At 36.3% G+C, this 72,089-nt stretch overlaps 3 protein-coding genes across 6 annotated transcripts in view; 1 reads left to right on the top strand and 2 right to left on the bottom strand.

Moving 5' to 3' along the window:
• Positions 1–6,939, top strand: part of LOC149921340 (FYVE and coiled-coil domain-containing protein 1-like) — a 9,306-nt gene extending 2,367 nt beyond the window's left edge. The window contains exons 6-19 of the mRNA XM_090164026.1: positions 1–114; positions 175–250; positions 316–480; positions 548–3,000; positions 3,070–3,340; positions 3,591–3,803; positions 3,986–4,152; positions 4,214–4,426; positions 4,486–4,622; positions 4,697–4,772; positions 5,257–5,436; positions 5,877–6,039; positions 6,623–6,789; positions 6,856–6,939. The exon at positions 1–114 is cut by the window's left edge and continues 30 nt beyond it. Of these exons, the coding sequence (XP_090020152.1) occupies positions 1–114; positions 175–250; positions 316–480; positions 548–3,000; positions 3,070–3,340; positions 3,591–3,803; positions 3,986–4,152; positions 4,214–4,426; positions 4,486–4,622; positions 4,697–4,772; positions 5,257–5,436; positions 5,877–6,039; positions 6,623–6,789; positions 6,856–6,931 (4,471 nt within the window). The 3' untranslated portion in view covers positions 6,932–6,939. The remainder of the gene's footprint in view (positions 115–174; positions 251–315; positions 481–547; positions 3,001–3,069; positions 3,341–3,590; positions 3,804–3,985; positions 4,153–4,213; positions 4,427–4,485; positions 4,623–4,696; positions 4,773–5,256; positions 5,437–5,876; positions 6,040–6,622; positions 6,790–6,855) is intronic.
• A 2,955-nt stretch (positions 6,940–9,894) lies between these two features.
• On the bottom strand, positions 9,895–11,835 carry LOC149921339 (lysM and putative peptidoglycan-binding domain-containing protein 2-like). The gene is made up of 3 exons (XM_090164027.1): positions 11,642–11,835; positions 11,154–11,479; positions 9,895–11,086 (listed from the first exon to the last, which is right to left on the bottom strand). Exons 1-3 carry the CDS (start codon positions 11,810–11,812, stop codon positions 10,882–10,884), a joined length of 702 nt encoding a protein of 233 aa, XP_090020153.1. The 5' UTR covers positions 11,813–11,835; the 3' UTR covers positions 9,895–10,881.
• A 30,447-nt stretch (positions 11,836–42,282) lies between these two features.
• On the bottom strand, positions 42,283–71,630 carry LOC149921338 (zinc transporter ZIP12-like). 4 transcript variants are annotated; one of them, XM_090163143.1, is made up of 13 exons: positions 71,347–71,630; positions 58,408–58,869; positions 54,552–54,947; positions 51,537–51,753; positions 48,836–49,245; positions 48,418–48,589; positions 48,183–48,352; positions 46,732–46,890; positions 45,104–45,211; positions 44,941–45,043; positions 42,897–43,033; positions 42,632–42,835; positions 42,283–42,571 (listed from the first exon to the last, which is right to left on the bottom strand). In XM_090163143.1, exons 2-13 carry the CDS (start codon positions 58,633–58,635, stop codon positions 42,443–42,445), a joined length of 2,433 nt encoding a protein of 810 aa, XP_090019269.1. In that variant the 5' UTR covers positions 58,636–58,869; positions 71,347–71,630; the 3' UTR covers positions 42,283–42,442. The 4 variants fall into 4 exon arrangements, with proteins under 4 accessions (XP_090019269.1, XP_090019272.1, XP_090019270.1 ...); XM_090163146.1 differs by lacking the exon at positions 71,347–71,630 and adding an exon at positions 63,207–63,316; XM_090163144.1 differs by lacking the exon at positions 71,347–71,630 and adding an exon at positions 63,220–63,316.
• Positions 71,631–72,089: the final 459 nt, after the last annotated feature.

Genomic DNA, 72,089 nt, shown 5'->3' with positions numbered 1-72,089 from the left:
TAATAAAGAACGATGGTCTTCGCTAGTTTCTGCTCTCTACGAGTTGAATGATATTCATTTTGTGTTGGCACCTGATTGTTACGGATTAGATGTGTCGTGGCCAACTTTTTCAAGGTAGGCTACTGTTGATATAATCACCAACTGACTAGTTTAAATACTTGGAATGTGTTTTAGATCCAACCCCTTTGATAATCGTCTCGGCTGGCAACCTCCCAGTAGAAGTATTAGCGTCACAAGCATAAATTCTCAGGTAACTGTCTTTTAAAAGGTTTTGTAAACCTTGTTCTTTTGTAAATTATAATTTCATTATTTTAGTCCGAAACAGCAACATCTTATCAAATGGAGGAACAAAAAGAGAGTTCAGAGTTAGAACAGAAGATTTATGAACTTTGTCAGGCTGAGGCTGATTTGTACGAAAGTCGTCAGAGAAATGTTGAAATGCTGAAGAAGGAAGCTAAACTATTGAAAGAAATTGAAGAGGTAATTTGGAAATCCTAATATTTATGTTTGTAATGGTTATTATATATCTAACTTGGTTTGGCAATAGTTGAAGGCAGCTGTGGAAAAAGCTAATAATGAAGCCACTAAAAAGGTTGAAGAAATTGAAGAAGAGTATGCATCCAAGGTCGAACTTCTAACTATTCAACATGGCAGCAGGGAAGAGTATTTTAAAGAAGCTGAAACTGGTTCCCGGGATAAAATTTTGTCCCTGGAAAGCGAAAAACTCGACTTACAAAGCCAAATTTATGATCTCAATAAACTGTTAGAAGAAACGAAATCGTTAAATGTGGAATCAGAGGAAAAATTTCACCAGAGCATAGAGATTTTGCAGAGTGAGAAGGAGCATTGTCGATCGGAGCTTGAAAAAGTCAATGAAAATTTTGTTAATTCTTCTGGAGTTTTGTCATCCATGACAGAAAAAGTTACTGATTTGAGCTCTAAGCTACTAGAAATGGAGGAGAATGCAAAGCTTATTGAACAAATGAAAAAAGAACTAGGAATAAAATTTAGCGATGTGAAACTCACTAGTCAAGAAATGATAGATTTGATTTGTGATTTAAACCGAGATAATAATCACATAAAAGAGGAGTTGCAAACTTTGATGGAACAACTGAACTTGAAGAATGATCAAATTACGGATTTAGAGACCACCAACGCAAAGCTATTACACGAGAAAACTAGTCTTGAGAGCAATATAGATGAATTGTACAAAACAATTACCGAGAAAAACCTAGAACTTGATACATTAAAAAACCAAACAGTTCCTATTCAGGGACAAGATTTTCATATTCAGAACGAAGAGTTGAGAATGAAGGTATCGGATATGGAAGCAGTAAATAAGCATTTGAGAGAAGATATGAAAAATTTGGTTGAGAGTATGCAGTTTGGCACTGAAACTGATAAATTGAAAGATGCAGTTTCAAGAATGAATAGTGATTTGCCAAAACTTGTTGATAGTAGGAGGAACGAACTCGAAGAGGCGAACTCCAAGTTATCCACTTTTGAACAGTATGGCTTTCTATTGGCTCCCCTTATCAGTCAACACGAGATAATGATTAATCAGCTATATCAAAATATTGACATTCTTTCTAATGTTAGTCAGAAGTTAAAAACTGAAATGAATACGTTAGCATTGGCGATGCAAAGGTTGGCTAATTGCAGCAACAGTCAGCTTGATTTTCCTTCACTAAATGAATCGCCAGTTGTTTCAAATCCTAAACCTCAAACTGCCACAAATTTGTTTGAATTTTCAGTTCCTACGAACAACAATTTTCCATTGGTCAATTCCATGCACACTTTGGTCACTACGTTGCGATCTATTTCCCAAAAGAAGGAATATATTGATACTGTGATAAACACTTGTCAAGCTTTATGTTTTGATATGAATAATTTTGCTGAGGAGCGTGAACGAAAATTAATGGCAAAAACTATCAAATTACGTCATACAAAGAATATCGTAGCCACTTTGGTGAATGAACACAAAAAAATGCAAAGTGCAGAGGCTATTCTTAAGTATGAATTGCAAGAAAAACGTAAGCTCTTAACAAGGCTACGACATCAACTTGAAACCACCCATGATGAGTGGAGCCGCGTCCGTAGACAAAATTTAGAATCTGAAGAGTGGCAGAGTTTGAGAGATGATTTTGCTAACAGACGTAAACAAGCCAGTGAAGAAAGTGGTTTCGTTGATGAACGATTAGCCGAAGAAAATGTGTCAGAAGCTTCTGAAGCAAGTTCTAACCTTAGTGCTTTGGAATCGGTACCCGAAAATGAATTTAAAGTAGTTGAGCCTTCTAGTACACAGTCTTTTGAAAGGTCAAGTTCAGTACCTTGTGAAGGTGCGGTTGGAAATCCTGAAACAAATCAAAATGAAAATGGCGAAGCCAAGCCTAGAACGAGGCTAGAGATATTAGAAGAACAGTGCAATATTTTGTACACTAGTCTTTTAAATAGTTCCAAAAAGAGTGAAAAATTGGAACAAAGGTTACAAACAATATTAGGCCACCACGAAGAAGTATCCGTATCTTCGGAAGACAGTGGAGCGTGTGCAGCTAACAGTGAAACTGCCTTGGTTAGTGAATCATCAGATTTCTTAGTTGAAGATATTGAAGGAAGTGACGTAATCACATTAGAGGAAGATGAAGCTGATACGACATGCAGTGAAGCTTCTAATTCTTCAACAGTACCTGTATGGACTCAAGGAGAGGTTGAAAATGCAGCTTATTCCCAATCTTACGAATTCCACATTAATGGTGATATTTTGGATTCTAACCTTCGTGGAACATCTCCCGATGATGAACCTTCCCATAATTTGAGGAAAAAGGCTTTAGAGAATATTGTTACCAAGTTTAAAAATGAGAGAAAAGTTCATGAAGCCCGGGAAATTGAACTGAGGAAAGAAATAGAAAGGTTAGAAAAATGCTCTATTGAATTGGAAAACAAAGTGGCGGAGTTACAAATCAAAAACATTTCGGTTTCGTCTCAAGAAAATGATTTCAGGTTTGTGTTTAAAAATAAGTACTACCATTTTGGTTCTATTTTTTATTAATTTTCTTTGTTCTTTCATAGGAAAAGAGCTGAATATATATTCCGTCAAGAGCGAAATAGTTTTGTTAATAAAATACAACAATTGAGTACCGAATGCACCGAACTCATGGGAATTATTGATGAGCTCAAGCGAGAGCTAGAACTCAAGGAAGACGAATTGGATAAAACTAATCAGAATATGGATAAATTGAAGCAACAGTTTGCAGAAAAGGAAATGTCGTTGAATGAAAAGATTTCTTGTCTGCAGTTTAATATCAGCACTGACAGTTTGAAATTTGCGAAAACTTTACAGGTAAAGCTTTCAATTCTAGTACTTGCATTATGTATAAAAGACTATTTTTGGTCTTGGTTAATATAATTACGCTGCGATATTGAAAACTTAGATCTATATCAGCATCAATATAGATGTTAGATTTCAACATCACGGTGTTTTTTAGTTTAGTACAATATAAAGATACACTTTCATGAGTTTTCCATAACTTCAATAATAAATTCCAGTCACTTGTATTAAGTCTTTACTTTCTATCCCTGATATCTTTCAGAGTTATTCAGACCATGAAAAGACTATTGCAGAAATGACAGAGAAAATTGGTGAACAAGAGCAACTTATTCATTTCCTTGAAGAATCTTTAACTGAAATTAAGGATGAACGAGATTCTGAAGCTAATCACTGGCATACTGAATTGGATGAATTAAATATTTCTCTCGCTACTAGGGACGAAGAATGTTCAGTTTTGGGTGAAAACTTGCAAGAGGTTAGAAAATTTGAACACAATTTGGTGAGTGGAAATGACTTTGTCATTGTGTGCATTGGAAAAATTTGCGCACTGCGCAATGAAAGAAACCTGTTTTTAACCACTTCCAACCATCAATCTGTGTTGCCCTTTAAATTAAGTATTTCTGCATTTTGACTCAATTTGTAAACTGTGGTATATAGATGACATCTCAGTACCATGAACTTGAAACATACAACAAACAATTGGAAGAACAAGCAATTAAGGTGGAATCTAGTTACAAAGCTAAAGTTGATGTCCTCAAAGAAGATATATCTCAATATAAAGAAGATAACGAGGAAATGAAAAACCAAATCATTAAACTAACTCAGTAATTTAATTCATGAAAGAGTTCCAGTTCATTATCCATAATTGTACTCTATAAATTATAGAGATAAAGATTCTCTTTGGAAGAAATCTGAGCAACTTTCACGAATTTGCGCAACTCCTTCAAGTGATCGATGGGTTCCTGACGGTGAAGTACACCATTGTATGAAATGCAAAGCTCAGTTTTCCTTTACTTTAAGAAAACATCATTGTCGAATTTGTGGACACATCTTTTGTCATAATTGTTCAACCCATTGGATTTTGACCGCAGCGAGCAGGTAAAATTAACACCCAATTCTTATAAAAATTGTTTTTTAATATCTTTAAATCTTAATAGTCGTAGGTCAAGAGTATGTGATGAATGTTTTGTGCAACATGAAGAAAAGAGAAGTAACTTAAAAGAGAGCCTGAATTTAGAAAGTCAACCGATATCTCGTCCAATTTTTGGAAATCGTTCTAAACGTGACTCCATTGGTTTGTTTAACTTTTTTTTTTATATCACTGGGTAATGTATTGAGTGTATTAATTCACTGTATTCTTATTATTAGATACAGTTAGTGTTGATTCAATACCTAATTCAAATTTTGAACCTTCATCCTGCAGAGAAGCTTCGGAAAACATGGAGTAAGAAAATTATGAACCCAAAAATTAAAGAAAATGCTCCAGAATTGTGATATAATGCCTTTTTTGTTCCATAACAATAGAGCGATTTAAAAATTCATTTTGTTAGTGAAAATACCACTACAGGTTATTGTCAAAAAGCAGACCTTAAAATGTAAGGATAGTGTCACTTAAAAAATTTAACTTCCCAGGCTCAGGCTTATCTTTTTTTAACCAAAGGGTAGGTGCTCTTGGTCTTTGACCAAGGCTTAAGGGTTAATTTTGGTATAGCAAAGGCTTATATTTTTCCTTTTCTTTAGTCATGGGGGTTATTTCCTTATAAATTTCAATATTACTATACTAAAGGTATTTCTAAAACTAATGAAATTGATATTATTACGTTGTCATATCACTAATGGTGTGGATATTTACTTATCGCATTGTATCACTTGCCTGGTGTATGACTAAAATTAAGAACAACTTCTAATAAATAATATTATCTTGATAGTATTCATCCTAGTAGTACTCCAAATTCATCAGTTGACATTGAAAATGAACGGGCAGAAGATACAGCTTGTAGGCTTGACTTTGATGTTATCAGCGATGAAGAGATTACGTTGTCTTTGTCAACATGCAGTCCTTGCAGTCCTCAAAATGCTAGTCCAAGCAGCAAGGGAACATATCCAGAGTAATTTCTCTATACATACGATCATATGTAACATAATCACTAATAAGTATGCCATAAAAGCATTTTCGTTAATGAAACCTTGTTCACGGGATATGACGTAAATTACGTCACTTACAACTCCGTGGCGTAATATGCGTCATCAACTTTACTGATGGGAAACCGAAGTTAGTGAGAATTCCTCGAGCGTTTCTGTCTTTGCCCATGTCAAGTTTAGCTCGTGCCTCGCGATCACATGATTTCATTTCCATGGTAACCTTTTCGATAGTGCAAGGATTATAATCATTTTTGCATTTTTGGATCTGCTCAATGTATGTTCCGCGTGAAACAAGGTCTCATTGAATTTTTTCAATGGAAATATTATACAGAGGCATACTTATGAGTAATTCTGTTACATATGATACGATATAGCAAACTGATCTTAAAAAATTTACTTTTTTCAGAATGCCGGTTAGTGTTACAAGAACAATCAAAGATATTCTTGCAGCTGGACCTGCAGGTCTCACAGCCGATGTATGGGTCAATGCTGGATGCTCTTACGATGTACCTTTGTTAATTGAAGAGCAAGGCATTCTACTTAAATACGAATTTAGTTCTTCATCCAAAGTAAATTCAATTTTGTCATTTTTTTTAAACCTTTATAACGTTAGAACGTTGAAACTTTTAAAGCGTCTCCTTGTTTTAACTTATAAAGTGTTATAATTTTAACTGTTCTAAAATCACCAAGGAGCACTTGCCACTCCCCTGTGTGATGGGTTTATTCTAGGCATGTGCGAGTACTCTGCTCGAAGCTTGAAAAGCTGGAAAATGGTTCGAACCTCAAATCAAGGCCTAGGCTTAATTTTTGAGTACTCTAGTATCTTACCAAGGCCCTTCTCCTAGTTGTTTCTGATTGGTCACTGATTTTAAATGTAGAAAACGAAACCAAAACCATAAGTTACATAATGTTATGTAAATCTATCATCGAGTACTCATAACCTCCTTTAGAGCTCTGCTTGATACTCAAAAAGTGAAATTTTTCATACTCGAAGCTCCGCTTGAAATCCAAAAATCAAGGCTCGCACATGCCTAGTTTATTCTCTTAATTTCATACTGTGCCGTTAAAAGCATACTGTTATCTACTTAAAATTTTACCATGGTTTTCCACAACTTTCCAGTTTCAAAATCTAAAGTATTCTTCTTTTTCCAGAGTATTGTGTTTGCTGTAGTTTTTAAAGAAGCAAACTGTGAAAAACAAGAAATAGATGTCCTCTTTAAGCCATTTAAAGTATCAGCAAATCTCCAACCAGTCACTGGTCAAGTAACTGTTAAAGCTCCTGGCCTGTACACACTGATTTTCAATAACAGATTTTCAAAGTAAGCTATTATTAATAATCTCAGTTCAACTTTAATATGAAAAAAAAAAATGCTTTTTACCCACAGATATCTAGCCAAAAAAATAACCTACAATTTGAAAATAGTCACTTCAGATAACGCTCCAGATAATGTTCAATCTTAGGAAAATATGTAAGATTTAGCAATTTTTTTCATGATTTGTATCTTTTTACCATAACCACATTAGAGCGAGGAGTATTATAAAAAGTAGCCTGGAGTAGAAAACTCCCTTCACGGATTCAGTACTATTTTGTATTTTTTTTGGATATTTATAGAGAAAAGGTGATAACTGATAATGGAGGCTGACAAATCAACGGTCAACATTGATCGAAGCCATTAATAATGCCTCAACTGACCTCTAAAAAGACCTTTTTCTCATCCTCCATTCTCCTGTTGGCATCTTGGTGATGGTTTAAAATTGTTTTACAAAACTACTCTTTACTTGGTCTATAGATTTTAGCGCAATCTAGAATCATTTTAAAAAATACTATTTAGCCAAAACATGAAATACATTTATTTCTATACCCCAATTTTTACCAATTATTTACTTTGTGATTAAAGAATTTGAATAATAGACGGAATTATAATTTTAGTCATTTAGCTAGTTAGTTGTGACTAGTTGTAGAAAGAATGGTTTGTTGGTCAAAAACCAGTTGGTACCTTTGTTGTTTGACACAGATTTTTACTTATTTATAAAGGTTAACTAGTCTCAAGGAAAAACTAATAGAATCGAGTTTTCCGTAATTCTACGAGTTTAAAAAATCTAGAAAATAGATGGCGTCATTATCGCACTGTTTTCAACTGTTTAATATAGTTAATTATATTCTTCTTAATTGACTTCCTAGTGAAATTTAGAACCGTAACTCTTAAAAGTGTTTTCTACTCCAATGTAGGTGTTTTTAATACTCCTTCAGCAGTTATCCATGGAACCATAAGTATATAAAATTGTTACATAAGTGTGACCCTTCCTATTCTTCAAATGCAAAAGTTTTACTGAGAGCTATTCACAAGACAGACTGCATTAAGGGCTATGTCGCTGTTTTGCGTCCGCTTGCCAACGCGTCACACGTAGACTTTGACAGCGCCTCGCTAGGGGGAGATTTTATTCTTGTGATGGCGTCACACTGCGGAATATTTTACTGGGAGCTAGTAACAAAGTGACAAACTTATGATACAATATTATAGACTTATGATGGAACTAATAGTTTTGCTTAGGGTGGAGTTGCTCCAATGAAGAGGTTCTTGAAATGTTTTTAGATAAAGGGGGCGCTGCACAACATCAGCTTTCTCTTTTATATAAGCAGGGGTATAAGCATAGAAATGAGACTAGAAGCAGGATTAGATTATGGTGAGATGTACAAATTAAAAGGCTACCATGAGAGTGGAATCGCGATCTATTTTTTAAAGTTACAATTTTTGTTAATAGATGGCGCACTCCTTCGTGGTTTAATAGCGATTCCACTCTCATGGCAGGCTTCTAGCTGGCCCGTTTTCCTTGAGATGACTGGATAGCGCAGTGGTTCTAGTCTCATTTCTATTTCTAAGATTATTTTACGGAGAATAATCGTGGGGGAATCCATAGCTTGACTACATGGGGAGGGGACTCTTTAGGGGTAAGAAATTTCAATAGTGGAGGCATAGGTAGTACGGCCTTGGCGGCTGCCACCCGCCACATGGGAGATGGTCAAGGGGGGGGGGGCTGTGAGTGAGTGGCATAACACCAAAAGTTGATTTAGGCCTTTTTTTTCTTTTTCTTTTGATGGGCAACGGGTCACGTAACTGACCATATGAGTAGGTCAAGGCCGAGATGTAGTCTAAGCTTACATTTAAAATCATTATTTGAAGTTAGCTCAACAATATCCGCTGACAGGGCCTGCTAGATTGTACAATTTTTTCCCGTTGTCCACGCAGTGTTAAAGCTTCAATATGGCTGATTTGGTTGGGTTAAAAATTATAATATATGAAGTAAATCAAAAATTAAGTGCGGGTTGTAATTAGCTTCGCTCAACCCAAATGCTGAGTCAACATATTTCAAGAACCTCATTGCTACTTACCAGGGACGGATTAAACGTTTCGGCGCCTCTAGGCACAGAAAAATTTGGCGCCCCTTGTCATTGTCTAACGGGTCGGTCAGCTAAGTAGGGGCAAGCCAAGTACTTCGACCGTGCGGCTTTATCAGAGTTTTGGCGCCATTAGAAAAATACCGCCCTAAGCACGTGCCTACTCTGCCTAATGGTTAATACGCCCCTGCTATTTACAAGGGGAGTACCCGAGGTGTGAATTGCCGTTTTTGTTCTAAGTCGGCGTAATGTAGACCTATATGAGATATGAAATTTCCCAAAGGGAGACGTTGCACTACCCATTCGATTTGCTATGGCAACCGAAAATGTTTATGACCACTTAAATAAACTCCACAGACGCTATTTTATATAACAGCCTTATTTACCTCTTTTTTTTACTATATCATTTAGAAGTATTTTCACACTTAAAAAATTAATTTTTAACTTCAATTGAACGTTATTTGACCAAAGTATTTAGCGTTAAGTTTCTTTTGAGCCTTGAATCCCACGGTATAATGCAAATATGTATCCACCAAACATCAAAATTATGATGATAGCGAAGCTAACGTGTGGCTCCAATAATATAGGTTTTTTGAACAATCAACGAGTTAATATATACTTTGCGCTAAATCAATTAATTTACTCCTTATAGCAAAAACCTTGTAACTCAAGGTTATGTGGCTATGGTTTTCAAGCGACGATTTCTTCTGCTATATCCTTTAGGGCATTTTTTCCCCGTTAGGCGGCGAGGGGAATAATCATTTTATCCTTGTGTAAAGAGTGAACCATCCCTAAGTAAAGCTATTAATTAGTTCAACTTTAATTTTCATGGCATTCCCCATAATATTTTTTTGAAGAATCTCATCTTTGTAAATGAAAATGTAAAAAAAAGTTTATTTTTACCTGTTTAACTTGTTAAATATAAGGAGTGTTGCTAATTTTGATAACGTTAAATGTTCAACATACAAATATGATAGGTAAAAACACTAAATATTTAATATTAAGAAAGTTTGAGATTTAATATCAAATTTGGATTTAATTTTCCAAAGTTTAAACAAAATTTACATGGATTGCTTAACGTCCTATTTAATAGCGTTGTAACAGCAATGATTTTTAAGTAAAACAATAATTTTACGCAGATAATGTTTTTACAGTTTTGCTCACTTTACACTTAGGCAGTTTGGGGAGTTACTCAAAACTGGCCCAGATATATTTCCCAAAATACCCAACCATAGTTACCAAAAATTGCAAAAAGTTAAGACCATTTCTGTCAACTAACAGGTTAGATTGGTTTTAAATGTTTTGAATTAAAAAAATATGTAGTTTAAAACCATTTTTTATTTCAAAACATTAAAACCAACATCACCTGCGGTCTAGTAGAAGCTACTTAGTTTCCATGGCAACAGTTTCAAATTGCTTAAAATCTACTACTACTAGAGCAAAAGATTGTTTTTTGCAAACTTTACTAACTGTATTTGTGACTGTTGACGCTTTCAACATAACCCAACTGTTGCCATAAATACTATATCAATATTTAAATAATTTATAAAATAGCCTATACTAAATATTAACATTTCTCAATTTTTTTTATTTACAACTCCCTAATTTTAGATATGTTTACATAATTGCTTTAACTACTTTTTATCAATTATGAAGGCAAAAGGGGGTTACACTTGTGTTCGAAGCAGCTAATCCAGATCAGTTTCAGAATTTTCCTTTAATAGGATTAAACGTAAGAAGTCACTAACATTCAGATAACCATCTTTGTACCTGATCAAACGTTTAAGATCAGTCTCAGATCATTCCTTCAACAAAAATAGACATTATCTAAGACTCTAAACATTCTTTCTGATTTTATAAATTATTGCCTTAAAAAAGGGGAAGTTAAGGAACATTATTCCAGGGCCTAAACAAATAGAGCATTTCAAAGTCCTCCATTGTAAGTTTTACGTTTTTCACACGTTAGGCACAGAAATCACTCAAATGTAAAAACCCTAAAATTATAGGGGTTTGTTCATAGTTCAAATATTTCATCTTGTTCGCGTTCTAATCGCTTTAAAGAAGACACAACCTTTCTTCCTTGAGTCATAACGACCGCTTGTGGAGTGATACAAGGATCAGTTAAGTCCGAATAGGATCCATGATAACCATTTTCCTTATACCGCCTTGAATTAGGTGGATATCTCCATGCTACGGGTTGATTTACTTCTTCTTGTTCTCTAAGAATTTTGAAAGTTTTAAAAGTACGTCACTAGTGATCAGTTAAGATTAAATAATAAACCTTACAAAATTGAATGATCTAATTGTTTAACTTTATCTCTCGTTTGGGCAATAGAACTATCAATTCGAATTAAGAAGTCTTCCATACTCTCCTCTCGCTCCCTTTCCGAGGAATTATCTACAAGTCCCGACCCATTCGGAGATAACTGGTCACTCCTCGGTGGACTGTGACTCTTTTTATTAAAAGTTTTTGTTGGACTAGACACCGGACTTCCTGTTTGTGAAGTACTAGGAGAGTCATAGAAGTCGTTTGGCACTGGTATTGAAAGATGTGTGCGGAGAAAAAGACTATCAGTTGTCCAAAGTTTATTAGTTCGCTTTATTTCTTCCATCTAAAAAATATTTCAAAAAAAATTATCAATGAAGCCGTGACCCAGAGCTTAAGGGCATAGACTGATTGGGTAATCATGAATGATTGATTTTGATATTTCCCTTCTGAAATCGTAGTAAAATATGAACCACACACTACTAGGACATGCGAATTTAATACTTACTGTAACCCCATATCTCAATGCTAATCCCTGCAGTGTGTCAGTTGTTTGCACTGTATGTTGAATTATTTTCTCCTTTCTTTGAAAGTTTTTTGAAGTACTACCATATTTACTTTTTTGCTTAGCGAACTGAGTCAAGGAGCGTCTTTCTCCTCCTTCCGACGACGTCGCCATTTTTAAATGAATTTGCAAAGATTTTGGAAAGGTTGCCAGAACCAGAAACTTAGAAATTTCCCGAATAGTGTGAACTATTTTTCTTTATGATTTTCAATATCAACTATTTTGATTTCAATAATTTATTTAATTATCTCTTATAACAAAACGTAATTACCTATTTAGAAAGGCTTAAAAAACTTATTACTTTAAAAAGAATAGTGTTAATTATTCCCTGGCAACCAGCCTTGGAAATGAATGATATTTTTAACGGGGCCCTACGGTCATAGAACTCTCATAGGTAACTAGAATGCTGCCGCCTACGGCCGAGCTTGACGCCAGTTCGCCTTGAACCTTCAGCCAATGAGAGGCCGTAGAGTGGTTCCGCCAAGGAGGATAATAATCCTCCTTGGATCCGCTACTATAGCGTGAGATAGATGACGTCATTCTCTCTGGTGAAATTAAATTCTTGGCAGAACCACTCTTTGAGCTCTGATTGGCTGAGATCTGGCTATCGTCTGCCACGGCGTTTGGCCCATTTGCCAGTTACACGGCAGCATTCTAGTTACCTATGAGATTTCTATGCCTACGGTCTCCCGGCCCCCCTTTAGTTTATTTTTTATTGAGGGCCACTGGCTTAGGGGAGTTGAAATGGGGGAAAATTTTAAAAAAATTGAGGGAAAATACGAGAATAAAAATTGGTTACGTTACTTACGCAAACATTTATTGACTTTAAAATGTTAACTTTAACAGATTTCGCTCTCGACTAGGGTAGGAAAACAGCGTTTCTGAGACGGCGTATTTTTATAGATATTTTTATTAAATTTGGGGGGCCCGGTGGCCCGCAACCCCCTTTCGAATGATTTATTTGAAGGGCCCCCTGATTTTTTTAAGAGCCATTGGCCTCAGGACTCCCGCTATTTCCAAGTCTGCTGGCAACATTTGGAAAATTTTCTGATTTTGGATAAATTGTTCTGGTACGCTGGTAGCACGTTTATTTCCGTTTTAGTCAAGGTTTTAGTTCTTTAGGGTGCTTTCATTGAGTTGGGAATAAATAGAGGTACAACTAAATCTTTCTGACGCGGGACCAATTTCGTTCCATAAGGAGACATTATCAACTTTATCGTTCTACCGTGGGGGCATCTGTCTCTAGTGGTGGCAACTATATTGCAATTGAATTTTTTCGCGTATCTGATGCGAAATTGAAATGTAAGATTTCTCGTAACAAACAAACCTTTGAAGTTGTTTAAAAATATAGTTTTATTCTGTCAACACGATCCCTTTTAACTCAAGTTACGGTGAGTTAGCTAATAATTATTTATTTTTAGCCATATAACTTTACAAAATATAGAAGGCGCTACCGCCTAATTATAAAGATGAATTTCGTTCAGTCTTATCAAAACCGGCCCCGCGTAACCACGGCAACCGAAATCGTAATTTTAATTCTAGCAGTATTATTCCCAATTCAATGGGTGCTTTTGAAGTTTTGAAACATAAATGGCGTTTTTCTTTGGGCTGCTATCCCTGCTCCCGGAGTGCTCCGAAAGTTCTTGCGTGTCCCATTGGGCTTTCGAGAGCAGATCCCGCAGAGATTCGCAATTACCATTGGGACGTTGCTCCGCGAGAGAGTGGCTCATTTCTTGCTCTCTGTTGATCCGAGATAAGTGACGGATCGGATCATTGAGTTGGGAATAAATAGAGGTACAACTAAATCTGGCTGGTGCGGGACCAATTTCGTTCAATAAGGAGACTTTATCAACTTTATCGTTCTACCGTGGCGGCATCTGTCTCTAGTGGTGGCAACTATATTGCAATTGAATTTTTTCGCGAATCTGATGCGAAATTGAAATGTATGATTACTCGTAACAAACAAACCTTTGAAGTTGTTTAAAAATAATTTTATTCTGTCAACACATGGAGGAATAGTAGAGGAGGGGAAAGGAAAGAAGGCGCTAAATCCGACAGCGTAGTGCCAGTTCGAGGCGGGGGGAAAACGGGGGGGGAAGTCGAGGTAGACTTTTTAAAGAATTCAAACCCTAACCGGTAGATCACGCCATGATCGCGCTGCCTTTGTAGGAATGTATGAATAGATAAAAGTCTACCTCGACATACCCCCCCGTTTCTACATCCCCCTTTACGCGATTTCTGAAGAGGAATGTCAGTGCTTAGCCCAATCAGAACTATCAATACCACTCCAGGGCTATTCCTCTATGGTCAACACGATCATTTTTAACTCAAGTTACGGTGAGTTAGTTTTTTAGTCATACAACTTTACAAAATATAGAGGGCGGTACCGCCTAATTATAAAGATAAATTTCGTACAGTCTTATCAGAACAGGTCCCGCGTAACCATAGCAACCGAAATCGTAATTGTAATTCTAGCAGTATTATTCCCAATTCAATAGATCGGATTCGGAGCAAGTTTTGTGGAAAATGGCGGCGGTTAGGGAAGAAGATTTACGAATTATTTTGTTGTTATTAGAATCTTCATTATCAAGTTCAGAGGAGGAAGATGTTTTGGAACATATTTTTAAGGATAAAGCAGAACATCCGAAAATTGAGGGATTTATTGAAAATGTAGTGCATAGATTTTCAACTGAAGAAGTACATAAATTTTTTACTACCTCTACTATATTGTAATGTAAATGTAGACTGTAGACTAACTAATAAGATAAAATTATAGTTTAGGGAGAATTTTCGATTAACCCGTGAAATGTGTTATTCCCTCGTCGCGGAATTTGAAGCTTCAGAGTTCTTTCCAAACAATAAAGGACATGGTGGCCGTAGTGCTATTTCTGCCGAAAATCAGCTTTTGACTCATTTTTACAGCGTTCTAGGCCTTGAAATAAAACGCGTCTGAATTATATACAAGAAAGCTGGAGAAACAATTGTTTCTCATTGGGAAAAGCGCGCCAAAAATACCGATTCTAAAAAAGTTACGTTTATCATTGGAAAAGTACTATCGTCCGCAGGCTCTCTTAAGGATCGATGACGTCACACGTCAATTTTTTTTTATCCGAAAGGGAGTTGAGAGCGGTTTCGGAGCAACCCAAAGAAAAACGCCATAAGTTTCGAAAACAAGATAGATCACAACGTGATACGAATGACAAGCGAGAAGACTAGGCTTTCATTACATAATCTGTTGCGATCAGGCTTATGTTATTAATTTTATTTCAAAGATTATAATCGAAGTCATTAATATTATTATTTTATATTAATTATAGGAACTGTTGCCTTCTCCAAGGTGTTATTGAAATTTTCTACAAATCAAACATTAGTTTTAATAACTTATTTTACATCAGTTAACAGGTGAAACTGGTGAATCATATAACCAGAGAGTCTATAGTATAGAGCAGCGGTTCACACATGGTGTTCCGTGGAAAGGTCACAGGGGTTCCGAGAATTCACAGCGCGACCATCTTTGTTTGTGTCAAGAGTCTTTTAAAATAAGTAAAAAAATAAGTTGGGGTTCCGCCAGAATTAGGTGGATAATTTAGGGTTCCATAGCAAAAAAATTGGGAATCGCTGGTATACAGAGACGTCTCTCGTTCAAAAAACCGTAATAATTTTTCTGCTGGGAAAATGCCCATAGGATCCGGATAAGAGATGGCGCGAGTTTCCACTCTTTGAGGACGACGCAAAAACTAACCAGTAGCATTTGATCTTTAAACAATTGTTTAAATATGCCAGAAGTCATTCCCCAAATAAAAAACAAAACTTTCGTTTTTCAAGTTTTTAAAGGAAAAGATCGGTGAATACGCGTTTTTACCTCTCCGAGGGGACAAAGTCCCCTAGGAGGGGTTATACAATCACCGTGTCTGTCTGTGGGTCTGTCTGTCAGGCCTGCGAACGCGTTTTCGGGGCAAAGGGTAATAACTGCGTACGCAGTTTCTCGAAGGGTTGGCAAAACCATCGTGTGACGGTGAGCGTTAACGGATTCATTTGCGGTTTGGTTTGGATGGTGTTTTTTCGCTCACCGTCGAGACGGTTGGTGTGTTACGTTTTTGTAATGTTTAAGCGTAGGTTGTGAGTGTTGAGTTAGTGTTCTGATGGTTGTGCATGTTGAGTCTGTTGTGTTTATATGGGCGTTTTCTCTCCAACTTCTTCTCAATGACTTTGGGACGGACCGAGTGCTGAGTGTAATGCTACCTCTCAACGTCCAATGGCAGGGTTTCCACCAGTTGTACACGGTATTCGTCTTAGTATCAATTTGCGATCGCATCGGGCGGGATTTGAACCCGAGACCTCCTGCTTGACAGGCGGACGTTCTACCACAGAACCACCGACACTTGTTACGCCTTATTGAACATTAGACCTTCAGCTTTATCGGAAGCGTATTTAATATTACGAAATTTTGGTTTAATTGAAATAGAATTGAAATTGAAATTTTTGCATCGAAGAAATTCTAATTTAGCGTTTCTCTATTGATTAAAAACAAATGCGCCACCCAGGTTTCGAACCCAGGCCATTCGGCTTGGCAGTCGAGCGCTCTACCACAGAACCACCGATAGCTGCTTAGGTTCACTGAAATTAAGACACTTTATAATAGGTAATAAAGTCTTTTTTATTAATGAATTTATGAAGGCCTAATCTGGTTTTTTTACGAATGAAATTTTAAAGGTTGAATCTTGTTTTAGCGCAGTCAGCCGAGATAAGAGGGTTAAAGGGTAGACCCTGTGGGTGGTCCACTTTGTTACTTTTTGTTATTTATTTACGGGTATTCTTAACGACCTATATATAGTTGTGTTAATTCAAAGTTGATAATTTAACGTTTATTGCTTTAAGAGCTGGCGGTTAGTCAAGTGGCTCTCTGTGCTTTGTTGATGGCAAGGTTTTTGCTTCTTGTAAATATATTTGGTGTGGATATTTGGATATCTACGATTTCTAACGCAGTCAATGATTTCCTGGGTGTGCGAGTCATTATATGATATTGGAAATTGGAAGGCATTGGTCTTTTTCATGCGGTATGTGTCACAACGTCAACTGGAAGTCTACATGTACGAGTGTTGAAATAAAATGAGCGTTAAAGATGCGGCAAGTATTTCGTAAGCGAGAAAAATACAAATACCATCTGTAGATATTTCTTTCATTAATATTTGCTTAGTATTATATTCAACTAAACAACATGTACTGTAAAAAGGGTTAAATTCAATTGTGCATTGTTTTAGTAAATCTAACTCGCTGTTGTAACTACTTAATTTATAATATTCTGAATAAATTAAACTCGATTGTTTCGTCTCAATTATTTAAATTAAAATTAAAATTTTATACCGGGCAGGGTCTAAACCGAGAATACGTTTTTCGTAAATAACTCTGAATTGCGGAGATATCTTTGGGGGTCGTGTCGAGAAATTAATACCACTAGGGACCATTCTTCCGAGGAGAGGTATATTTTGGCTTGCCAACTTGTTATTATTAAAACCATAAGCTATATTCATTTTTTTCCTAAACATTTTTATTCCCATTTTGTGGCTGGAAAATGTAAAAACCGACAAACTTAAATATAAAACAACAGAATATTTACATGTTAATCATAGAACTTACTCTATTTATTTCACCAATGAATGTTTTATGAAACTGAAAACTAAAAATAGGTTAACAACATAGTCAGCTGTGCCATAGACCAAGAAAGGGTTATTAAAACCAATAAGTTGAAGAATTTAGGAAGGGTTTTACATGCGCAAAATGAACGCGCTAAAAGGAACTGGACTTTAAAACACAAAATTAATGGCCAAAAGGGAACTAATAATCGAAAAAGTGCTAAAAAAGACATGGGTACATAATCAAACGTTGCCTAAACAAATTAAATATTTGAGGAGTTAGAGGGGGGGGAAGATTCGACAGTTCGACTCGTTCGAGGGATGCGAGCGAGGGACCCTGCATAAAGCCTCGACGTGCGGCCGCGGCATGAGTTCGCGGAGTCGCGGTACATAGAAATCTAGTTAATAGGTAAATCAAAATTGATAGAAACTCTGAATTAATAAACTGGTCATTTCCTATTTATTGATATTATTTCCAATTATTAAACTGGTCACCTTCTATATTTTTGTTATTTATTCGAATTAATAAACTGGACACGGTGACCAATGATCCCCCAAATTTGGAATAAATAAACTGGTCTGAACAATTAATAAACTGGTCTTTGACCACCTGACCACCGTTATTTCCAAGGCAAATTAAACCGATAGGTTTACTGTTTATTCTTACCCTTGACTCCTGCCTTCTACAAGCCCCCCGTTCTACAACGCAATCTGTTCCGGATCGCCTGGCTTTGGTCTATGCTGAAACCGTAAGCCCCGAAATTTCGACTGAGATCCTTTTCTAACATGCATTGCTTGTTATTTTTATACTTCTAAAACTATTTGTCCTAGGTGAAATCTAAAACCACCACTGGATTCCTGACGTCGGAAACCTGTGTCTTTTATATGTTTCGATTTAATTGGGTTTTTTAAGTGCTTAATCATTAGTATTTAGTTTAAAGAAATTCGATTTTTTTTTGGCGACGCTCTTACCAAATTCCCGTTTCGCGGTACCGGCCATAGAAATCTCATAGGTAACTAGAATGCTGCCGTGTAACTGGCAAATGGTACAACCGCCGTGGCAGACGATAGCCAGATCTCAGCCAATCAGAGCTCAAAGAGTGGTTCTGCCAAGAATTTAATGTCACCAGAGAGAATGACGTCACCTAGCCCCCGCGATATTAGCGGAACCAAGGAGGATTATTATCCTCCTTGGCGGAACCACTCTACGGCCTCTCATTGGCTGAAGGTTCAAAACGAACTGGCGACAAGCTCGGCCGTAGGCGGCAGCATTCTAGTTACCTATGAGATTTCTATGGTACCGGCTAGAGAGCTGCAGAGCAGCGAAAATACCATACCGTTTCCGCTCCGTTTTGTTTGCCGGTATGGTACATATATCCGTTTCCGGTCCGCTTTGTGTCTCGTCCGTTTCCGCTCCGGTCTATTTCTAACCCATTATTTCCGTCCGTTTCCGCTCCGGTTTATTTCTAGCCCATTATTTCGTACGTTTCCGCTCCGTTTGGTTTGTCGCCTATCATTTCAGTCCGTTTCCGCTTCGTTTGTTTCTCCGATATTATTTCCGTTCGTGTTCCGCTCAGTTTCATTAATCGTCTATATTACTTAATATTTATGCTCAGTTTCCGCTCCCGTTTTATATTTTGCTTTCCCTAACACTCTTTTTAGAAACGTTTACTGGGTGCCGCCATTATCGTACAGACAACCAACGAGCCAGCCCTCTACCGCAGAAATTTCATCCCCCCAAAACCGGTTTTCTCATCACCCTCCCCGTAGACTGTAAGGTAATGGCGGTCGATTGGGAAGGAGCGTTTAAGAGTCTATAGTCTTGAAAAATGAGGAAAAATTATTTTATTTTCCTGAATACAGAAATTTACAGAAACAATTATTATTTCTATTGAATTGAATGTAAAACTAAAACTTTACCGCAAGCCGGGTCACCCCGCCAATTTATTCCCCCTTTTCGCTAAACGGCCTTTGTACCTTTTGCGATTCTGCTCATTGATGTACCGGTGCCTCCGTAATTCTTAGATATTCTAAAAATATAGGAGGCACCGGATGTACGCAACGTAGTCGTAGAGAAAAAGGCTTCAGTTGCAGTTATGTTTCCCACGAGCCGGTGAAGAAGGGGGATTATGATCTCACTGTCTGGAAAAGTGGGAGACCCAATCAGCAGCCAAGGGAGAAATGAAAACAGTGTCCATGCTTCAATATACGACGTTTTTTTCGGAAATTTGCTCCAATCCCGTTCTATTACAAAGGTTTTGGAAAATTTTACTCCGATCCCGTTCCGTTACAACGATTTTTCGGAAATTTGCTCCGATCCCGTTCCGTTACAACGGTTTTTCGGAAATTTGCTCCGATCCCGTTCCGTTACAACGATTTTTCGGAAATTTGCTCCGATCCCGTTCCGTTACAACGGTTTTTCGGAAATTTGCTCCGATCCCGTTCCGTTACAACGGTTTTTCGGAAATTTGCTCCGATCCCGTTCCGTTACAACGGTTTTTCGGAAATTTGCTCCGATCCCGTTCCGTTACAACGGTTTTTCGGAAATTTGCTCCGATCCCGTTCCGTTACAACGATTTTTCGGAAATTTGCTCCGATCCCGTTCCGTTACAACGATTTTTCGGAAATTTGCTCCGATCCCGTTCCGTTACAACGGTTTTTCGGAAATTTGCTCCGATCCCGTTCCGTTACAACGGTTTTTCGGAAATTTGCTCCGATCCCGTTCCGTTACAAGACTTACAACAAATTTTCGGAAATTTGCTCCGATTCCATTCCGTTCCTCTACCTTCTTATAAATTAGCTCCGATTCCGTTCCAGCGCCACGGAACGGAACGGAGTCCGCAGAAACGGTATAATTTCCACTCCGTTGCAGCTCTACCGGCTACTTGGGGAACGGCGGAAAAATTCAGAAAATTGTCACGGAGACTCTTCGAAAATTATGAAAAATAAAACTTTTCTAGTCTTAGACCATTCTTTTTGGTCGACTTCGACTACGGAGTGACGTATACAAGAGCATTTTCCAATCGCACATCATAATTATTTTTCCACTCTTTAATTTTGTATATAATCTCTTAACGTTTATAGAGTTTATTCTGGATAAACTTTGCGGACATTTTTTTGTTATGATGTTTCGTAAAAACATGAATTTCAAATTTATTTTAATGTCTGTCCCCTCTTAGCCGTAACACTTACAAGAATAAACACTGGTTTTTGTATATCTTTATCACAGCGCGGCGTCCACGTGTGCGCCAAGACGGGGATGACGGGAGGCAACTTTTAGAAGGCAAAGACAGGGTGGGCAGGAAACGAATAGGGCTATCCGCAAGATTTGTTCAATAGTGCACGCCTCCTTTTCATCGTCAGTGCGTCTGATCACGGACTGTAAATTTAAAATTTAAAATTTACAATCGGTCAAACGATAAAATATTCCGAGCGTACAACTATGAACCCACGTTCAAATTTGCACACGCTTTGAACCCTTTTTTCAGAGTGTAAATGACAAATTTACAACCAAAATTTTTTTTATTTTAGTTTAGTAGTATCTATTGTCTTCAATTGTAGTACTAGGACACTGGAAATAATCAATATTCCACAGTATATTTAATGGGTAAATTAGTAAATTGAACGCCAATTAACATTAAAATATAAATATAGACATGTTACTCCATGTATTGAAATTTATTATTTCAAGATGGTAATAATTGTACAGTTTCTGGCCCGTCACTATTTCCACAGCAACATAAACCAAAAGCTCCTAGCCCAATGAAACCAAGGTTAAAACCGTACATCCACGCGAAATTTTTTTCATAAGGAGACACATTAATTATCTTTTCCTTATAAAGAATTAATATTGATAGACCAGTAGCGATTAAGCCAGCTGCTATGATGAGGAATAACGTGAATCTGTTTGCTTGATCTTTAAATATCTTCTTTAAACACCACAAAACTACGTTGGCAACGATCCCGACCACTGCGGCCCATTGATGAAATGTCTCATCACCATCAGCCAATTTAGAAGCATACACAAACAGTGAAATGGATACGGAAAAGTGTCCCACGAAACAGAGCACAAAAAAGCAGGAACATACCGCCATTACGTATGGAGGAGCCCTGATACAAAAGGGTGTATCCTATATACGGCAAAAAATAAAACCTTTAAACCTTTAATGAGATTTAAGTTAAAAGTTACTACGTAATTGGCACAATCTTGGAAAATGAAAGAGCGATTTTCATAAAAAAAACTTATCTTTTCACATTTAAATGATTACCGTTTAAATTATCCTTGTTGGTAAAAAAATATCAATTTCTAAACTTACCAAAACGAAATATTCCCTGTTAAATATTTATTGTGATATAGCGTCTAGTGAAATAACCATGATTTTGATTATTCTAACTTAAAACTTAATGTATATCGTTTAGTAGTTAAAAAATGGTGGAGATATTTTCGCCAAACTTACCCTAACCCTAACATAATAATTTTCGTTCTCTTCTATTCGGGCATGCTTCGGGTTAGAAGGGGCTTTATATTATTTGTTATTTTCGTTACTTCCGAGAGAGAGAGAGAGAGAGAGTGTGTTCGCTTGGGCCGTGCTTCCACTCTGGGAAATTTGAAATTTCCTCTTTCCATATTAGGTAACCAAAAAATTTCCCTTTTTTTCCCTTTATAGGACGAAGAAAAACGTACGCGAGAAGTCCGCCTATCATGATTGCAAGTTTGTATTGTCAAGCTATGGAGATTCACAGATAATTTAAACTCGTACCCTAGATTCGAATACTGAGAGCTTTCCCATTGCCGGTTTTGTTACGAAGCGTTTACTCTTTTCCGGCACGTGACCTCAGAAAAATCGGGCTCCATCAATGAATGACACTGCGATTAGAGCTCTTCCCAAATTCATCAACCACTAACATCGGATGTTCTTTTAAATGATTCGATAAATCTCGATTAATGGATAATGTGGCCAGGTTGTCCGTAGACGCGTTTCAATTCTATTCAAGGAACTGAAACTGTAAAAAATCTTGAAAAAATTAAAAATTTTTAAATTGCCAAAAAGAGTAAATATTGATCAAAATTGACGAAAAAAATTAAAATTGATCAAGTTTTGATCAATTTTGATCAAAATGGGTAAAAGTGGAAAGATGTCATGTAAAACTAATGGAAATCACTTGTATGGATAAAAAACTCAAATTTGATGGCAAATCAATTGGTCTATTTATCAAATTACTAGAACAAGATAAATTTGACCAAATTTGATTCTAATGTGAAATATTGCTTAAATTTGATCAAATTTAATAAAATATGAAATATTTATCAAAATAATTTATAAATTTAATGAAATAGATAAATTTTAACAATGTCTGATCAAACAAGATAAATTTGACCAAATTAATTAATTTTCATAAAATTTTATAAAATTTTTTTTATAATAATTAACAAAATTAAGGTATAGGTTTGATGAAATCGATATATTTGAATATTTTTTTAACAATATTGGTCAATTTGATCAACATAGGTTAAAAAAACAAAGGTGTCATGGAAATCTAATTAAAATCGCTTTAACGGATAAAAACTCAATTTTTATAGCAATCATTTGGTGTAATTATAAAAGTAATAGATCAACATAAATTGGACCAAATTTGATCAACATTTGAAATATTGCTTAATTTTGATCAAATTCAATTAATATTAATAAAATAAAACATATTTTAAAAAATAAGGCATACATTTGATGAAATTGATATATTTCAACTAATGCCCGTCGAAACTTTTCCCTTTGGGAATTTTCATGATTCATTAAGGCCTACTTAACAGTAGCGGCGCTAAGGTATTTTCATAGGTGGGCTAATTATTTTGTGGCCCTTAGCGGGAACCTTGGATTGACCATGAAGTGGTGAAATCGAAAATACCCGAATTTTTTCCAGGAAGCGAGAGGAGCAAGGTCGTTTTATTGTTCCGGCTCTCGTCGCGTTTACTGGACCCCCTACTGACATTGTATCTGACCTGGAGGGGACAAGTGCATGCCTGGGATATTTCCCTAAATTCCCATAAGCCCCTTTCTTTTCAACTTTCTCTCAATTTCCGCTACCTTCCTCCCGAATCTGTATGGTCTACTACCCTTTTGAGTAAACGAATTGATTTTGAAAGATTTTTTACCAGAAAAACGTTTCTTGGCAATAAAACAAATTTCTAGAGATAAAGAAAATTCATAAATTAAAATATGTGGCCTCTTAATTATAAATATGTGGCCCTTTTAATATATATGTGGCCCCTCTCAGAAATGTAGGGGGGCTAAAGCCCACTTCAGCCCACCCTTAGCGCCGCTACTGCTACTTAACCCCCGAGTTTGAACAAAATCGGTGAGTTGCACCTCGGGTAGTCTCCTTGTAAGTCGGCAAAGCCACCTTCCATCGTCATTAGATAGTGATAACAGTCTGTTACGCTTTTAAAATTTTTCGATTTTATTATATTTCTGGCTATTTTAGTTTGACCTTTCAATGAATCTAGGTCGAAATTAAAGCGAGTGTATATTTGGTTGTGGGCTAGGACGTCATTTTCTACGAGAAAGTTTTCCGAGTCGGGGTCAGACGAAGTTATTCCTTTAATTTGGCAATTATTTTCTAAAAATCGGTTTTTCATTTCTGATATAAATTTATCGATTATTTGGTAGTAAGTTGATCTCAACTGTTCATTTAAGGTCTTTGCTTCAGTGTCTCTGTTTCCTGTTGTACACGTTACCACACTATGCTTTAGTCTTTGATTATATAGGGATTATTTTTCGTTTTCTTAAAGCTAAAGGTGCAGTGTTGCGATCGGGAATCGTGATAAAAACGGATTCTGCTAACTTAGAAGCTTCGTCCCAAATTAAGTCGAATTTTTCGGGGTTCCCTACTTCCTCTAAGGTAGTTATGGTAGCTTTGCAAATAGCGATACTTTGTAAATATTCCGACAAGGAGTTGGTAATAGCTAATATTTCATCTAAAGTCGTAATCAAAATCAAGTTAGTGAAGTTTTGTAATTACAATATGTACCCTCGACACTCGGCATTTTCTACCAAGTTCTCCAATGCTAATAGAACAGAATCAAATCTACTTCTGAAGTAATGAAGACCTTTTTTCTTGCTCCACCACCTAGTGTCGCAGCTTTGCGGCATTTTAAGAACTATTTCGTAGCCCAGCTATTTTTGAGAATTATCAAAACATTCACTCCTAATAACTGAATTGCTTTGAAAATTAGAGATCGCTTGAACTAGTCCGAGTAATTCCCTAACCGCGACTATATTGGAGCAGCATTCAACCAAAACTAAATTTTAACGATGGGCATAGCAATGGACGTACGCACAAATTCCACCTACTGCCTTCTCTATTTGAACCAGAGATAAGTGAGTGCGTCTACCGATAAGGGGGCACCTGCGGGCGGGGGAAACGGGCCCCTATAGGGGCCCCCATTTTGCGTACATTTTCGGCAGGTCAAAAGGTTAGGTCAATAGGTTATCTGCCCCTATGGACACGATGCAAACAGCCGTTAAATAAGGGTGAAACGGACCCCCTGTATGGGGCCCCCATTTTGCGACAATATTCGGCGGGGTCAAAAGGTTAGGTCAAAAGGTTAGCTGATTTACGAGGTTAGATGATTTACGATGTTACCCTGGGTCAATAGGTTATCTGCCCCTATGGCGGTGTGGACACGATGCAAACAGCCGTTAAATAGGGGAAATAGGGGTGAAACAGGCCCCTGTAGGGGTCCCATTTTGCGTACATTTTCGACAGGTCAAAAGGTTAGATCAAAAGGTTAGCTGATTTACGATGTTAGGTCAATAGGTTATCTGCCCCTATGGCGCTGTGGACACGATGTTATGCAAACAGCTATAAACCGTCATAGTTAATATCTGGCGCGGTAACCCATTTTAGGTCAAAAGGTTAGCTGATTTACGAGGTTAGATGATTTACGATGTTATAACCCATAAAACCCAGGTGTTAACCCATTTTAGGTCAATAGGTTATCTGCCCCTATTCGGCGGGCGGTGTGGACTGACACGATGTTATGCAAACAGCCGTTAAATAGTTTCCGTCATAGTTAATGTCGGGCCTAGGGCACAATTCGAGTTGGTTTTCGCCGACAAACACTTTCGGGCCCCTAAGGGTACCGTAAAATAGCGGGCGGTCATCGGTAAAAGTGTTTTGGAAAAAAAAGAGCAGAGTGTATACAAATTATAAGGTTTTATTTATACATTCAAAGTTACAGTACATTAAGCGGATGAAAAACGCTTAAAGATAAAACAATTTATTTTTAATATATTTATGGTTTGTAAATACCATAGTAAACAAATTGTAAAAGTTAAATACACAAAACATATTTTGGTTGGCCACTGTTTCTTTAAAATCTTCAATAATTTTAAATGCTGTTACGTAATTGGACGCGTAGCGGACAACGGTATCATACCTTTCATGTTCATCCGATAGAAATAAATTGTTGGGTGCACATGGTTCTTTATACAATATTTCGTAAATTTTACGATAATTATCGGTTATAACGTAACCCATTAATTCAAAGAGTTTTTGGTTCACTTTAAGGAGTTGAATGTGCGAATTAATGAAATATTTGAGTCTGTCCAATTCTCGAGTTTCCGGCGCTTTGATTACGACCGACGCTTCGGATATCGTACTCTGCAAGGTTAATTCTTTTTGGTCAGACATGGCGGCGGTCACTAGCGCATCAGATAGCGGGAACGGTGATCGAAAGGGCAACCTTTGTGGATCATTTATTTGTTCCCAGTGCCCGTATAAATCGTCCCAGGCGCGCGAAGACATCTCAAAGACCTGGTGTGTGATTTTATTGCATAGAGCTACAGATATATCGAGCTCAGACGTAAAACCCGTAGTAACGAAAAGCTCGGATGAAAGTGAATACCGAGGGTTAATGTTACGCTGAGTCGGATCAAATTTAGACATTTTAGTAGACCCAGGAACGTTATCTACACAGCTTCGTTTAGACATGATGCTCGAGAAACGGTTTGTAGTGTACTGCCGATGGATGACGGGGATGAATCCCTTATATAGCGATAATAATTTGATGACGTAATCAGGATGACGTAATGGGTTGACTCAATGACTCACGCGATTAGTCAAATTTTGCGGTGTTATGTGTATAGCGACGGCCATATTGGTAAACCAAAGAGATAGAAATTCTACAAGTCCCATTAAAAGTAAAATCAACGCGATTAGTAATGCGTTTTTAGGATTGTTCGCGATAAGGCGAGTAACGGGAAAGGCGGGATCGTCCCTATTCGGTAGGGCTGGTGGAATCATCTGACATGATGTTATGCAAACAGCCAGTAGCTATAAACCCGAGTAATGGGCCCCCTACGGCATCTGTCAAACACTTTTTTCCACGTGCGAGTGGTGTTATGAAATAAATCCAAATAGTTCAATGGGTCGAGCCTTTTGTGTATCAATTCATAACTATTTTCACCGACAAACACTTTCCCCGTGTAACATTATTTTCAATCACTTTTACGATGCGCAAAGCTATCCGTCTTACGGAATATCGGCCCTAAGGGGTAAAGGGTAGATAGAGGATGGCCCTTGCCCCCAGCGCGTAAAATAGACACAGCGGGTGTCCCCTCTCGCTAGCTAAAAGTGTCGTTTTTACATCAGGTGTGGATTCTTCGCGCTAAAATGGTTATAACAAACGATTGTTCCCACCAAAAATGTAAAATCCATCTCCGCTGTTCTCGGATGAGGACGTAGCCATTTAAGTTTTTATCAATTTTTATATTTTTAGCTTGGCGATGTATTCCAAAATTAAATGGTAACCACGTATGCGTTACAATTTCAAGATGCAAGATACTCGAGAATGGTAAAATAGTCTATATTTAAAGTTAAAATGCGAAAACTATATTTGTATAGTCGAAATTTATTTTAACGTATTAAAATAAAAATTCATCTTTCTGACAAGAGTCTTACCCATCATACATACACCATCTAATCTGGAATCTATGTTTTACAATTGGAGGAATTCGTGTTTACGATAGGCTCTTTTTTAACGTAACTTAGTACATTAATTGAGTATTTTGAAATATTTTAATATCGGAATTTTTTTTGATGTATTAAAAGTAGAGTTAAGATGCTTTTATAGTATTTTCTATGTATTAGCATATCTGAACTTGCGGTTCAATTTTGGGTACATGGACCACTTACACGCTAATGATATTCAAATGAAGTTTAAAAATATTTCCATTTGAACGAGTCCCTCTTTTTATATCAGCAAAGTACTGAACGATTCTATCTTATGGATTTAAATAGTTCTAACAATAGTACAACTACAACATTTGAGAAAGACACTTTTCCCATTGTGAAAGTGGAATACAAAATAAGAATCACTTCAATTTAAAACGCACTTTAAATTTAAGTATAGACTATTTTACCATTCTCGAGTAACTCTTTTTTTCTTTAAAAGCTGAAGAAATATTAGAAACGACATCAGTGATCAATTAATTGTTTCCGAGTATGACAGACGATTTTTGATATTAAAGAGTCATTTTTCAAAAGTAAGATTGTTTTCGGTTATTTTTTTTTAAAGCTAGCTTAGAAATCACATTATTTTTATATATAATTATTTAGTTGTAATGTTAATTCTTAATTACTGGTAGCCTTCACTAGAAACTATTATAAGAATTATATATGAATTTATAACCAAGCATATATTTGTGTTTAAATTGTGATATGTTGGGCACTATGAGAGCAGCCAATTTGTCATATTGCGAAGTAACTGGTGGATGTTGTGTATTTCCAAAAATTAAAAAATAATAATAGTATGTGTGTGTTTTTCTATTATTTTTCCACCTATATTTGGCGTATTGAAAGCTATTTTAACGTATTGAACGTAGAGTCAGGGGTTTTTATAGTATTTTACTACCTATATTTACATTTTGGAAAGCTATTTAAACGTATTGAGCGTACAGAGTATTTTGCATTATTTATGGTAATAAAAGGTAATTATTGTAGAAAATAAAAGATATTTTAATTAAAACATTTCGGTGATCTATTCCAAAATTAAATGGTAACCCCGTATGCGTAACAATTTCAATATGCAAGATACTCGAGAATGGTAAAATAGTCTATATTTAAAGTTAAAATGCGAAAACTATATTTGTAGTGTTCAATTTAAAAGAAAATTACTTCAGCTTTTAAATAAGATTTTTTTTCTGTATCTACCCTATATCATTTACATAGTATTTTTTTATTCTAATTTAACCATAACTTTAAAAACGTTGCACGTCTGAATAGCTGTGTAGAGTACGATTAACAGAGATAAATATTTCTGGGTTCAGTTAATGTGATGATTCGAGTGAAAAATTTGAATATGTTAAAGTTATTGGATTGAAGGAAACTTCAGTGTTTTCAGAGTGATAATTAAGGGAAGTTGCCGTACAATATAGTTGAAAATTATCTTTTTAAGTCTGTGTCCACCCATTGATTATGTTAGGAAGTGAAAAAATTTCATTTAGCAAGCTTTTCTTCAATTTCGGTATCCACCCTGTATCATTTAAAAGCTCAAGCATTGTTTTTATCAAGTTAATTTCAAAAATATCTTAAAACAAGCTTCCCTAAGTCTGACTAGCTCTGTAGGGTAATAATAAAATAGCTAAATATTTTTTGGGGTTAATACTTGTGATGCTTAGTGAAAATTTTCCATATATTACAGTATTAGGTTGGCTAATTATTTTTTTCACCTGCTACCATTCTCAACGGGTGAACATAGAATAACAAAGATAATTGTCCAATATATTTAAAGCCAACTTTCCTTACATTTCTCTATGAAAACACTGAAGCTTCTTTCAATGCGATAACTTTATTACATGCATTTTTTTTCCAGAATTACAATTATTGAATCGAAAAAAATATGGAACCACCCTAGAATTAACCAACACAGGTATTCAGAAGAGATGGTGTTCAATTTAAAAAAATTACTTTTTTTGGATCCACCCTATATCAGTTATATAAAACCTGAAATTATTTATTTTTTTGAATTCTAATTTAACCATCACTTTAAAAACGGTAACTTCCCTTAAATTTCAAACTGAAAACACTAAAGTTTCATGCAATCCAATAACTTTGACTTTTGAAAATTTTTCACTCAGAATCATCACATTAAATGGGAGCCACTCTGTATCGTAAAATTAAAAACTCAAGCATTGTTTTTATCAAGTTAATTTTAAACATATCTTAAAACACGCTTCCCTAAGTCTGACTAGCTCTGTAGGTTAATAATAAAATAGCTAAATATTTTTTGGGAGTCAATAATTTTGATTCTGAGTGAAATATTTGCATATATTACAGTATTAGTTTGGCTAATTAATTTTTTTTCATCTGCTACCATACTCAATGGGTGAACATAGAATAACAAGGGTAATTTTCCATTATATTTAAAACCAACTTCCCTTACATTTCACTATGGAAACACTGAAGCTTCTTTCAATGCGATAACTTAATGACATGCAATTTTTTTGCCCAGAATTACAATAATTGAATCGAAAAATTATCCAACTCGGCTTATTACGCGGATAATACAGAAATATAAATTACTTGATCAAAACGTTTTACGAATAATTTTGAGAGCTTTATCTATTGAATAAAAGTTAACCATCCCCAACCTCAAAGGTGGTATCGCGCTTAGATAGAAGACCCGATATGTTCGCGAATTCCGACAACGACCATAATTTCAAACTATGTTTTTTATATTTTTTATTTATTTCTTTCTTTTATTTTGTTTAATTATATATATTTAAAATTGAAGCTGAAACAAATTTTAAAATGACTTTGGTTTCCCATAAGACATGCTACCCTCCCCACCTCGCCGTCTTGCACGCGTGCGCTGATTTCCCCTGGGGGGGGGGGGGGGGCGAGGTCTGTGGCGCGGATTTCTCGGGGGGGCGCGGTCGGGGTTAATTTAAAAATCAAATGAAAACATAGATTTAAGTGTTTTGCGCTGTTAATTTGAATTTGAAACATGGATTTGAGTGTTTTGACGTCATAGAATATTTGTTGTTAAAGTAACGTAGAATGGAAATATTTTTAAACTTTATTTTAATATCATTGTAGTACTTAAATATGCTGGGCACTTGACCCTATATCACGAGTATTTCCTAAAACGACTATACATCTAAACTCTACTTTTAACGCCGCAAAATACAATTCCGATATTCAAATATTTAAAAATACTTAATGAAAAGAGACTTTAACCGTTTTTAAAATTCACAATATATTTATGCCATCCCGATTCTCTTTGAGCTACGGAATAATATTTCTGGGTTTAAACCCCCCAAAATGACGTAATCTATAAAAATGACGTAATCTATAAAAATGACGTAATTTAAAAATGACTCACTAAAGATGACGTAATCTACACCATGAAACGTAAAGATTACGTAGATGCGTTGTGGTTTTCATAAGCCAGCCGCTATGGGAAAGAGGAAGATGTCTCCGCTTAGGGTACCCAAGAAATGCGGGATATGCTCGGAAATATACCGGTCCGTGAGAGGTTTCAAACAACATTTAATGACACATTTATCTTGTAATACAATGAAAGAAGATTCGGATCTGGCGTGTGATTGTGATGAGAGTGAATCGCTCCATTACACGGAGGCCGAAGAAATGTCAGATGATAAAATTATCGATTATCTTAACGAACTTATTGTGGCATGTAAAAAGCGCGGTGCCACAATGGAATCAACCGAACCAACTACATCTAACCTGCCAGCCGAATTAAAAATGCCGACTGAAAAGGAAATGGCTGCTCTGATTTATTTTCAAGAATATTGTAAAACTAATCAAATTCATAATATTAAAACCGCTGTAAAGAAAATGTGAATAAACGTTTTTATATTGAATACATTGTTATTTTTAAAGGTGACCGTATAAAGTAAATTTTACATTGATAAATTGACACTTAATATTTTTAAAATACGTTTATAATATTTTTCCAACGTGGGCGAATGAATGGACGCAATGAACTATTAATTACATAATCTAAAAAATGACGCGAGCAATGAGAAATAACGAGTCGGATTTATAAGATAATAAAAAATATTTATTTTTACAAAAATTTTTATAAGATGATATATTACAAAAATTATTTTTCTTTTACGAGTCAAATAAAAATATTATAGTGCGATACAAAAAAAATTAAAATGGACATCGTATTTGGTTGTCTATTTCAGCGCGGTTCTGGGTAATCCAGTCGGCGAAAAGTAGACTTCGTTCCAAAGAACACGGTTGTCGGGTGTTTAGAGTTTGATGTCTGAATAGACATTTCACTGGCGGGGGCGTATCAAAAGTCACAGCTCGGGGACAGTCAAAAGTTTCCAAATCGTATATGGCGGTCTCAATATAATCGGCTAAAAATTTACACTTTACGTCTCCTTTTGTAAAAATCATATCAGCACTCGAAACAGCTGATATAAGGCAGGCGGGTAGTTTATAATAGGGGAGATACCCCGCGGTCCAGCAAATACCGTGAAGGTTCCTAGACACCCAGCCGTTTTGTCTTTTAATGGCGTTCGGAAGTTGTTGTACTGGATAGGGTTGTTCGAAAGTCCAAGCTTGAACGGCGGGAGGGGTCGATACTGTTGATATAGCTAGTTCCTTCACGACAATGTCGGGGGGCTCTCCGCCGGAGCGCGAGGCGGATTTTCCTAGTAGAAAGTCAAATTCGACAACGGCCATTCTCGCCATGCCACCGACACGATACTGAGGGTTTAGTTATGAATAAAACGGGGTGTAGTCGCGCGACGGGAATTTATACTCCGTTTATGACGACGTAACACTAGCCTTTGAGAAAAAACGCGCGCGGCTAAAGAACAGTAGCCTCCACTATATGTATGAATAAATATTTTTTCGTCCCAAAGTTCCCCCCGACCGCGCCCCCCCGAGAAATCCGCGCCCCAGACCGCGCCCCCCCAGGGGAAATCAGCGCACGCGTGCAAGACGGCGAGGTGGGGAGGGTAGCATGTCTTATGGGAAACCAAAGTCATTTTAAAATTTGTTTCAGCTTCAATTTTAAATATATATAATTAAACAAAATAAAAGAAAGAAATAAATAAAAAATATAAAAAACATAGTTTGAAATTATGGTCGTTGTCGGAATTCGCGAACATATCGGGTCTTCTATCTAAGCGCGATACCACCTTTGAGGTTGGGGATGGTTAACTTTTATTCAATAGATAAAGCTCTCAAAATTATTCGTAAAACGTTTTGATCAAGTAATTTATATTTCTGTATTATCCGCGTAATAAGCCGAGTTGGATAATTTTTCGATTCAATTATTGTAATTCTGGGCAAAAAAATTGCATGTCATTAAGTTATCGCATTGAAAGAAGCTTCAGTGTTTCCATAGTGAAATGTAAGGGAAGTTGGTTTTAAATATAATGGAAAATTACCCTTGTTATTCTATGTTCACCCATTGAGTATGGTAGCAGATGAAAAAAAATTAATTAGCCAAACTAATACTGTAATATATGCAAATATTTCACTCAGAATCAAAATTATTGACTCCCAAAAAATATTTAGCTATTTTATTATTAACCTACAGAGCTAGTCAGACTTAGGGAAGCGTGTTTTAAGATATGTTTAAAATTAACTTGATAAAAACAATGCTTGAGTTTTTAATTTTACGATACAGAGTGGCTCCCATTTAATGTGATGATTCTGAGTGAAAAATTTTCAAAAGTCAAAGTTATTAGATTGCATGAAACTTTAGTGTTTTCAGTTTGAAATTTAAGGGAAGTTACCGTTTTTAAAGTGATGGTTAAATTAGAATTCAAAAAAATAAATAATTTCAGGTTTTATATAACTGATATAGGGTGGATCCAAAAAAAGTAATTTTTTTAAATTGAACACCATCTCTTCTGAATACCTGTGTTGGTTAATTCTAGGGTGGTTCCATATTTTTTTCGATTCAATAATTGTAATTCTGGAAAAAAAATGCATGTAATAAAGTTATCGCATTGAAAGAAGCTTCAGTGTTTTCATAGAGAAATGTAAGGAAAGTTGGCTTTAAATATATTGGACAATTATCTTTGTTATTCTATGTTCACCCGTTGAGAATGGTAGCAGGTGAAAAAAATAATTAGCCAACCTAATACTGTAATATATGGAAAATTTTCACTAAGCATCACAAGTATTAACCCCAAAAAATATTTAGCTATTTTATTATTACCCTACAGAGCTAGTCAGACTTAGGGAAGCTTGTTTTAAGATATTTTTGAAATTAACTTGATAAAAACAATGCTTGAGCTTTTAAATGATACAGGGTGGATACCGAAATTGAAGAAAAGCTTGCTAAATGAAATTTTTTCACTTCCTAACATAATCAATGGGTGGACACAGACTTAAAAAGATAATTTTCAACTATATTGTACGGCAACTTCCCTTAATTATCACTCTGAAAACACTGAAGTTTCCTTCAATCCAATAACTTTAACATATTCAAATTTTTCACTCGAATCATCACATTAACTGAACCCAGAAATATTTATCTCTGTTAATCGTACTCTACACAGCTATTCAGACGTGCAACGTTTTTAAAGTTATGGTTAAATTAGAATAAAAAAATACTATGTAAATGATATAGGGTAGATACAGAAAAAAAATCTTATTTAAAAGCTGAAGTAATTTTCTTTTAAATTGAACACTACAAATATAGTTTTCGCATTTTAACTTTAAATATAGACTATTTTACCATTCTCGAGTATCTTGCATATTGAAATTGTTACGCATACGGGGTTACCATTTAATTTTGGAATAGATCACCGAAATGTTTTAATTAAAATATCTTTTATTTTCTACAATAATTACCTTTTATTACCATAAATAATGCAAAATACTCTGTACGCTCAATACGTTTAAATAGCTTTCCAAAATGTAAATATAGGTAGTAAAATACTATAAAAACCCCTGACTCTACGTTCAATACGTTAAAATAGCTTTCAATACGCCAAATATAGGTGGAAAAATAATAGAAAAACACACACATACTATTATTATTTTTTAATTTTTGGAAATACACAACATCCACCAGTTACTTCGCAATATGACAAATTGGCTGCTCTCATAGTGCCCAACATATCACAATTTAAACACAAATATATGCTTGGTTATAAATTCATATATAATTCTTATAATAGTTTCTAGTGAAGGCTACCAGTAATTAAGAATTAACATTACAACTAAATAATTATATATAAAAATAATGTGATTTCTAAGCTAGCTTTAAAAAAAAATAACCGAAAACAATCTTACTTTTGAAAAATGACTCTTTAATATCAAAAATCGTCTGTCATACTCGGAAACAATTAATTGATCACTGATGTCGTTTCTAATATTTCTTCAGCTTTTAAAGAAAAAAAGAGTTACTCGAGAATGGTAAAATAGTCTATACTTAAATTTAAAGTGCGTTTTAAATTGAAGTGATTCTTATTTTGTATTCCACTTTCACAATGGGAAAAGTGTCTTTCTCAAATGTTGTAGTTGTACTATTGTTAGAACTATTTAAATCCATAAGATAGAATCGTTCAGTACTTTGCTGATATAAAAAGAGGGACTCGTTCAAATGGAAATATTTTTAAACTTCATTTGAATATCATTAGCGTGTAAGTGGTCCATGTACCCAAAATTGAACCGCAAGTTCAGATATGCTAATACATAGAAAATACTATAAAAGCATCTTAACTCTACTTTTAATACATCAAAAAAAATTCCGATATTAAAATATTTCAAAATACTCAATTAATGTACTAAGTTACGTTAAAAAAGAGCCTATCGTAAACACGAATTCCTCCAATTGTAAAACATAGATTCCAGATTAGATGGTGTATGTATGATGGGTAAGACTCTTGTCAGAAAGATGAATTTTTATTTTAATACGTTAAAATAAATTTCGACTATACAAATATAGTTTTCGCATTTTAACTTTAAATATAGACTATTTTACCATTCTCGAGTATCTTGCATCTTGAAATTGTAACGCATACGTGGTTACCATTTAATTTTGGAATACATCGCCAAGCTAAAAATATAAAAATTGATAAAAACTTAAATGGCTACGTCCTCATCCGAGAACAGCGGAGATGGATTTTACATTTTTGGTGGGAACAATCGTTTGTTATAACCATTTTAGCGCGAAGAATCCACACCTGATGTAAAAACGACACTTTTAGCTAGCGAGAGGGGACACCCGCTGTGTCTATTTTACGCGCTGGGGGCAAGGGCCATCCTCTATCTACCCTTTACCCCTTAGGGCCGATATTCCGTAAGACGGATAGCTTTGCGCATCGTAAAAGTGATTGAAAATAATGTTACACGGGGAAAGTGTTTGTCGGTGAAAATAGTTATGAATTGATACACAAAAGGCTCGACCCATTGAACTATTTGGATTTATTTCATAACACCACTCGCACGTGGAAAAAAGTGTTTGACAGATGCCGTAGGGGGCCCATTACTCGGGTTTATAGCTACTGGCTGTTTGCATAACATCATGTCAGATGATTCCACCAGCCCTACCGAATAGGGACGATCCCGCCTTTCCCGTTACTCGCCTTATCGCGAACAATCCTAAAAACGCATTACTAATCGCGTTGATTTTACTTTTAATGGGACTTGTAGAATTTCTATCTCTTTGGTTTACCAATATGGCCGTCGCTATACACATAACACCGCAAAATTTGACTAATCGCGTGAGTCATTGAGTCAACCCATTACGTCATCCTGATTACGTCATCAAATTATTATCGCTATATAAGGGATTCATCCCCGTCATCCATCGGCAGTACACTACAAACCGTTTCTCGAGCATCATGTCTAAACGAAGCTGTGTAGATAACGTTCCTGGGTCTACTAAAATGTCTAAATTTGATCCGACTCAGCGTAACATTAACCCTCGGTATTCACTTTCATCCGAGCTTTTCGTTACTACGGGTTTTACGTCTGAGCTCGATATATCTGTAGCTCTATGCAATAAAATCACACACCAGGTCTTTGAGATGTCTTCGCGCGCCTGGGACGATTTATACGGGCACTGGGAACAAATAAATGATCCACAAAGGTTGCCCTTTCGATCACCGTTCCCGCTATCTGATGCGCTAGTGACCGCCGCCATGTCTGACCAAAAAGAATTAACCTTGCAGAGTACGATATCCGAAGCGTCGGTCGTAATCAAAGCGCCGGAAACTCGAGAATTGGACAGACTCAAATATTTCATTAATTCGCACATTCAACTCCTTAAAGTGAACCAAAAACTCTTTGAATTAATGGGTTACGTTATAACCGATAATTATCGTAAAATTTACGAAATATTGTATAAAGAACCATGTGCACCCAACAATTTATTTCTATCGGATGAACATGAAAGGTATGATACCGTTGTCCGCTACGCGTCCAATTACGTAACAGCATTTAAAATTATTGAAGATTTTAAAGAAACAGTGGCCAACCAAAATATGTTTTGTGTATTTAACTTTTACAATTTGTTTACTATGGTATTTACAAACCATAAATATATTAAAAATAAATTGTTTTATCTTTAAGCGTTTTTCATCCGCTTAATGTACTGTAACTTTGAATGTATAAATAAAACCTTATAATTTGTATACACTCTGCTCTTTTTTTTCCAAAACACTTTTACCGATGACCGCCCGCTATTTTACGGTACCCTTAGGGGCCCGAAAGTGTTTGTCGGCGAAAACCAACTCGAATTGTGCCCTAGGCCCGACATTAACTATGACGGAAACTATTTAACGGCTGTTTGCATAACATCGTGTCAGTCCACACCGCCCGCCGAATAGGGGCAGATAACCTATTGACCTAAAATGGGTTAACACCTGGGTTTTATGGGTTATAACATCGTAAATCATCTAACCTCGTAAATCAGCTAACCTTTTGACCTAAAATGGGTTACCGCGCCAGATATTAACTATGACGGTTTATAGCTGTTTGCATAACATCGTGTCCACAGCGCCATAGGGGCAGATAACCTATTGACCTAACATCGTAAATCAGCTAACCTTTTGATCTAACCTTTTGACCTGTCGAAAATGTACGCAAAATGGGACCCCTACAGGGGCCTGTTTCACCCCTATTTCCCCTATTTAACGGCTGTTTGCATCGTGTCCACACCGCCATAGGGGCAGATAACCTATTGACCCAGGGTAACATCGTAAATCATCTAACCTCGTAAATCAGCTAACCTTTTGACCTAACCTTTTGACCCCGCCGAATATTGTCGCAAAATGGGGGCCCCTACAGGGGGTCCGTTTCACCCTTATTTAACGGCTGTTTGCATCGTGTCCATAGGGGCAGATAACCTATTGACCTAACCTTTTGACCTGCCGAAAATGTACGCAAAATGGGGGCCCCTATAGGGGCCCGTTTCCCCCGCCCGCAGGTGCCCCCTTATCGGTAGACGCACTCACTTATCTCTTGAACCCTTACCCCTTTTACGTGGCCACTCATTACACTGGCCCCATCATAAGTCTGAGCAACGCAATTTTCAATTTTCAGGCCATTTTCCGTCAAAAGGGTAATTATAGCCAAGCTGATGCTTTCAGAGTCGAACTTATGCAAATCTGTGTATGCTAAAAATCGCTCTACTACGCCAATTTCCTTTCTAGTATACCTAATGCAAACTCTCAGCTGTTCTACTCCCGCGTTATCTCTATAGTATCATCGGCAATTACGGAAACCACCTTATTCATTAACCTCCTTTACCATCATTTGCCTAACAAAATTTCCACTAAGGTTGATCGGCTCATTTTGGACAGTGCTATGTATGTATTTAGCATTATTTGGCATACTTTCGCACTTGGCTTTTAAGTCGGGACAATTTATCTTTAATAAATTTAAAATTTCTACGAAATTGCCCCTGTTCCCATTTTTATCGTCCGACCTATGCCCCCGAAGAGCGAGATCTTGTTGGGCGCACAGTACTATTATCTGCACGTGAGCAGCTAAGACATCTCTATTTCTAGCAACGTCTGTTTTATGATGCTGATCAACCTGACATACTATTGAGCCTCGAGATTTGATTCCAAATAGTCTGAATATTTTTAATAAGACTGTTGGTGTAAAGATTTAGTCGAAGTATAGTTTTCTTCGAACTTTTTGGGCCATATTTTTCCAGTCCGAAAACTCCTCAATAAATCCCGTATTTCTGCCACCTAAAAAATGCCGACAACAAAAACCATAAACTTTATCGTTTGCTACAGAATATTCGAGCATTTGGTATTTGGTGTACCAAGAAGAATTGAAGCCTCGGTTTTTACGGTTTTTTTTTACCACCCATTAGGGTTTTGGGAAAAGACGCGAGGTTAGGTTGAACGGGCAGACAATCCTTATCTAAACTAATATCTAAAGCAATTAATTGTCTTACGTTTGAATTGTCCATAACTGCACTCGAACCTCTATTAGAGGATTCAACCAAAATTTCCGATAACTCAGAATTTAGAACTACCGCCTTAGCCGGACTGACATCGACATTGGGTAAAACGTCAACAACATTTTTTTTACTGTTTTCAGTCTCTGTAGAGTCTCCCCTGAATTCAGTTTATTTATTTTAGCTGACGGTGGAAGAAATCGTTCCATCGCGTCTTTTTGACTACTAACTATGCTCGTTTCTCTCTTACATTTTTGGCGTGTTTGGGCCCCCGACATAAACTTTCGGGAACTCATTCTGGTTTTAGTTTTTAAAGTAAAAACTCCAGATATTACGCCTTTTAAAAATGGTACCACTATAGTCTTAAAAAAAACTAGTTTTAAGAATGGTACCAGCCTCGGCACCACCAATAGTTTGGTTCAAAATATCTAGCTACTAAAAGCTTGAAAAAAGCCAACTAACTATATTAACTAGCCCGAAATGTTTTTATTTAAAACAAGCGCAGTACGGCTTCATTAAACCCCTAGGAGGTAGAAGTCGGCTCTGGCCAAAAATATTTAAACAAAAAGGACACTAAATTAGAACTGCTTTGAAGAAGCGCACAAAATGAAATGAAACTCTGGTAAAAATAATGTCTTAAATTTTATCTACGTTGCGTGATGTCCTGCTGCCAAGTACGGTACCTATAAACGTATTTACTTATATTTGACAGAAATATCAATGAAAAATTATTTCAAAATAAAGACCCTCTTTAAAACTGCTCACCAAGGCTGCTTCCATGCAAACAGTAGCGCCGCCAGCGGTAGGCACAAGTAGTGAAAATTTTTGGGCCTACTTAGGGGGCCTCCATTTTAAGAACTATAGGCCTACTTGGGGCCTCCAATTTATTAAAAGGGGCCTACTGTAGGTCTCCAATTTACGAAAAAGGTGCCTTCTTGGGGCCCAAAATTCATTGAAAATATGACTAGTTGACTACCGTTCAGTGGCGTAGCTGATGGTCCGCGGTGCGGGGGGGGCCTCGAGCTTCGGGGGGACCCCGCTAACCATAAAATAAAATAAAAAGGGGGCCCTCATAGATTTTTGCGGGGGGGGGGGGGGCTCTGTGTTCTCAGCTACGCCACTGCTACCGTTTTTTTTATTCCTGAACGGCCGGTAATCTTTGCTTTCCACTTTAGAAAACCAGCCCCCTGCAGCCTAAAAAGGGTAGGTTAAGCGGTGTTAACATTCCGAGTTTATTTGTAAAGGGGGATCATTGTAATTCTGTAAATCTAATTAGTTTTAAGAGTAAAAATCTTAAAACTAATATAATTGAAGATAAAAGATGCTTAGGTACATCTTTGGAACTAAATAGGTAAAAGATAGATGGTCTGCAGCCTGCATTTCAAGGAGGATGATTTCTGTTCAGGTTTGTACCTTTATTTTGGAAAAAATTTCAGTCAGATAAAATTATAAACCTTACTAAATATACAGTATTATTCTAGGTTTAAAAAGACGAAAGCTTAAAACTTGTTGAAACCTAAAATTATAATTTACTGCGCTTATAATATATTTTTAACTTAATATTATTTAATAAAAAATGTTAAAATAATATATTTACCCTGAAGTTACAGTGAATCTTCTTTTCACTTTTTGTTTTATTTAATTATTTACAGTCATGTGTTTCAAGTATTAAACAATAATACTATGTTGCTGGCAGCATCTAGAGGATGTTCTTGATTTCTGTTTAACTCTTTTATAATTTATAAACACCGTTAAAAATTAGAATCATTAAAAAAATATTATACTATTAGTTAAATATTACCTACATTCGGTTTAATTCAATGTTTTTTAAACTTTTTTTAAAATAATTGTTTTTTGTGGATTTTTCCTATCTGACCAGTAGTTTGCCCATGATCTAACCAAAGATAATTTAAACTCGTACCCTAGATTAGAAATCACTCTCTCGAGCGTTGCCGAAAGCGTTTACCCACTTCCCGCTGGAACTCAGAAAAAATTCACTCCATGGTTTGCGCCTTACCGCAACCGATGGAGCCCGATTTTTCTGAGGTCACGTGCCGGAAAAGGGTAAACGCTTCGTAACAAAACCGTCAATGGGAAAGCTCTCAGTATTCGAATCTAGGGTACGAGTTTAAATTATCTTTGATCTAACTAACGTTAAATTTTGGTCGTAGCGAAACCCTGGTGGGAAAATATATAAACGTTAAATTCAGGCGATTGACGGGGCCGCTAAAGCGCGGTACGCGTGATCGAAGTTGGCCATGATCAGACGTAGAGCTAATCGGCATTTGAGATTCGATAACGTCAGAAGTAAATGAACCGAAGTTATTGAAATAGCGCTAAGAATCGGAGGGCGTTTTCCTTATGAAAATGTTGAGAAAATCGAGTAAAAAAATGCTTATTTCCATCCCCGTCTTTTGACGTGATAAATTGCACTTGGGAATTGTTGGTATATTTATATGTATAAAAAATGGTTTCTTAAAAACAAACACGTTTTTTTTTCGGCCTAGGAGCGCATAAAATTTCCAATTCGAGGTAAAAATGTAACTTCATAAGGAAAACGCCTCCAAAATGCAGAGTATAGCAGTCTGATAACTTCGGTTGAACGGCTCATTTACTTCTGATAACGTCAAATATTACGTACGGTACGGATGACGCAATATCTGTGAAACAAACCGTTAGTGGCATACTTATGAGTAATTATGTTACATATGCTTTCAGGGTACAACGTTTTTTTTTATTAAATTAACTGTCCTATTACAATTGTTTTACTAGTTATGGGAGGTTGGCATGGTTGGATTAAGACTATATACCAGTAATAGAAACGAGTGCCTCACATTCTTAATCTTCACCTGGGCAATGATAGGGATTTTTGTTAAACACAAACTCGTGCTTTTGAGCTGCAAAATTTTATTTCTTCTCTTTCAGTTCTGTTTTGAGCAGTTAAATTTTCTTTTTTTTTAACGGTGAAATGTTCCCTGTACATTATGCGGTCCAAATTGCGTATTATTCACGACTGAAAACTATCGTTACGCCCCCTTTGGTTCGCCATTGAAAGCTAGATAGGTAGCGGCTAAAGCAGACCCTATTAGTTTTTACTCATCGTTATTCGTAAATTCGCCAGTTTCAATAATGTAAATGTATATCAAAATACCACAAGTACAGCCAAGTTCAATAGTTTTATTTAGTTTATCGCAATTGGCCAAGATGGTACTTTTACGCCTAACTAATTTTAAGAGTGCTAAATTTTTGAAACCGATAGATGGCGGTAATGTTATTGAAACTATCAATTTACAAAGTTAAAAAATAGGTTAACTAGATGGCGCTTCTACACAATAACGATAACAGAGGGAATTAGGAGAAAGCAAGTCTGACTAGTGAGCGGCATCCAAAAGCCTCTGTAGTCTTAACTCCTAAAGTTGAATAACCCTGTTTTTACAATTTGAGTTTTTGAAAGAAATAGTCTTCAGTTATCAACTTAATAAAGTATTTATTATATCTTTACAAGAATGGATTCAGGTTCCTATCCATTCTTGATCTTTACATAAAATATATTAATCACAGACTCAGCTTCGGTATCAAAACTTTGTGAGAAAACAATGGCACTTTGCATTTTCATTAAACGCGTATAAAATGTCATCTTTTTTAAATTACATGTCAGTAATGTCTGTAATATAGTCTAGGCGTGGAAGTTTAAATCGTAATCTTTTCTTCAAAAATGGCAATAACCACCATGAGCCCCAAACCAAGCAGGACTCCAATGTTTTTGACAAAGAACATTTTGTATTTTGATCCCATTTTGTTTCTTTTTAACTCTGGTAACTGTTTTGGGATGGAATTATTAGTTTATTATTCTAGACCCAAATTTTAAAGAAAAATTACCATTTCGGACAATGACACGTAAATAAAAATTCCGGCAGTTGCGATAAGCATCCACTGCCTTACATCTTGGTCTTCCCCAAATAGGATACCGATATAGAGTCCTACGAAGCAGCTCAAAGCTGATACGAAATTAATGATCAATGCCCGTTTGAAGCTGAGGCCGGTGGACAAAAGAATGACAAAATCTCCGAATTCATGTGGAAGCTGTAAAAATATATCTGTGAATAACAATGGTTTTAACAAAAAAAATGAAGTAGAATATTACCTCGTGGCATAATACGGCTATGGAGGTACTCAAACCGCTTTGAACGGATGATGAAAAAGCAGCCCCTATGGCCAGACCATCACCAATGTTGTGTATCGTATCACCCATTGTTATGACTAAGGCCAATGACGTCATACCTATATAAATAATTTAGTTAAAAGTTTTCTCCCTGTTAATTTTTTGAACCACTTTAAACCTTAATGTTTCAACTTAGCCAAAGCTTAACTTTCGTTACATTAGCAGGAATCTATACCTCTACTTGGAATGCTTATCGCGGCAGCTTTCGTCTCGATGTGGCTGACGCCTTTTTTGACGTCACTATGTTAACTTAACAAACAGCAACGTCAGTGGCGGCGCCAGGAATTTTCGCGAGGGTAGGCAAACCAAATAAATGGGCCTCCGACCCGGGACCCCCCTTTTCTCAACGAAATGCTTCAATAAAATAAAGTAGTGATGTACCTGACGTACAAAAAAGTTCTAACAACAGTAAAACGAGTCCAAATATAACAGAACTGGTTTTATTTACTAGGAGATACCTCAAAAATTTCTAAATAGTAAATACATTATCGACAATTGTTTCATTGTTATTTATAAATAATTTTATCTCTTGGGACAATTTTGAGACCCTTTCTAGATCAATTTGGGGCCCCTTGTAGGGTGATTTTGGGGCCCATCAAAATTTTAAGGTAGGCAGTGGCCTACCTGGCCTACCCCCTAGCGCCGCCACTGAGCAACGTGAGAGGAGAGCGCGCAGAGGGGATTCTTTCTCTCGTAGGCGGGGCCAAAGCCGTCAGAGTGATCTTACTATACGCGGTACGGCAGGATAAGCATTCCAAGTAGAGGTATGGATTCCTGATAATTGTGTATGATCCTATCAAATCGTAAAATTAACATTTATCAAGGATTGTGAAATTTAGGGATGCAATATTGTTAATTATTTGAGAACAATAGCCGTGAAGCCCCTTCCTCGTAGTTCGGGCTATTTTCTATCTTCCTCCATGATTTGACTTCAGGGTTGGCAATTTGATTTTTTTTATTTAAATCGGATTTTTATTTATTTTTTTGATTTTAATAAAAATTTCAAAGTTTTATATAATTTAGTATCATAATATTACCTAAAATTTTTAAAGACTTATATGTATAATGAATTTATTAAATTTAAGCTAATAAATAGAAGTTTATATAAAAATTGATTAAAATCAAGTTGATTTAAATCAGCCAACCCTGTTTGACTTAGGCAAATAATAATCAAATATATTCTTATTCTGCCCCCCCCCCCCCCTATTTTGCCTTAGTTTCCATTTGACTGCTCTCGAGCGCTCTAGATTGCTTTGAGGCGTCGCAATTTTAGTCAACCTGACAAGTTGGCTAAACATGCGACACGTTTGGGTTTTTGCCTCCGCTCTCGTTGAAACGTTGGCACGCCCCTGAGTTTCGGGTATTCCATTTCCTGCTCTTGAGTGCTCCTAGATCGTCGAAAACCGATCTGCAGATAACGGATCGAGATCGAGATCGGAGCAAATTTTTGCAAAATGGCAGACAAAGACGTTAAAAGTCAAATTATTAGCAGACAAAAAAACCAAAAGCGCGGGAATATGTTTAAGGAATGTTCCATTCGCGCTCATGGTCCGCTGGAGGCCAGCGATCGGGGCAGAGCTGCCAGCTCAACGATATTTTTTTATTATCGGGAAAAAAATTGTTCATCCGCTGGATTCAACTTGTGTTGGTGTGTGTTATTTTTTAAATTTTCGCCGCGGTATAATAATTAGCTTTTCAGTTTACATAGAGCCACGTAGCGGCCAACACCGGAAACTCCCAAACTGCTGAATTTTCGCTAAGAGATCTCTCTAATACCGAAACATATGTACTCTTAAACGCGCCTTCCCAATCGACCGCCATTACCTTACAGTCTACGGGGAGTGTGATGAGAAAACCGGTTTTGGGGGGATGAAATTTCTGCGGTAGAGGGCTGGCTCGTTGGTTGTCTGTACGATAATGCCGGCGCCCAGTAAACGTTTCTAAAAAGAGTGTATATTTCACTTACCACAAAATAGAGCTGGTGATTTAAAAACTGGTTCTAAAGTTCTGCTTTCGACTTTAGCCGCACTTTCGGCGTCCAGGGAGAGTGAAGAATTGTTGTAAGAAGTCTGTTTAATTTTTTTTGTTAAAAATTTAAACTAAGATAATTAACTTTTGAAAATACATACCAATTCGATAACAGAGTCTGTTTTGGGGTTACTCTTCTTTTTAATTAGATCGTTCGGTATGTTTTGGGGAATATGAGTATGTCCATGGTCATCCCCTCCATGGTTGTGCTAAATTTAATTTAAAAGTATAAACGATTTACTATTGATTAACTTAATCATTAATCACGGAGAAAAGGTAAGGAGTAGCATTGTAAGATTATTTTGTATGGATTTTGGTGGGGGGTACACAATTGAAAATAAAAGTAAGAAAAGCGATTTGACATACAATCATAGGTTTCAAGATGGTGCAAGTGCCACCGGTGCCCCCCCCCCCAATCTACGCCACTGTGACAACGGAAGGAAGGGAGTTACATCTAGTTTTTTTAGAATAGTGACGACGCCAAAGCGACAGATTATCCTACTGGTGCTCTCTCTTTGACGTCACCGCGCGAAAAAGATAAAATACCCCTTGTTTACCCAATTGGTATCTGCCCATTCAGCCGCTTTCGTCACAGCGTCCCGTTAAAATAGCACCTCTCCTTTCTTTTTCTCCATGACTTAACATGAGACACAATTTTAGAGGTTTGTGAGTACTCGAAACTGTTATTTCTAGAATTCGAACGAGGACCCGAATCCTTCGCCAAGGCTTATAAATTACTCGAATTGGTCCCGAGCTGAGCTCAATAAATTTATTTTTTAAAGTAAATTTTAAATTTGTTAAACTTATCATTTAGTAATTGACCTTTCTATAAAGTAACATTGGCCTTCTTGTTTAGATGTATCGGGCGCGTCACTCGTGACGTAGAAGTATCGTTTCACTATGATAGCCAATAGAAACTAGGATAAACTCTATTTATGTCTTTTTCAACTTGTTAAAAAGTTCCTCGCGCGTCTTGATATTTTAGCGCAAATGGGCTCGAGCGATTTCGCGCGTGCTCCCTGAAATAAAAAACAATGCACGAGCCTTTCACGCTAAAATAATAAAGAGCGCGTGGAACATTTTAACAAGTTGAACAAGACACGAATTAAAATTCGACGAGTCGCCTTTTTTATAACGATCAAACCTTCAAAACTGAACTGAACTCCTACGTATCTCGTGACGAAAGCGATACATTAAAACAAGTTCGGCAAGCGTAATGACTTTATAGGCTGCGTTCAGAAACGCTCACCGGTGAGTCCGCTGAGTCACCGCTGACACCGGTGTTTTACTGAACGGCATTTTAATTTCGGGTATTGACGTCACGATAGTCATCGGTGAGACACCGAAGTCACCGAAAGAGATAGTCGGTTTTTCCGATGACTGACGTCATTAATGATGTAAAACTACTATTAATGCTACGCCATTTTAAAAAACACCGATGACTGAATAAAAGCATTCAGCAACTTACGACGTCATTATGACGAAAAAGTTCCTCGGTGGAAAATATAAATCCATCGGGTTTTTTTCGTTGATTGTTTCTGAACGTACCCATAGAAAGGCTTATTAGTTTAAATAAACGGCTTAGGTATAAATTTAGGACTCGAATAAAATTTTCAGTACTCAAGACTCGAATGAGCCCAATTTTCAACGACTCGAAACTCAATAAACGGGACTTGCACCCCCCTATGAAATGTCATTGGGTCCATTGTATCTTACAAAAAAAACTTACGTTACTTCCAGTAAGCATTTCTAATAGAGTTTCGAACAGAAATATTCCATATATGGCGGCTAGAACGGCTAGTTGTCGGTAAAGATACGAGGGGATTTCTATTCCATGACCATGATCATGGTCATGTCCATCGGGTCCGTGAGAGTGAAGACCCAAACCCTGTAATAAATGTTTACTTTACTTTTTAAAGAAAAAATAACCCATAAAGGGGAACGGTCAAGCTTTAACCAGTTAGATAGCCCTATAGCCCGTTAAAAAATAAAACTTATAGCGAAAACCGCAAAAAAAATATTAAAGCAAGTGTCGACTCTAGGTGAAGTAGCTCTTTTTTCAACAGATGTCGCTAGCGTCGAAATCAAAACAAGATGCTGAAACTACATTTTGACTCAAAAGGCGGGACATAAAAGTATGCTCGTTTATAAATTGGTCAATAAATTCAATTATAGTAATTGTTTAAAATATATTTTATATGGGTTATATAACTTAGGTTAAAGTTCACTAAGCAGAGTAAAAGTGGTCTAAATATAATACCCTATAATGGCTCTCTGACGACGTTATTGTTTCGCTATTTAGAATTTTAGCTTCCGTTCCCATTAATAGATGGCTCCACGCTCTCCACGAAAGTCATTTTTTTCGAAGATTCGGATAGATTCATGGCCATCTCTAATAACAGGGGCCTTTTCATAATACAGGTGGCTATGGTAGAGCCGACAGTTGCTTTAAGTGGTTAATTTTTAATAAAAATGAGAGATTGGTGAGACAGAAAAACAACATAAAAGCGCGCGCTGATGAAGACGCGAAAAAATTGTTTTGCACGCGCGGTGCGTTTTAATTATACGAGACCTAAGCCTAAATTGCGCGATTTTAAAAGTTAGGTGCTGCTGGCGCTGGCGATACACCTTAAGATGGCGGCGAAAATTCAAACCCAAATACTTGGCGTTATTTTGCGTTTCAACTTTTTAGGCAAAACCATTTTTTCAAGATAAAATAAGGTACGTGTAAGTATATTGAACGTCTTGTTGATCTTTTGATGTGCAAATAAGGCGATATTTGGAAAGTTTGGCCGTTCCCCATAGGACCACATTAAGCAATAATGTCCTTAAAGAAGCTACTAAAATTAAAATACAGTTAGGATTGCATTATTAAAAGGAGTAAAAACTAAACGGGAAATCGTCACTCTGCTGACGACTTGTTCTTAATAGAATCAATTAACCCTAGCTCCTGTTAAACCAGGTGGCAAGAAATTGATCTTCCCAAATATGGAACTTTATACTCCCTTTAATAAGCATTTTCCAATCAGCAAAAAATGTTCTAAATCCGTCGACCAATCGGACAGTATCAGCGATTTAAATGAACCAATGATATTGAGTTTTGGATTTGGGAATCCGTCCCATGTTTAGAGCGTCATCTAGCGGTTTAAATAGCTACTGCATCTAGCTTTAAGTAATTACCTCTGGTATTAAATGTAAGAAGGCATCACCGGCCATAGTCCCAAAACCGAGTCCAATCATGGATATCATGATGTATTGGTATATTCGTTTACCAATAGCTGGTAAAATTACAACGACCACGAGGGATGCTAAACTGATAATGAGTACAGCTATAGTACTGTAGCCATACACTGCGGAAATATAAAAGATGGTTAGATATAGTCTGCTGTTAATTTGAGTGATCAAGGGTGCGTACATTCCATGTTGGTGGCGTTATTGACTTTCTTGCTGGTTGTGGTTTTTTCGCAAACTCCACTAACAGCTTGTTGGATCAGTGCGGGACACAGTTGCAGGAATTCGGCTTTATTGATGGCGTTTGTTTGGGTTTGGTGTCCAAATTTGTCCAATAAAGAGTCGATGGTCCAACACTGTTATTTGGGGTTAAATTTACTTGACGGTGTTATGACTCTGGCTGCGTTCAGCGAGAAACCGCTCGGTTCGTTGGGAAACTGAACCGGACCCGTACCGAGCGAACCTGCTTTTTATTTTGGTTTCTTACGCGCGTACCGGGACCGGAAGTGAAAAAAGTCTTTCAACGGAATACCGTTCTTTTCGGTAGGTTCGGTACAGCTCAGGTCCACTTCGCCGAACGCCGCCTTTGTTATTGGACTTACCCTGTCCGCCAAGCTACTATGCTTATGTTCAGTCGCAAATTCAGTAATATCTCTTTTACTACGGGATATATCCGGCATCGCTGTAGGCAGCACTTCATGAGTATGATTGTGATCGTGATGTTCATGAGCGTGGGAAGAGTGATCGTGTTCATGGGTCTCGTTGGAATGCTCGTGGCTATGGTCGTGGTCGTGGCTATGGACGTTATCGTGGCTGTGGTCGTGGTCGTGGCTATGGACGTTATCGTGGCTGTGGTCGTGGTCGTGGCTGTGGTCGTTATCGTGGCTATGGCCGTGGTCGTGATCGTGGCTGTGGTCGTGATCGTGGCTATGGCCGTGGTCGTGACTATGGTCGTGTTCGTCACCATGGCCGGGATCTTCTTTTTTTAAATGATTTAAGAGTCGGTTCAAACCTAGCAGTAAAGGAAATCATGATTAAATTTACTATTTTATCATAAAGGCCCGTCTAGATTTGTTTCCTCTGCAGTGAGTCTGCACAAGTAATTGAATTTAAAGAGGGGTTTCTGGGTTAATAAATCAGATAACCCCAAAATCTAAGGATGTAGCGCCAAGCGGTGGTGACTTCGTGAACTATTCGTGAAAAAGTATTATGAAAAATCGAAAACAGACGAACTTTCGCTGAAAAGTCTCCGTCTCATTGTTTTAGCCATTGAGTTGGGAATATTAATCTAGAGATTCAATCAAATCTGCTCCCCGCGAATTAAGTTTTTGAAAATTACGAATGTGTCGTCTCCTTTAAAATGACGAGAAAACGTTATCATATGACCCGTGGCGCCATCCATTATTTTTGAAAAAATTATCTTTTTGCCGGAAAACGCGTCTTATTTTAACGAACCATTGAGAGATAGACGGCGCCACGGGTAGAATGATAAAGTTTTCTCGTCATTTGGGAGCAGTATTACTATTTTTTAAAAACTTGTTTCGCGAAATACTGAAATCCGACGTTTTGATTGGACCTATAGATTAATATTCCCAACGCAATGGTTTTAGCTACCTGAATGCATTCTTGATAATATTTGTTTAATTTTTCTAAAGTTATCGATAATAAAACGCAACACGAGGCCTTTTTTTGGAAAAAAACAAAACATTTCCATAATTTCCCCGATTCCTCTTCGCTACCTCAGAGCAAAAGCCAAGCGAGTCAAAGAAACCCTTTTTTGAGAAAAATGAATTAAGATTTTATGTATAAGATAATAACAATTAAAATCTGTATATGGAAATATGCTGAAAAGGGTTCAGAAAAATAAAAGTAAGTAAATTAATATGCCTAATGTAAAAACACGTATCTCGACTTGCTTAACTTTGGTTCTCAGGTAGCATCGTATTGCGTTTTCTGACCGCAATAGTAAAGAGTTTTGCTGTATAATAATTTTAACGCGTCACCGTGATCATGTGGGTAAAGGGGGTAAACACCTGGATCTTTTCGGGTTTAAAGCAAGTGTCGGCTCCACCTGAAGTAGCTCTTTTTTCAACAGATGTCGCTAGCGTCAAAATCGAAACCAGATGCTTATAGGGAGTAGAACCCAACGGGGTCTCGATCGAGAAACGGTTTGAAAGAATTTTTGGATTTCCTCCAAAATTCGTCTGTTGCTGACGTCACCCAGATCTCATCTCCGTGACATCACGATGTTCGTTAGCAACAAAGTTACTAACCTTAGCCCTTAGCAACCACAGCGCATCGAGGCAACCTTTTATAGCCTAAAATTTACTAACCTTGAGTAGAACCCTCCTTGTCTGGTAGGGTGCGCCATAGCTTCTCTCCTTTCTCGCTCATGGCGCTAGTCTAGGACGATAGTAGAAATCCCCAATTCTTCTATTAGAGGAAGCGTGCCCGCCCTGAAGAGGTTTTCTCACTTTAAACCTTACTTTTTTCATATTTAGTGTTTATTTTTTAAATGCACCCTTAATTAACATATAAACATCAATATCCGAGCTATAAATTAATTATTTTCATTATAGTTGCGATATGTATTAAAATATAATTTCTTAATAATAGGGTACGAGGTTTTAGATTCACGAAAGGCGTTCTAGTAGATATTAGAAATTAAAGCACTACCAAAGCAGGGAAACTTTAGTGGGATAATTCCTCAAAAACCACTACATTTCACACTACGTATAACTAGTGGTTAGAAAAATGATGGGAGGGAATTATGTATTGCCCCAAATTTCTGAAAAGGTTATACTCCCTTTAAGCAACATTTTAACCCAAAATTCTGGACATAAAAGTACCCTTCGCGTTGATTGGCTCGTTTGTAAATTTCACAATAACTTAAATTATAGTAATTTTAACAAAATATTTTATATGGCATTTATAATTTAGATTAAAGTCCACTAAGTAGAGTATAAGTTGTCTAATTATAATACTCTACAATGGTTCTCTGACGACGTTATTTTTTTCGCTATTTTGAATATTAGCTTCCTTGTCCATTAATAGATGGCACCACGCTCTCCAGTAAAGTAATTTTTCCAAAAAATAAAGTAGATACATGGCCATCTCTAATAACATAAGTTAATGATACCTCATTAACTTATGCTAATAACCAAGGCCTTATCATAATACAGGTGGCAATGATAGAGCCGACACTTGGCGCGTAATAAGTGGTTTTGACGTCATCAGTTCAACTTTTTTGTCAACCCTTCCCCCATTTAAGACGGTTTAACAATGCTGCCGCAAGATTCGTACCATTTTTGTCGATGGTTTCCGTGACGTTATCGCCATAATGATCGAATAAGTATTGCACAAAATCGGTGAAGGCCTGCCCAACGTCAATGCAGTGGCCTTGAAGCAGGTTACGCGTCAGCAGTACTGCCAGCCGCTCCTCGAATGAAGCGCCTATATCCTTCCGAGTGGAATTTTCGTGAATCTCCAATTTCGAAAGCGCATCTTCGGCGCTGAAGCACTGAAAGTAAAATCATTTTAGCCAACCTTATCGAAAACGCCCCGTTCAAATGGCATTTTAAAAAGATAACGAATCTTTTATAAGCCACGAGAAACAACGATCTTATCTACGTTTTATTCTTGTTGACGCCGTCAATGGCGTAAGCCTAATCTACAGAAACACTAAAAATAGACACTCTTCGCGAGTTCACGGTAATTACGCGTGCAGAAACAATGATGGGAAATTGGCGCCTTTTGAAACTACTTCCGTTACGCGCGATTCATTCGGGAAATTAAATAGGAGCGTTTTTCTTTGAAAACAATAATTAAATGCGTCCAATTTAGTCGCCCAGTCGCGCTTCGGTTGAGTGGATTTGGTTTTTACTGTCTTTTCGGCTGACAACGCTAATTTCATATTTCCTTTACAACTTTTCCGATAAGAATGATGATGTTATATCGAAGACCATTTATTGTGTTTACGTTCTAGAAATCGCGATGTTTTTGTCGGAAATAAACTTTAATTTAATTGTATTTCAGAAATAGCTTCTCATTTTTTATTGGTATCCTATAAAAAGAGGAATATAACTCCGTAGTTTTGGCCATTTCCGCCATTTTAGGCCAGTCATTCCTCTAAAGGAAATAGCGTAGGTGACGTTGCGTGACGTCGTAATGACACTACTTTATCACGGTATAATGTTTTTAGTAAAGCTGCGAAAATTCAATTTTTAATTGATTGAATTGAATATCAAAATACCAAATCGAATAATTAAAACCTCGAATATTTTTTAATTAAAAAACCAAGACAGTGAATGGTCAAATACGAAATAGTTAATACAGGGTTGCTACAAAATTTTGAGATTCAAATTCCCTGACTATTCCCTGTTTTCCCTAACCATTTTAAGAGATTTTCCCTGACTTTTTAAGGCCAAATTTTTATTTTATATTTGACTTTTATCAGAAGTTAATAAATTCAATGAACTTATATTTCAGTAAAAAGGTTATTGAAATGTTGAAAAAATTAGCCAAACTTTCAAGTAAATGATAATCATAGAATTTGTCATAGATCTGGTCTAAAAAATAACCTTAAAAAAGTGCCAAGATAAAATTGAATTCCCTGACGTTTTACAAATTCTAAAAATTCCCTGACATTTCCCTGACTTTTTAGGTCCATTCTTAAATTTCCTGACTTTTCCCTGAACTTGGAATGTTTATCTCGCCCGATTTCCGTCTCTATCTAGGGGACCGTTTTTTTTTGTTGTTTAACGGTCAGTACTGTTAGATGGCGCCACGTGCCTTATGAGGGAACATTATTTACGTCTACCACGACAATAATCAAATTTTAAAGTTCATTAGCGTAAAGGATGGTTTTAACTAGAGAAAAAAACGCCACGACAGCTAGCATCGAAACCAAAATCCCTGTTAGTCTTATTACAATATTTTTGTGGCGTTTTGACTAGTGAAAACCAGCCAATTTTAAGCGCCGGACTATAGGCTTCGCGCCGCTCGCGCGTAGTTTAAATTTTGGTCATAATTATCGCCGCCTACCGACCAAGTTTCAAATTGAATATATGAAACCTGTCTGCGTGTTCAAAATTATCTCTGCGCAACAGCTGAAAGTTCAACCGAAAAACCTAGAAATTCAAATTCGCCTGCTATTTCTTCACATATTTAGTTGACGGTTATTAAGGCAGATGGCGCTATATTTATTAAGCTCGAAGCCTATTTACTATACTCTTTTTCAACTTGTTGGATTAAAACGTTGATATCCTAGAAATCGCGTTACCCTTTCCGGTTCAAAATGACGATACCCTCGAAAACGCCCCATCTTCTACAGAACGCTCTAAAGGTTTAAACATAGATATAGGAAACGTGTATAAAGGTCTAGATAAAATATTTCAAAGGGAGTGAATACGGAGGTGACAGCTAGCAGAAACGCGTAATTTCTTCAGGCTATCCTTTTAAGGAGCTATCGTCGCGAGAGCCATAGTCTCCTGCTTATAATAATAAAATTATACTAAAAGTCACCAACAGATGGTGTCTAAAGACTACGGCCCGCGGAAAGGTTAAGCACTTAGTACTAAAATGCTAAGAGAGCTCGCGCTCTTGGTCACGTGCCTTCCTCGGTGTCTGCTAGGTGTCAATTCCGTATTTTATGTTAGGCTTAGACGCCCCGAAATTTATGTAGACCTTTATATACATTTCTTATATCTATGGGTTTAAACGACAACGTCTTTAGAGCTACGTGATCATTTTCAACGGTTTTTGTTTGGCGTGTATTATTGTATACTTCGCATACGAATATTGTATAACTTTAAAACGACACCGTATATCTGCCGAGCTTACGTGACACGTAGTATAATATTTATAATGTTTAAATAAAAATTCTAAGTATTACAATTTTTCGGCTCGGTAAATCAGCGTGTTTAGACCATTATTCCATGTTTAGACAATGCTCACAGCGTAACGATTTCTATGACCAAAAGTATATAACATGTCTTTTACGAGATAAGCTTCCACCGCCCTAAACTAATAATATTATTCGCCCATAGAATGTTCAGATAAAATAGTACATTATTATTATAAATGCCGAGAAAATGTAAAACTAGATCAGCTCGTGCGCTAAAACGGGGCACAGAATTAATTTCCGCGCACGCGTTGATATATTTTTGCATTCGCAAAATGTAAATTATCAATGACGTAGCCAGGGAAGGCACAGGGGGAACGTACGTACCAAATCTATTTTAGTTTTCACTTTTTTTTCAATGGTGTGACCCTAACCGAACCGAAATACTGTTACGAACCATATTTATTCCAACTTACATCTTTGGAAGAAGGTTGATACACCGCTTTGATTTTCCTTAGAATATCTTCGAGAGCTTCTAGTAGGTCTTCGTAAAGGCTCGAAGGATGGTTTGGTACGTTGGCGGCCAAATAAGGCGCTTCGCTGGAAACTAGGTTAGTCTTATACGTTGTTCCGTTTGGTTTCGGAAAAATCTCGATGCTTTTAAGGTTTTTAAGTAGCAGCTCTTTGCACTCGCTGTACTGGTTGCAAACGTATCCGCTAGGTGGCGTTTCTTGGCACAACGAACGGAAATTTAACACGTGGGTCAGCAGAACCACGCTAAGCCTTTGCACGTGCTCCTTAGTGGTCGCTGGTGCCGTTTCGTTGGTCGAGATTTCTTTCACCAGTTTTAAGACTTTCGCGGTGTTTAAACACTGTAATAGGAAGCAGAATCGATTAGTTTTCAGTGGCAGTTTGAAACGAGTTATGTCGTAATCATAGATAAAATAACTTCGTATATAGATAGGAAACTTCATGTTGTAGAAGTGACGGCAGAATTTTGGCCGACATCTGGTGGCGGCACCCGATTAATATTATTTGGTGAAGTTCGCACTACTCGAAGTACGTACTAGAACGTTGGTGTAACGCAATCCCAATTGCAAAGGCTTAAGCGAGCTATATGTATTAAAAGTACTTTTTCTTGAACTGAGAGCAAATTTAAGAAAATAGCACTAAAGAAATAGCATTCAGTAAAGATTTAAAGTTTGTTTTAAACGCTATTTCTGGTATAAAACTCCGACCTCAAATTTCTCAATACGTTCTACGCTTTTGAGAACACAGCCAAATGGCGCAGTCACTAGATGTCAGGGCAATCTCGTGAAAGTCAGTTTGCCCCATTGAAGTTTCCTATCTATATACGAAGTTATTTTATCTATGGTCGTAATTAACACAAATATTATAGCGTTTTCCATTTGTCTGCTCTCGAGCACTGTAGATCGCTCTGATCAACATTTTATGTTCCATTTGCGTGCTCGGATCTGCTCCGATCAATTTTCGCGTGTTGCATTTCGCGCTCTCGGGTGCTCCGAGATCGCCCAAAACCGATCTGCAAAATGGCAGACCGAGACGCGAAAATTCAAATGACTATCAGACGAAAAACAACAAAGCGCGGGAATATGTTCATGGAATGTTCCATTTGCGGTTTTACTCCAGTCGATTGGGGTGAGATCTATGACGTCAAAGACAGATTCAGAGCGAATCTTGAGCAATCAAATGGAAATCGCTATAAATATCGGTCAATAGCATTATCCTCTGCTACCAGAGATCCTGGCAGTTATAGAGATGCGAAACTCCCTATACCCTAAGCAAACCAAATTTTTGCCGATCGCAGCGACGCCTGTACGTGGGGAGTAATCACAGAGATCCTAGGATTGTTACCGTTGTTTACAATTTTTGCGTCTCTCGGCTTGAAACGGGCGCTTCCTTCCGGCCGAAGGGCGGCGCTGATGCTTGCATTTTTTTGTCAGGTTTTCGGCGGAGTTTCTCTATAACTGCCAGGATCTCTGCTGCTACGTTGGATTAAGAATACGCTTACAAGGAGATTACCCGAGGTGTTTATTGCCGATTTTGTTCAAAGTCGGGCGTAATGTAGACCTATATGAAATATGAAATTTCCCAAAAGGAGACGTTGCACTACCCATTCGATTTCCTATGGCAACCGAAAATGTTTTTGATCACTTAAAACAATAAAATCTCCATTTAAAAAAGCATGGGAAATTTTGAAAATCACGAAATGTGTAATTTCACCCAAATTTAGGTAAATTTCATCAAGTTTGGGTAAATTGAAACATTTTTAGGGTAAAATAAGGTAAAAATCTTATTTTGGTTGTAAGTGGTCAAAAACATTTTCGGTTGCCATGGCAAATCGAATGGGTAGTGCAACGTCTCCTTTTGGGAAATTTCATATCTCATATAGGTCTACATTACGGCCGACTTTGAACTAAATCGGCAATAAACACCTCGGGTACTCTCCTTGTTAGTTATAGGCTTCACGAGTAATTTAAAATATGACCAAGTTTCAAACTGAATATGTGAAAGGAATTGAGTTGGGAATATAGTACTTCTAGAGAGAAAATGTATATTTGATGGCTAGGGTGGCGTCATCTACCGCAATCCAGCGCTAAGAATAATTTAAGCTAGTGGCGCTATCTTATTAACGTGAACAGATTATAAGCAGACGATATTTAAAAAAATATATTTTCTTTGAAAGATAGGTGAAGCCACCGACTAATGATAATTTCCAGAAAGTGTTCCTCGTGACCCCAGCCACAGCAGATAAAAAGTGTCGTACTATATTCCCAACTCAAAGGTGAAAGGTGTGTGCCCGTTCAAAATTATCTCTGTACAATAGCTGAAAGTTTTCGTCTAAAAATATTTAAATTCAAAAGATGTCTGCTATTTCCTCATACATTCAGTTGATGGTTATTAAAAGTCGGCGGGTGACAAGAAATAACCATGAAAACGTTGGTGCAAGCTCTTATGTGATTTTAGTTTCGTGATTGTTAAAAAGCTTGCACCAATAAACCTATCGTTACTATATAGGTTCCACCCAGGGCCGTGCAGAGGGGGGGGGCAGGGGGGCAAAATCCCCGGGGCCCGGGTGAAAAGGGCCCACGAGGGGGGCCCGTAGCTGTAGGGCCCATCGAAGAAGCTCAAGGGGGGGGGGGTGCAAATCAAGATAACTTGGGAGACGTTTTCAGGGCTCAAGGGGGGGGGGGTTGCAAATCGAAGGGTCCCGCGAGTAAGTTTGCCCCGGGCCTCAGGATACCTCTGCACCGCCCTGGTTCCACCGCGAACTATGACAAACTCAAGAACGTCGTAGTGCTATAGCCATTATAATGACAATCTGTTGCCCGGCAGTAGCGTAATCGGAAGTTTAGAAACCGGAAATTCAAATCCGTATCACCCTACTTATCTCTTTGTTGGCAAAATCATTTCCAGGTAAGCCTCAAATTCGAAAATAACTACCTTTAGAAATCATGACGAGTATTTGTAATAGTTATTTTTACGTTACTATTCGATAAACTCAAAAGTAAGGGTTATTGTCACTTTGGGTAATATTTTACTGGGAGCTAGTAACGGAGTGACGTCATCACATGAATAAAATCTCCCCCTAGCGAGTCGCTGTCAAAGGCTACGAGTGACGCGTTAGCAAGCAGACGCAAAACGGCGACGAAGCCCGTAATGCAGTCTGTCTTGTGTGAATAGCTCTCAGTAAAACTTTTGCATTTGTATAGTGTCACACTTTTGTAAGGATATTATGCACTTATGGTCATGCTTATGATAGAATTTAGTTGACTCCGCGATGCGAGCTGAAGTTTTATAAAAATGTATAACTACATAGTTATCAGTGGTAAAAATTAGCCAGGTTTAATAATCAGCGTCAACATAGCTTGGCAGTAAAATGAACGTTTGCATGTCCTTAAAGAGCCACGTGCAAAAAAAACAAAACGGCCAAATTAGATAAAAGACAAGCACCTTACATGAGTAATGAAATTGTCTGTACTCTTGTTTCTCAAAAATAGATTTAAATATAATGAAACTGTCTAATATACCTATTAAGTTTACATAGCGCCGCATGACGACCAGCCCAAACTTCGGGATTTTAATTGATTTTATATGGTTTATAAAAATTTATTATTTATATAATTATATTTAATTATAAAATACAAAGCGTCTGCTTAGCGGACGAATATCTAGAATTTTGATCTTCTCGCGTTGGCCGCTACGTGGTAAAATGAAAAAGCATATTGGTATAGTATCCCGAAAAATAAAGGCAAGATAATATATATATTACTTTTGATTTTACTTAATGAAAAAAGTGGGTAAACTCACTTTACTGCACTCCAGGTATGGCAACCCTTGTTGAACGCAGAGCAGACGATTTAACATGGTGTCTGTGGACACGGATACCATATTTTGGAGCGGATATTCGAAACCACCGTTCCATTTTTCGCTCTTCGAGTCGAATAATTCCAAAACAGTCGCCAGTTCGCTGTTCGGCAAACGGGCCTCGCTCAGTCGGACGCAAAATAAAACGAAGACTATATAGCGAGCGTCCATCGTCGATCGCGTAGAGTATCGAAAAGTAGCGTCTGCTAGAATGCGTCCGTAAGTCCCGAATGGCAAGGCTTATATGACGTTTGACGTATCTGGCGTATATCTTAACTGATATACCGTCCGATATGGTTTGGTTTGAAGGCCGTCCGATTCTGATATGACACTCCTGGAGATACCACTGATTGTTGCGGATTACGACATTTCTGTGACGCCCATGAAAGCTCTGATATTGCAGCCCTGTAAAAGGCAGGAAATAATTGGCATAACTTGTCGGAGTTCGTTAAGGTTTTCGAGCTAATGGAAGCGGATTTGAGAGAAAAACCATATATTTTAATTACAGTTATTCTCCGTACGTAGGATGCGTTTTTAAGCCGGCCCGATGATTGTCAGTTATGCGGATGCTGCTTCGTTTTTAACCCTTTCTCCCTTCTACGAACATTTAGAGTTTGTTGTACTCGAAATTTTATTTCGCGCTATAAATATAAGGTCTATTTCAATTTGTAATATTTAGCGCCCGCCGCAATTATATGAAAAAAATTGCCTAACACGGATATCACATTTTTTACTACTGAAAAATGAAATTATTGCATTGAGCAGCTTATACAAGGTGTTTTAAAAGCAGTGGCGTAGCCAGGATTTTGTTTCGGGGTGGGGGGCACACAAAATTTTAAGGAGTTGTAGGGGTTGAGTTGAGAAGTATGCCTGTTTTTCCACTTTTTCCCACGATGAGTTAAAAGAGCGTCGGAGCTTAAAAGTACGGCCTACTAGCCCCTGGAAGTAGGCTGCAAAAGATTACCATTTTAAAAATTAGGAGACGTAAAATATTGATTTACTGGTCTAAAAAGAGTTTATTGCACTGACCCCTGCGTCAGAAACAGTTTTCAAAACTTTAAATATTCGTAATAAGGTCATTGGTCAGTGGCCCGCTGGTACAAAGGTTTCACCGTTTCAAAATTAGAAGTCGTCAAGGTTTTATTAACTGGTCTAAAACTAGTTTATTGCATTGACCAGTTTATGTATTAACCCTGTGACAGGACCAGTTTATTAATTTGAATTATTCATAATAAGGAAAATGGTCAGTGAGTTACTGGTCCCAAAGATTTGCCAGTTTGAAAATTCGGGGTCGCCAAGGATTGATTTACGGGTCCAAATCGAGTTTAATCAGTTTATTTCACGGACCAGTTCATTAATTTGAAATATTCGTAAGGCAACGGTTATTGTCGACCTCCAATCTCGAGTTCTTTACCATAGAGTTTAAAGTCTGGAAATCACTCAATCGTTTAAAAAGGCATTCTACGTGAAACAAAATATGAATCCCTAATATGTTCTCGGTTGCATAAATGAGTTGATTTTAGCAGACGTTTAGGGGAGAAGAATCCATCATAGATAAAGAAATAGCTTAGATCCACAATTCTACGAGGGACTGATACGGAAGTGACAGCTAGCAGACAACGCGTATTTTCTGGATGCGCTACGTTATAGCGCCATCTTTCCACCAAAACCAAAATAAATGACACGTGACTTCTACTCTAGGGCTATCAACATTATTAGGCCTAATCTACCGCGTTATTTTTTCCAAATACTAATTTTTAACACCGATAGATGGCACTATTACGTAGCGCATCCAGAAAATATTTTCCAAGTACTAATTTCGGTCACCGGTGGATGGCACTATTACGTAGCGCATCCAGAAAATATGGGTCTTCTTCTAGCGGTCTCTTCCGTGTTCTTCCCACAGGCCCGTATATCATGGAAATCAAAATGAAATTAATCTCGCGAATAATAGGTATACTATATACTTCTGGTTATACTGGACCCGGTTATCGCCCAATGTGTTTTAGATTGTAAAATTGTAAGTCATACTTTTGAATTTAATCTAACAAATCTTGGTTTTTCCAGATAAAGTCTATGGAAAGGAAAAATTTGGGAATTTAGATTTTTTACTCAGCCTTTGCCTATCAGCGTTGTGTCCTCAAAATAAACTCATTTAGGTTTCCTTCAAAATTGTTCTTCCAGTGGCAGCGATCCCGTGGAGCTCGAGCGCCCATAGGGCAAAGCATACTGGGCCAGAGGCCCCACAAATAAAATTGAGGATAAATAGCATTCAGGGAAATGTTTCTAACCTCACTGCCTTTATTTTGGTCCGAATAGACGCTTCAATAAAACATCTTCAAGGAAATTGCCAAGAAGTAATATTTCCGAGAGCCAGGATCTGCAAGCTAGGAGCAACAAACACAACACCCCACACAAGGAGAACGCAACCCGTCAAAAGTCGTGGATTTTCTTGTGTACATTTTTCATTGGCTAGACGCTTTAGCGCCTGCGGCCGTTGGAAGGGGAAAATTCGGAAATTGTGTACGGCAGCAACAAGCGTTCCCTTTTACCTAGGTTGCTGTTTTGACACATTAAGGCTTAGCAAAAACAGGACGTTCTGTTTACAGGTAAACCATATCTTGCGGGTCCTGGGTATCGGAAGTATTACTTCTTGGAGATTTCCTGGGAGGATGATTTATTAAAGTGTCCATTCAGTCTTTTTACAGAAGTTATTTTGATATTGCAGATGCAAGTAACATTAAAGCAACTGTCGGCTCTATCATTGCCACCTGTATTATGAAAAGGCCCCTGTTATTAGAGATGGCCATGAATCTATCCGAATCTTCGGAAAAAATGACTTTCGTGGAGAGCGTGGAGTCATCTATTAAAGGGAACGGAAGCTAAAATTCAAAACGGCGAAACAATAACGTCGTCAGAGAGCCATTATAGAGTATTATATTTAGACCACTTTTACTCTGCTTAGTGAACTTTAACCTAAATTATATAACCCATATAAAATATATTGTAAACAATTACTATAATTGAAGTTATTGACAAATTTACAAACGAGCCAATCAACGCGAAGCATACTTTTATGTTCCGCCTTTTGAGTCAAAATGTAGCTTCAGCATCTGGTTTTTATTTCGACACTAGTGACATCTGTTGAAAAAGAGCTACTTCACCTAAAGCCGGCACTTGTTTTATAGATAGATTCGTCCAAACAGAAAATCGTCTCGTCGACCGTCGTGCACCCTGTTTTACTCATTTATCTTAAGTTACGCTAGAATAAATATGTGGCCAAGAAATGCTTTATGATCTAGCCATGTACACATATATTTTTATGAAGACATCGACTTAATGAATTAATTGACGGATGAGATATTAGAAAGAAAACGTTTTTTATAATATAGTAATAAAGATTTAGAGCTGTACATATTTTTGCTTAAGTTTTAACATAGATCGAGCTCAGGCATTTTAAATAAATATTGTGAACCTGAGACGAGGACGGTAAGTTTTAAAGTTAAAACAGAGCCCGATCTGAGGTATTGTGCAACGCATATTGTAACTAGTGAGCCCGAGCTTGAGCTCCTGTTAAAATACAAATTACTTCAAGCTCGAAATTGAACCCATTTCATGATTCACATTACTTGGAGCTCGACATAATACTGAGCCCGAGCTCGAGACTGATTTTGGTAGTTTTCATATCTGAGGTGAGCCCGAGCCCAAGACCGATTTGAATACTGTTTCATAACTGAGGATGAGCAGTAATGCAATTCGTCTTGTGAATAGCTCTCAGTAAAACTTTTGCATGCGAAGAATAGGAAGTGTTACACTTATGTAACAATATTATACACTTATGGTGAGACTAAGGTGAGCTAAGGTGAGCCCGAGACCAGCCGTACGCTCATATACGAATTCGGTGAGCTGAGTGAGCTGAGCTCGAGCCCAGTTCTTGGCTTTGACCTATGAGTTTTTAAGTATTTGAATTTTTGAATATAAAATAAAGGCCCGGGCCCCACAGGAAATTGTTTCGATTGCCTCCACTGCGATAGCGTTCACTTATTTGGAACCAATATTATTATTCAAAACATTAAAGATAATAAGATAAAACGTACACTTGAATGACAAATAAAATTTCCGAGATTAAATATTTTATATGTCAAAAACTAGAAGTAGATTTTTAAAGTTTCAGGGTATAATTATAATTAAATATAATAAATGTAACACGAAATAAATTAAATAATTGTAATTTAAAATATAGAGAAAAAGCTGTAAAATTTGTAAAATAACCATTAAAAATAAAAAAACGATGAAAAATGTTTGGCAAAATTTCACTAAAAGTTCGTTGAATAACTTTTAATAAATTTGAAAATTAAAATTATCTTCCACAATTTTGTATATTGTTAATTTAATCATCTTTTGAGATTCAAGTTTCCCGAGTTTCAGGGTTTCCCCTAATTTTGACGTAAACTGGTAATTACCAAATAAATTTTGGACGAGATTAATCATTAAAAACCCTAATACTTTTTCCGAAGATTTGAAAATTTCAAATCCTAATTTGACATTATTTATTTAAAGTTTTAGTAATGTAAACTATTTACAGCTAAAATTAAATTATACATAATAACCTTTTACGCAAATTCTTTCAGTTTTTCCTTAACATTACCCTGAAGTGGGGAACCCTGTCCAATTAGAAATAGCTTTAAGCTACGCGGCTAAATAATAAAGTTGCTAAAATAAAAAAATGGAAAACACTCAACTTGCTTCACTTACGGTTACAAATCGTCTCTTACAGTTTTTCCAACATCACACGTTGAACAGTTTGCACTTACTCAAAACCTAAATAACTACAATTCGAATAGTCCATTAAATAAATTATAACGAATTCTTGAACTTTAGATTATTAAAACACGGAAAAAATGTCGATTCGGCGAATTTCTCGATTTGCGCGGTTTAGTTTGTAAGGTTAAATTTAGTGGACTACGAAATGTAATGAAACCTTCCCACGCCATTATCCCCCCTCCAATTTTACCCCCTTATTATTCAAACAGATTTCGTCGTACTTGGAAGCCGCTGCTGTGTTAAATCAGCCGGAACGAGCCACCGCATTAACCTTTGGAACGCGCGCCATGCCTAATCTACTTTTCAACAAATACTCTGAACATGATTCCAGCTAGGAGTAACAAACGCAGCAGTGCCCTGCCCACACAAGGAGAACGCAACCCGTCAAAAGTCGCGCATTTTCTCGCGTACAATTTTCATTGGTTAGACGCTTTTGCGCCTGCTGTCGTCGGAAGGGGGAAATTCGGAAATTGTCTTTCCCCCGCCCGTAAAACGTTCAGCATAAAGGCTCGTCCAATGAAATTTGTACGCAACACTGCGTTACCGTGTTTAAAGGCTAGCTGCGTTCTCCTTGTGTTAGTTGCTCCTAGATTCCAGGCATACGTATTAACGTTTTATTATGTATGTTGGTCACATCTTGTCGACCCGGCTTGGATTGGGTTTATTAGGTTTGAAATAATGCCGCCAACAAAAAAGGAATCGTGGGTCTGCGGGGATTGAAAGCAAATCATGCGGGTTGACGTCGCAGCTGTTTTGTTCTGGTTTCCACACAACTGAGAGACCAGAACGCTATTATCTAGGCCTATAAAATATCCAGGTTTTTCACAGATTTTGTCACTCATATTTTGAGGTTTTTACTCAGATTTCGTTCCTGATATTTCTAGGTGTTCCACCTAATTTTCCAGGTTTTTTAAACAGATACTTTTCACTTGTTCCGGGATTTCGTAGTAGAGTAAAGGCCCAAACACACATACGGTTCGCAAGCGATTTCGCGTGCGAATTTTCGCGCACGCGCCATGACTTCCATTCTATTTAAGTCACGCGACGCGACGCGATTTGCCAGCGAAATTTCACGCGCGAAGGCTATGTGTGCATCCGCCTTTAGAAGAGTTAAGGTGGATGCACACATAGCCTTCGCGCGCGAAATTTCGCTGGCAAATCGCGTCGCGTCGCGTGACTTAAATAGAATGGAAGTCATGGCGCATGGGCGCGTGCGCGAAAATTCGCAGGCGAAATCGCTTGCGAACCGTATGTGTGTTTGGGCCTTTACGCTTAGAGGTCATTTCACTCCGAGTATGTGTTGGCGAATAGTTCGAATCACGGTCATCAACTAAAATATTCATAATTGGTGAACACAGTTTCAAACTCTTTATATTAAGTTAGTTTCTAATTTATTTATGTTTATTTAAAATTTATATTCAGTTTCTAATTTATTCATGTTTATTTAAAATTTATATTAAGTTAGTTTCTAATTTATTTATGTTTATTTAAAATTTATATTCAGTTTCTAATTTATTCATGTTTATTTAAAATTTATATTAAGTTAGTTTCTAATTTAATTATGTTTATTTAAAATTTATATTAAGTTAGTTTCTAATTTATTTATGTTTATTTAAAATTTATATTAAGTTAGTTTCTAATTTATGTTTATTTAAAATTTATATTAAGTTAGTTTCTAATATATGTTTATTTAAAGTTTCAAATTTATATGAAATGTTTGTTTCAAATTTAAATTAAATGTTTGTTTCAAATTTATATTAAATGTTGTTTTCAAATTTTTATTAAATGTTTGTTTCAAATTTATATGAAATGTTTGTTTCAAATTTAAATTAAATGTTTGTTTCAAATTTATATTAAATGTTGTTTTAAAATTTTTATTAAATGTTTGTTTAAAATTTATATGAAATTTTTGTTTCAAATTTATATGAAATGTTTGTTTCAAATTTATATGAATTGTTGGTTTCAAATTTATATGAAATGTTTGTTTCAAATTTATATGAAATGTTTATTTCAAATTTATATTAAGTGTTTGTTTCAAATTATTTATTGGTCACTTTTAAAAAATTTACGTTTTTAATTTATTTATTGGTCACTTTTAAAAAAAATAGTTTTTATTTTTTTTTAAATTTATTTATTGGTCACTTTTAAAAAAAAATTACGTTTTTAATTTTTTTAAATTTATTGGTCACTTTTAAAAAAAATTATTTTTAATTTTTTTAAATTTATTTATGTTTTACGTTTTTATTTTTTTTTAATTTTTATTATTTTTCATGTTTTTAATTTTTTTTTAATTTATTTATTTTTCACGTTTTTAATTTATATTTAAAATTTTTAAATTTATTTTTCACGTTTTCAATATTTTTTTAATTTATTTAGTTTTTGATTTATTTATTTATTTTAGTTTAATAGTAGTTTTAAATTTATTTTTCACGTTTTCAATATTTTTTTAATTTATTTAGTTTTTGATTTATTTATTTATTTTAGTTCAATAGTAGTTTTTAATTTATTTATTTTAGTTCAATAGACTATTTATATTAAAATTATCGTTTTTCAAAAGTTTCTTACTGTTGCAAATCTTATCATTATTAACAAACTTTCAAGTAATTTGTTGGACTAATAGACGCCACGTGAGCTTATGGAAGTGCTCTCATGTTCCCAGTTTAGTAAATAAGTTCTTGGATAAAAATTAAAATTTTATTTTTAGTAAGTTGATTCGAAAATAGCATCCCTTATCAGATATATTTATAAATTTGCTTATCTTCTTTTATGAAATTCTTCGTAATAAAAACGAAATGCGTTCTAAGAAACTGAGGGAAAATCTTCAAATACGTTTTCAGGTCAAAAAAGCTAAAAAATCTAGAATAACAACAGGTAGCCCACGGGCAAGATTAAGCCCCTTAAAATAAAACGTGTACGTGGAACGCCTGGACGATGCCTAATGAGTGTGAAATCTATTTTTTTAATAGTCTACGCGATCGCCGTCCGCGTAATATGGCGCTGTACTTAAGCTCTTTGATGACGAGCGTTGTACGAATTGTGAAATTTGGGAGTCTCCTAAAACACGTCAAAAAAAAGTTAAATATTGAAAATTTTAGAAGGAAAACTAAGCACTTTCATAACACCGCGAAATGGCGATTTTCAAGGCCGTCTAGCGTTCAAAATAGAGTGTAGAAATGAAACCAGAATTTCGAATAAGGATGTTCGATGAAATCGTAAAAAAACTTTCTTGTCATTGGCTAGACCATTTGCATATTTTGTAGACTCTGGGACAGATGCATTTTTATCTCATATTTTAAAAGGTATATTTTACTGGAAGAAAACCGTATTTGAGATAAGCCTAATTTATAATATATTGCGAAATTATTTTCCATTGTCAAATTTTTTAAAACGACTGACACTTCATAGATTTTTAAAATAAAATTGTTTATTTAAACAACTTTCAACAATAAATAAACAATATTTTTAAATCCTTAAAGTTTGAGTATTTTTATTTAAAAGATATAAATTTTTCATTTTAATAGTCTATTCCTATAAGATTAACCTACGGTCCTTATCATAATATACTTGAAACTATAAGTGTATAATATTTTACATAAGTGTGACACTTTCTATTCTTCACATTCTAAAGTTTTACTTAGACAGGGTTGCCACAGTTTGTTCACAATCAAATTACCTGACTTTTCCTGGTTTTCCCTGACTTATTTTGTGCCATGATTTTGTAATTTTTTAGCCTATATTTTAGAAAAAGTTTCCTATTTGCACCCGAAATTAAATTCCCTGACTTTTCCCTGATTTTAATACCCATATTCAAATTCCCTGATTTTTCCAGGAATTCCAAGTTTTCCAGGTACCGTGGCAACCCTGTTAGAGCTGTTCACGAGACAGACTGCGTTACGGGCTTCGTCACCGTTTCGCGTCACGCGTAGACTTCTTGTGATGACGTCACACCGTTACTAGCTCTCGGTAAAATTTTCCCCGAAGTGACCAACTTATGGAACAATATTATAGACTTACGTTGAAACTTGCTGAAATCGTTGCTATTTTTGTGTTAAAAATAAACTGAAATCCCGGATATTTGAAATCGTACTCCCGCGTTCATTTAAATATTTTACCTAAAAATATAGATCAATAAAATACCACTGATTTAAGAGAGCTTAGGCAATGAATGGTTCCCAGAAGCATACACTCTTACACGCTTTCTAGAGCGAGCTTAGCCCCTCTAGTCTCCTTGGGCTCCTTTAATAATAATAATAAGTCAAGTACAATACAAGTAACTTTCGCGTGACATCATCTCTTAATTTCGTCACCAGCTTCCCCCGTCTTTGACCTACGGTCGCCGCCATCTTGACTAATTTTCTCGCGAAACGTTTTATATTGAAGAACACGGCGCTTTTGACAGCTGTCAATATTCAGTAATCCGTTCTTATAGTAATCAAAAATGGGTGACGGGTAGTGGAATTTGATAATTGAACTAGAGCCATACTTACAGCTAGTTGTACCCCAAAATTAAAATTCACGAGACTATTTAAGAACCACCAACAGTGGCGTAAATACGCCAATGCAGCCAATGAGATGCATTGGGGCCCACCCCAGTAATGGGGACCCTAAACTTTTACTTAGTCGACTAGAACAATAATAAATAGAAAGCATTACCGGGATGTCATTAAATAGGACAACGCACCCAATCGCGTACATTGGAACCCGCAAAATTTGACGTGTCACAGGGGCCCATTTTCTTATCTTGCATTGGGGCTCAATTTTCCTAGCTACGCCACTGACCACCAAAGTATAAATTAAGTACCACCAAAGTACAAACGAACATTATTAGCTTTAATTTTAGACCAATTTTCGTTACTTGCAGCGCATAAACTTTTACCAAATTAAAGGTCAAGTCTTGGTTATTACTATGAAATATAAACTATTCGCTTCAGTGAAAATTTGAATGACATTTCTAAATACTCTGTAATTGCCCGAGTATTGCCAACATTTCTACTAAGAAAATCTACGTTTTAGGTTCTATAAATCGTTCTCTATATTATTTGGATAAAATACATTTATTATACTATACAATATAAAATATGTGTTGCCAATTTCCAACCCTAGCTAAGTATAAATTTATATTTACAAGCAATACATGATTTAACAATTTATACCCCTAGTTAAGTATACATTCATATTTACAAGCAATACATGATTTACCAATTTCTGCCCTTCGCGAAATATACATTTATAATAACTCATATTCTCATAATAAAAAATGTTTTCGCAAATTTCTTCCCTTACTTAAGTATGCATTTATAATACCATATAATGTACAATATTTACTAATTTATAATAGCATAGAATATAAAATATATTTTTCCAAATTGCCATGTAATATAAACTATATTTTTCCAAATTGCCATGTAATATAAACTATATTTTTCCAAATTGCCATGTAATATAAACTATATTTTTCCAAATTGCCATGTAATATAAACTATATTTTTCCAAATTGCCATGTAATATAAACTATATTTTTCCAAATTGCCATGTAATATAAACTATATTTTTCCAAATTGCCATGTAATATAAACTATATTTTTCCAAATTGCCATGTAATATAAACTATATTTTTCCAAATTGCCATGTAATATAAACTATATTTTTCCAAATTGCCATGTAATATAAACTATATTTTTCCAAATTGCCATGTAATATAAACTATATCTTTCCAAATTACAATGCCATTTTATATAAAATGTTTTGCCAATTTATAATCCCATATAATATTTAGCCAATTTATAATCCCATATAATATTTAGGCAATTTATAATTCCATATAATATTTAGGCAATTTATAATTCCATATAATATTTAGCCAATTTATAATTCCATATAATATTTAGCCAATTTATAATTCCATATAATATTTAGCCAATTTATAATTCCATATAATATTTAGCCAATTTATAATCCCATATAATATTTAGGCAATTTATAATTCCATATAATATTTAGGCAATTTATAATTCCATATAATATTTAGCCAATTTATAATTCCATATAATATTTAGCCAATTTATAATTCCATATAATATTTAGCCAATTTATAATTCCATATAATATTTAGCCAATTTATAATTCCATATAATATTTAGCCAATTTATAATTCCATATAATATTTAGCCAATTTATAATTCCATATAATATTTAGCCAATTTATAATTCCATATAATATTTAGCCAATTTATAATTCCATATAATATTTAGCCAACTTATAATTCCATATAATATTTAGCCAATTTATAATTCCATATAATATTTAGCCAATTTATAATTCCATATAATATTTAGCCAATTTATAATTCCATATAATATTTAGCGAATTATCTAAGTATACATTAATAGTACCACATAATGTTTTTCAAATTTCTAACCCTATCTAATTATACATTAATAATATCACATAATATGTTTTTCCAATTTCTAACCTTACCTTAGTAATAGCAATAGTTAAAGATAAAAAATAAACTACTTTTGTTTTTCGCACGAAATATGGGAGGCATCTACGCGCGCGATCTCAAAATATGGCAACAAAGCAGAAAAATAAAAAACAACTTGTCTGGCCTCATAACGCACCAAAGCCTGTCTGCCGCATTCCGGAGTGGTTATATTTCGCCGTTATGGCCCACCTACACCTACTGTCTTTTCTCCATTTCATTGAACCCGACGCGAACTATAGCCTACTTGCGGCGTGAGTCAGATTCAGCTGGCAAGACAGACAGACAGACAGACTGGTGGTGCGTTAAAGAGGTGTATACACAAAATCGAAAGCGTCGTCTGCTAACACGAACTGCGGATTGTTTTTAGCGTAACTAGCGCCAGTTAAACCTGGTGACAGAAATTATCCATCATAAATATAGAACTTCATACTAGCTGTAATTCTTTTCATTGAATCTAACTAATTAAAGGTTCATAAGATCATTATTACTCTAGCTTTGGCCATAGTCGCCATTTCGGGGGGAACATTTTCCCGAGGGATCGGACATTTACCAAAATGCCGTACACTTTGTCGAAAATCGCAAAATCTTTAAACTCTTTCTATGGTAAATTAACATTGAAATCCCAAAATCACTTCAAAAAGTAATGATAAAATCGCCAAAATCTCTACGAAATCCCGAAATCCCGTACAAAATAATGGCAAGTGTCCGACCCCTCGCATTTTTCTCTATACGAAAAAGTACGGATGACATCGTTATTGCGTGAAAGTGGTACTACCATAAGTTTATAATTATGTTTCATATAAGTTTTTTGGAGTGGACTTCAAATTAAGTTGATGTTTTTAAAAGTTGCGTATTTTTATCGATAGAGACGCTTATCGTTTGGGGTATGAAGTAAAAAATATCGAAATACCGCCACGTGGTGGTGGCTTCTTGAACGATACTAGCGCATTGGTTCGATTTGACTGGTCAATAGAAAAAAGGTAAAACCATGAACATCCTGATTATGAATTTGCCAATCCGTTTATTTATTAGTCAACGGTATTAAGTCGCTAACTCAAGATTCAAAATTATATAAAACTCTCTCGTTACATTTGTTACATAAAAAATTAATGTGCTTATTAAGAGGCAATAGAATAAATTACTCAAATAATTATCCGGTAATTCGACTCAAGCGCCTCATGGTGTGAATAAGAAGGTAGGAAGTTAGCGACCCTGAACGTTAACGGTAAAAAGTAAAACCGAAAGTCATTTATAAATATTTGCATTATTCGATAACAACCCATAAATTGAACGCGTTATAATTTTTGGCTTCTCAGCGCTTTAAAAGTAGTGTTTATGACTTAGCGGTTTCCCCGCAGTACGCGTATTAATTGAAATAGCTCGCGTTTGACAGTTGATTATAATTTAATAAACCTTTAAATTGAATCCAATGTCAAAAGCGAGCGTTGGCAATCTTGAAATTTAAAACGAACCTCATTTGAAATCAGAAGGGGTACGTAAGTGAATGTTTTCTTAAATTTAGTTTCAAAAATTAAAAGTGACAACTAGAATAAAATAAACGTGAGAAATTTACCTTGTGGTAGAAAATACGAAAACCGATCCGTATGTTGAAATCTTTTATAAAGGTCATCAAATGAACGAAATCTAAATTTTATCAACGCAAAGTTTTCGCGTCAGTGAAACACTCCTCCTACGCCGAATTTGAACAACGTTTCGGTTGTAAAAGCGAAATTGGACTGGAGAAATTGGGAGAATGCAACCAGCCCGCGAATACCTTCGCGACAAATTCCAGGGAGGGTAGAAAAGTGGAAAAACCAACTGACGCGAAACGATGGTCCTGACTGAATGGATGGACAATTCCGAGTTTGCCACGCTGATTGATTCAGTTAGACTTCGAACTAATAAGGGTAAAAACCCACCTGCGAAACTTCGACGCGAATTCGCGAAGTTGGTTGGAATCCATTGTAAGCTTAATTTTTGGCCGTTAAAAGGGATTCTATTCGCAAATCCCAAAAGCCGTGACTCTTCCAAGGCCCTCCCCTTTTGAAAAACGCTCGAGGGGGGCACCGGTGTTAGACCGGTTTGCGAGATGAGAATCCGGGAGGTGATTTTCGCTGAGACTAAAAGTGGCTCGCCTTCGCAGCAATTTGGTGGGGTGTAGCGTTTACTACTTCTAGGCTCCAGCGTTGCCAACCGTACGATAACTATCGTATTTGTACGATATTTACGGCTCCAATACGATGTACGATAGTGGTCAACTATCGTACGCAAAACGTACGATAATTTAAAATTTTCAAATAATCGTACGCAAAACGT

The sequence above is a fragment of the Leiobunum rupestre genome, chromosome 11 (genome assembly GCF_980474605.1).
Source record: "Leiobunum rupestre chromosome 11, qqLeiRupe1.1.hap1, whole genome shotgun sequence".
Lineage (NCBI taxonomy): Eukaryota > Metazoa > Arthropoda > Arachnida > Opiliones > Sclerosomatidae > Leiobunum > Leiobunum rupestre.
This window is presented reverse-complemented; position numbering and strand designations above follow the sequence as displayed.

Excerpts from the sequence above, each read along its gene's own strand:
- LOC149921339 (XM_090164027.1), bottom strand. The coding sequence starts at position 11,812 with ATGGCGACGTCGTCGGAAGGAGGAGAAAGACGCTCCTTGACTCAGTTC. Across the intron at positions 11,480-11,641 it reads CATTGAGATATGGGGTTACA|ATGGAAGAAATAAAGCGAAC; the intron begins GTAAGTATTAAA and ends AATATTTTTTAG. Across the intron at positions 11,087-11,153 it reads CAATTAGATCATTCAATTTT|AGAACAAGAAGAAGTAAATC; the intron begins GTAAGGTTTATT and ends CAAAATTCTTAG.
- LOC149921338 (XM_090163143.1), bottom strand. The coding sequence starts at position 58,635 with ATGGACGCTCGCTATATAGTCTTCGTTTTATTTTGCGTCCGACTGAGC. Across the intron at positions 46,891-48,182 it reads TCTTACATTTAATACCAGAG|GGTTTGGGTCTTCACTCTCA; the intron begins GTAATTACTTAA and ends CATTTATTACAG. Across the intron at positions 45,212-46,731 it reads AAATGCTTACTGGAAGTAAC|CACAACCATGGAGGGGATGA; the intron begins GTAAGTTTTTTT and ends AATTAAATTTAG.